The sequence below is a fragment of the Electrophorus electricus genome, chromosome 7, assembly GCF_013358815.1.
Source record: "Electrophorus electricus isolate fEleEle1 chromosome 7, fEleEle1.pri, whole genome shotgun sequence".
NCBI lineage: Eukaryota > Metazoa > Chordata > Actinopteri > Gymnotiformes > Gymnotidae > Electrophorus > Electrophorus electricus.
The window spans coordinates 11842361-11914190 of NC_049541.1; the positions used below are offsets into that span (position 1 = coordinate 11842361).

At 38.4% G+C, this 71830-nt stretch overlaps 4 protein-coding genes and 2 long non-coding RNA genes across 19 annotated transcripts in view; 5 read left to right on the forward strand and 1 right to left on the reverse strand.

The window, feature by feature from the left end:
• Positions 1-6700: 6700 nt before the first annotated feature.
• On the reverse strand, positions 6701-8979 carry LOC118241761. Its single transcript, XR_004776349.1, has 3 exons — positions 8884-8979; positions 8594-8674; positions 6701-6810 (listed from the first exon to the last, which is right to left on the reverse strand). It is a non-coding gene; the product is annotated as an uncharacterized LOC118241761 (long non-coding RNA).
• An 8500-nt stretch (positions 8980-17479) lies between these two features.
• Positions 17480-27904, forward strand: il15ra (interleukin 15 receptor subunit alpha). Of its 2 annotated transcripts, XM_035528740.1 has the most exons (7): positions 17480-17699; positions 23256-23453; positions 25268-25297; positions 25911-26033; positions 26153-26359; positions 27444-27534; positions 27628-27904. In XM_035528740.1, exons 1-7 carry the CDS (start codon positions 17630-17632, stop codon positions 27776-27778), a joined length of 870 nt encoding a protein of 289 aa, XP_035384633.1. In that variant the 5' UTR covers positions 17480-17629; the 3' UTR covers positions 27779-27904. The 2 variants fall into 2 exon arrangements, with proteins under 2 accessions (XP_035384633.1, XP_026876495.2); XM_027020694.2 differs by lacking the exon at positions 25268-25297.
• An 880-nt stretch (positions 27905-28784) lies between these two features.
• On the forward strand, positions 28785-30384 carry LOC113569155. 2 transcript variants are annotated; one of them, XR_003409706.2, is made up of 4 exons: positions 28785-28890; positions 29003-29280; positions 29901-30017; positions 30139-30384. It is a non-coding gene; the product is annotated as an uncharacterized LOC113569155 (long non-coding RNA). The 2 variants fall into 2 exon arrangements; XR_004776337.1 differs by having other exon boundaries at positions 29901-30384.
• Positions 30385-31382: 998 nt separating this feature from the next.
• Positions 31383-43024, forward strand: LOC118241646 (bile acid-CoA:amino acid N-acyltransferase-like). 4 transcript variants are annotated; one of them, XM_035527886.1, is made up of 7 exons: positions 31383-31488; positions 31601-31878; positions 37553-37707; positions 40290-40380; positions 40590-40670; positions 42452-42575; positions 42693-43024. In XM_035527886.1, exons 3-7 carry the CDS (start codon positions 37685-37687, stop codon positions 42812-42814), a joined length of 441 nt encoding a protein of 146 aa, XP_035383779.1. In that variant the 5' UTR covers positions 31383-31488; positions 31601-31878; positions 37553-37684; the 3' UTR covers positions 42815-43024. The 4 variants fall into 4 exon arrangements, with proteins under 4 accessions (XP_035383779.1, XP_035383776.1, XP_035383777.1 ...); XM_035527884.1 differs by lacking the exons at positions 31383-31488; positions 31601-31878 and adding exons at positions 36304-36313; positions 36509-36611; XM_035527885.1 differs by lacking the exons at positions 31383-31488; positions 31601-31878 and adding exons at positions 36362-36376; positions 36509-36611.
• An 8229-nt stretch (positions 43025-51253) lies between these two features.
• Positions 51254-57492, forward strand: LOC113584013 (peroxisomal succinyl-coenzyme A thioesterase-like). Of its 6 annotated transcripts, XR_004776259.1 has the most exons (10): positions 51254-51323; positions 51512-51714; positions 51994-52093; positions 52372-52562; positions 52870-53033; positions 53736-53791; positions 53896-53978; positions 55098-55213; positions 55912-55998; positions 56997-57079. XR_004776259.1 is itself a non-coding variant. In XM_035527882.1 (7 exons), the coding sequence occupies exons 1-6, from the start codon at positions 51301-51303 to the stop codon at positions 53754-53756; spliced, it is 702 nt and encodes a 233-aa protein (XP_035383775.1). In that variant the 5' UTR covers positions 51254-51300; the 3' UTR covers positions 53757-53791; positions 53896-53982. The 6 variants fall into 6 exon arrangements, 2 of the variants coding, with proteins under 2 accessions (XP_035383775.1, XP_035383774.1); XR_004776260.1 differs by lacking the exon at positions 55912-55998 and having other exon boundaries at positions 56997-57083; XR_004776258.1 differs by having other exon boundaries at positions 55098-55998.
• Positions 57493-66880: 9388 nt separating this feature from the next.
• The window catches only part of LOC118241645 (acyl-coenzyme A thioesterase 1-like), a 6421-nt gene continuing 1471 nt past the window's right edge, over positions 66881-71830 (forward strand). Inside the window, exons 1-9 of one of the 4 annotated variants that reach the window (XR_004776257.1) lie at positions 66881-67001; positions 67199-67401; positions 67681-67780; positions 68057-68247; positions 68555-68718; positions 69481-69600; positions 69705-69787; positions 70907-71022; positions 71721-71830. The exon at positions 71721-71830 is cut by the window's right edge and continues 966 nt beyond it. Coding sequence is in view for 2 of the 4 variants with exons in the window: in XM_035527880.1 (XP_035383773.1) it covers positions 66946-67001; positions 67199-67401; positions 67681-67780; positions 68057-68247; positions 68555-68718; positions 69481-69600; positions 69705-69787; positions 70907-70910 (921 nt within the window). In the remaining 2 variants the exon portion in view is untranslated. Of the gene's footprint in view, positions 67002-67198; positions 67402-67680; positions 67781-68056; positions 68248-68554; positions 68719-69480; positions 69601-69704; positions 69788-70906 lie in introns of all 4 variants that reach the window. The other 3 variants (XR_004776256.1, XM_035527880.1, XM_035527879.1) reach the window with 3 other exon arrangements.

Below are 71830 nucleotides of genomic sequence, written 5' to 3' on the forward strand. Positions count from 1 at the left end.
TAACAAATGCTTATAAAGGGGAAAAAAAGCAAATGCAAAGACTCAAAGAGTAAAAAGAAACATACAGAGGAGCAGAGAATCAGCAGGTGAAAAAGAAAGACTGTCATCCAGAAGAACAGGTGGACATACACATTTATCTGTCATGAGGAACCTCATCTCATTCTGCCAGATTCTGCCAAATCATCAACATTGCCAGATACATGCATACAGGACAAAGTGGGGATAGACTATTAGGCTGGAAGGAAGAGTATACTTATCTGTGGATCTAAAATATACATTCATTAACTTCTTAAAGGTAAAAAGAGCTAGAGAGGAGTGATTACCTGTGGTTGTTACCAGCTTTGATGGATGAGCTGAAATAGTCAGCACTACACTGAATGGCAAAGAGATGGCAAGTTGTAAAAAGTGCAACAAAACAAATGGAAGCACAAATGAAAATCTCCTTTTTTTGGTGTATTTTACAGAGGACATTATTTATTAACAATCATATTAGTGCAATGTCTTCAGGAGTGACCCAGGCCAAAACAAACAAAACCCGAAATAATGGAAAAAAAAGATAAATAATACAAACAAACAAAAGAAACATACAACAGACTTTCCAAACTACCTGACAAAAAGGCATTCACTCCCTACCATATCCAACACCAAAGTACCAAACAAAACAATATTTACACACTTTTTACAATATCTGTATGTACACACACACACACACACATCTTTCCATAACAATATCTTTGTGAAGACAGGTGCAAAGTTGGTTCGTGCAGGCTTGTAGACGACAAGAGGGTGAAACTCTGTCAGGCCCAGATGCCTTCTTCACTTTTTGTTTTTTGAAGAGGTGTCACACATCTTCCTTGCAGATCTTCAGGGCAGGCTGAGTGGGTAGCTGGGTGCTGATGAGGTGTGGATTGTGGTCACACAATAGTTGTGTGGTACCTGGCTTTTCAAACCGGCAGTAGAATGTGTTAAGGTCGTTAGCCAGCTGACAATCACCCATTGTCTGGGGGGTGTCATTCCTAAATCCCCAGTCAGATAGTTGTTAAGTTACACATTCAAATATAAAATGAAGATACAGACTTCAGAATTAGTTCAAGAGAATAGCTGGTCCGTCTTTTATTGCAAGTTAACGTTAACAAGCATTATTGAGGCACCCTCCAGAGAATTTCTAACAACCACACAAAGAACCCACATTTGTATACATTGGTCAGAATCAATTATGTATTCACCCCACCGTTTTACATACTAGGGTTTGCATTTGTCACCATTACATCCAAACCATACATTAGTCAACATATGCAAACTGACATTCAACACCCAATCACCACAACCAAGCGAGGACTTTTCTTGACCTTATCTAAAGAAATCTGTTTTTTCTGCACCATCCAGAACCTGGTGGAGAGGTCATATATCTTACCCTGAGGTCCACCAAAGCCTACCCAAGATCCTTTGCTAAAGCCTGCACAGGCCTCTACAGATGCCCTTATGCTTTACTTTGTTAATATGTCTAATGCAATGTTTGACTTTGTGTCACGAACCAATCTACTATTTTTATGCTACTCTTTTCAAACGTTTTAACATGTGTTTAACCACATATAGAGTCTATTTGTAGGGTTGGTATGATTACACATATCCCAATATGTATAATATACTTCATGGCAAATTTAATACTGTGTGTAGCTACACTAAGTTATCTCTGTGGCCCGGTGGTGTGGTGAGTATGGTGGCTCAATTAGTTGACCTGCAGCAGGGTAGATGAGGACTTGGAGCAGGTGACGATTTCCTGCCTTTTCCATTATGTGTTGTATCTAAGGGGAATGGACCATGAGTTACAATTATCATGAAATAATGCCTAACCTAACCTTAACCATATGTACAGATTATATTTGGGTCAGTTTATTAAGAGATTATGTGGTCAGTTTAGTCAATCAGTTCTCATCCACAAGACAACTAATATCACCTCAACTCTACATACTACTCATTAACACCAGAAAAAGATCTCACCGTTGTATCTACATTTCAATCTACATTTTCTAGAGTTGAAATGGTTCATGTGCTAAGTCATAACTTAAAACTGATCTGAACTCATTTCAATTGTTCAACTCAGCTGTATTAGAGTTGCGATTTTGAACATGAGCTTTGAAATGTGGATTTTTTTGTATCTTGAATATTTTAATCTATAGCCCTCCCCAACACTTTATTTTATAGATGTATTTTAAACAGGTTTTATACAGACACTGGGCCTATCTTGTCATACACATTTTTCCAGCTACCCTCTACGATGTTCACATCCTGTTTTTATCACAGGTTCACTGCTGAGTGGATATTATTTGGGTGTTGTGCCATTCTCACAACATCCAAATACACTAACATGGAAGTGGCACAGTAGAGACTCTTGTGCTGCTTCAGGTTTACCAGGCACAGCAGTGTTGTGGGGGGATTTATACATCAGTGTCAGTGCTGAGTTAAGAGGGTATTCCACCATGGTAAAATGGTCTATTGCTACCACAGACAGCAGAGAGAAATCTGTTGTAATTAAAATATGTCTTAGTATAATAATAATAATAATGCTGTCCCCTGGATGAGATTTTCCCTGGAGACACCTCATTTCAGCCCATTGAGTACAATGATACCCCAGTATATGGCGTGGATCAGACACAAGGTGATAGATGATCTATCATCTCTGACTTTACATCTACAAGGTGGACCAATAGGGTAGGTTTATCTAATTAGTATTGCATGGTTTGCAAAAAAAAAACAAAAAAGAAACTTGGACAGACTTCAGTACAGACTTACAGGCAGATTTACAGGAATTATTCTGAGTAATTTTAACAATGTGATTCAGCATCTGAACTGCCTGAGTGAGTTATCTACAGGTATAAAAGGTGTTGTATGACATTGACACAATAGAATTCAGGCATAGTAAACCCCATAAACAACAGGGAATTACTAAACTAGCTCATATTCACACATATAAATCCTAAATAGCACATATTAGCACATATTCATACCTGATAAATAACAGAATAATTGAAGTAACACATACTCATGAAAAGTAAACCCCATAAACAACAAAGAAGGGCTAAACTAGCACTCACCCAGGCCAGTAAAAATTCCACCAACACTAATTAGCTAGCTGACAGGCCTGTAAGCCTAATATATTTGTTATATTTTTTTTTACTCTTTGAAATATTGAACAGATAAAATTTGCTACTTTGCTACGTGCTACTAAAGCATGGCATTGCAGAAGGACAGCTGGCATGATTTCAGCACTGTAGGTGCTGATCAGAAAGAGGGTGAGCTGAGAATAAATGTAAATGTATATGGAGGATTTATTGTTGTGAAGCATAGTGTCAGAGTGTATGAAGTCAAAGTGTATGTATATCAACTTGGCAGCTCAGCTTAGCCAATCAGATTTTAGGGCCAGATCTATCTTTGTCTTTTTTAAGCTTCCTGCCAGCTGCTTCACCAGTGCGCAGTGATGTAACAATCCAGCTGAAATCCAGATACAACAGTTCTGGAATGTTACCCCTGCTGACATCAAAATTCCATAGAATCAGTAAGATTCATTTCTGCAAATGTTAGTGCATTTTAAATCTCTTTCTCAGTCACACGCCCTCATCTAACTGTTGTCTGCAATGGGACTGAAATATAGCAAGACAAAGATCCAAGATATGTCAGAGCGGCAGAGGAAAACGAATAAAAAACCCGTTCTGCAAAGGGGCACCTCAAGACGCCTGATAAGAACTACCAACAGCTCCACAGCTTCCTTACCGACATATTTTGACTTTTACCTACCTGGTGCAGTCATCTGTAAGCTGAACCGCACCCCGATTGTCTGGGACAATGCCACTCCACAAAGATGCAAGAGTGTGTTGGCGCCTTCAGCCGAAAGCAGAGCTGCTAGCTTGCCCTTTCTCTCACGTGATTGATGTGGGTTGCAGAACTGTTAATATTTTAAAAATAAACAAATAAACAACACATCCTGCTTGTGTTTGATTTTATGGTGTATATGTACTGAATAAGGATAGCCAGCCTGTGTAATGTGAAAATACATGTACGTGACTTCTACAGCAGACAGAGCAGCGTGACGCATGGCATTCCTATCCAAATGGAAATCACACACACACACTGGGCCTCCAGGATTGGATGGCAGGTGGACACAAGCAGAAGGAGAGTTTTTATACACATTATACATAAACCTACAAAATATACCAAAATAAAAATATACATATACCTACAAATTATGCGTCTGTAATGAGCGATGCTGTTTGAGGGCCTGCTGAAAAGGACAAGCAGAAGGAGAGTTTTTATACATATTATACATAAACCTACAAACTATACAGTACACCTCCCCATCAATGAACTCACAAAATTCACACATGACAGAGGTCTTAACTGATGATGTCATCATGTCATTCAGGGGTTTTTTTTTGGGATTGACCTCATGTTGTCTGTATTTTAGGCCTGGTGCCTACTCGATTTTTCAAAACTCAACAAGCTTTTTCACTACTTGCATGGCATTTTCTTCTGAGGTGGTATCCCATGGCAACCTTACTGACAGAAAGTAGTGATCAAACACAAGTACACACTGACCCCACATACACACCCATATGTCCAATCCATACTGGAACCAGGACATAGACTCCCTGTAAGATCAGTGCTCTTACTGTGGTAAAGCAATAATCTGATTAAATCAGAGAACAGGTTGAATCTTATTATCTGTGAATCAATTACAGCTACAGGCTTACCAGGGATTAGGGGTCCCAGCAATTGGCAAAAGAGAGAGAAACAGAACGAGAGAGGAAAGAAACTTGCTTCAGCTGGACTACTGGGGCCATTTCTTTCAGACTTTGTAAGGCACGTGGCAGGACCAGGGAGCTGGGTGTCGGGGTCTGAGTCCCTTCTGGGTATTTTGGAATTCACCACTGGTTTCTGGCTTTGCCTCGCACCAAACAGGAGAAGATACACCACCTGATCTCACAGGTACAGTTCCACTCCTCTTCTACTGTTTATACAACCCTCTAACACAGTTTAATTAAGGGAGAGCAGAAACATTCAGGATCTGAAGAAACTGATGATTAGAACCACTGAGATCTTCAACCTGCCAGCAAGGGCTAGAAAGTAACCTGGAGTTCCTTATAATGCATTAACATAATACAGGCAGGGCCAAACAGCTGGGGCACAAACCTCAAAAGCACTGGGCTTTCATGTATTGTGGCTACTTTCATTGGCCATGGTTTGCCTCTACTGGTCTGCTTAATTAAGCTCTTTCTTCTGTGTCTGTAATTAGTGATGCTGTTTGAGGGCCTGCTGAAAATGACAGTGTAATTGGACAGAGTTGACGGAGTATTTTTATTTAGGCTGGAAAAAAAGTTCAATCCAGATTACTTTCATCAACATAATTTTGCAAAAGAAATCAATGTGTCTGTCAAGATTTGATGAGAGTAAACAAAATCATATATATCGCCAAGGTCATAATTTAACTAATTGCTATGCTTACTAGCAAATTGAATAGCTCAAAATCTCGGGCGGATACATGTCCACGGGGAGGGGTTGGCGAGGAAGGCCATCAAGCCAATATTTAAAAGATATTTCACACTAATTTCTCTTTCTTGGAAACCCTGAAGTGTAAGGGGGTGAAAGAGCATGTGTCATTAGGACAAACTGAGTCAGAAGTCTTTCAGAGGGCTAAATTACGCTTCAGAGGAAAATAGGGGTTGTTCAAGGCACTCTGATATTGACCCAATGCTGACAAAGTCTTCTTTAATGCTCTAGTAGCTGATGTTTCACAACACACCTTGGGCTCCTGCTCTCAACAAAAGGAGAGCAGATTCTAGAAGATGGCTTAGATTTTCACGAAAGCCGAAAACCCTCTAGGCGTTCCATTCATAGGGGTTCTATTCATAAATGTTGGAAGTGGAGACACTGTATTGTTAAAGCTTGACTCTCCGACAGAAGGCAAGACAGTTTTCTAAGTGAGTCTTGACTTTGGCTGTAGGCATCCACCCAATTCTGTCCATATTTTCCATTCCAGCTGAATGATCTGTGCACTAATCCCCGATAACCATCTGCAGAGCTGGTGGCAAATATCAGCGCCAGGAAGTCAACGTTAATGAAGCACCGTGCAGGACTTTGGGTTTATGAGTGGGCCATAGTTGGACGTAGCTGGACTGCGGTGTGTCTGCTGGTTATTAGTGATCTTCATAAAACATAGCTTCATTCAAGTACTGATACAGGTCAAGGTGTATAAAGCTTTTTTTATAGTGAATAAACCATTTTTCAACAGTTTTTAATTAGGGCTTTACCAAAGTAAGAAGAAGACCTTACTTAAGTATTTCAAAAATAGTATTACTGAAAAATCACAGATATCATACTACAATACCTCCTTCTAAAATTATTTGAGAAGTTTTCTCTATTCACATACTCTTCTATACAAATATTGCACCACTACAGATTTGCCTGTGGAGTTGCATGATACAGGTGTTGCTGTGGAAAGGCCAGATGTTTTTCCCATGAGTCCTCTTGGGCATCTGCATGTGGTTTGGCCTGTCCACCCATGAGCATGACCACTATGATCACACACATGCACACACCCACACAGACACACATGTGCACACAATATCAGAGTACAAGTGCAATATTAAAGGATTTGCATTTTATTAAAGGAGGAATAACTTTATTTTTGCCTTGTCTGAAGTTGGCAGCCCAGTGATGTGGTGAGTATGGCGGCTCAATTAGGTGCCCTGCACCAGGGTAGATGAAGACTTGGAGCAGGTGATGATTTCCTGCCTTTTCCATTATCTGTTGTATCTAAGGGAAATGGACCATGAGTTACAATTATGAAATGATGCCTAACCTAACCCTAACTATATGTATGGGTTTTGTCAGGGTCTGTTTCTTAAGAGATTATGTTGTCTGGTTAATCAATCAGTACTCATCCACAAGCCATTTCATATCACCTCATACTATACATCTACCTCATACTCATTAACACCAGAAAGAAATTAGGTTTCACCTTTGTATTTAAACAATCTACAGTTTCTAGATTTTAAACGGCTCATATGTTAAGTTACATATCAAAACGGTTCTGATGGCAGCTGTGCATTGGAGGCAGAACAAATGTAACTGGTTAACAGTCAACGGGTGGAGATTAACAAGATTGGTAAGAAATCAATCGATGGAAATTTTCAAAGACTGCATGTTCACCTCACATAGTTCCTTTGCAGTGACTGCCTGAAATTACTTTAAGCATAAGTGTGTAAGAACATACTACAGCAGTCAGCAGAAGAGAAGCAGCCATGCTTGTATTTGAAGTCTAAACATAACATTCATGTACAACAAAACCAAACTATTACAAAGTCATTACGACATACTGCATCTGTATCTGCCTGCACAACACCTGGCTTACTTACAACAAACAAGCAAGTAAAGAAGACACAGTTTTGGGGGGCTAGATAGCCTGCCAGGTAGTTTTGAGAGACACTAAAAGCATATAAAAAAGAACAATTAAAACAAAAGGCAAAACTACAATTAAAATAGTGTACATTTTATGTAGTGCACATAAAATAATCTGAGAAAGTACATAGTTTTCTAAAGATAAGCTCTGCTTACAGCTTATTTTGAATCACATTTGTTACAGTCTGAACCAATTAGATTTGCTCATGCTGCCTTCAGAACAGTTTTGCATTGTGATTTTGCACATGAACTTTGAAATGTGGATTTCATTTTTGCAAAACTTTGCCAATATTTAAATTGCAATATTTAAATCTACAGCCATTCTCACCACTTTATTTTATAGTTGCATTTTAAGTTTTAAAGATACACATGGCCCATCTTATCATGCACATTTTTCCAGCTACCTTCAACGCTGTTCAAGTTTGGTCAAAAACTGACAAGAAAGGACTAGAGAAAGGCAGAACTTCTGAAATACCGCCAAAGGGCTTTAGACTTTAATGGTACACTTACAAAGTGTTTCTAATAAAGTGATTGGTGCACGTATACTAAGCTGCTGTTATTGCCAACCCATCTAGTGAAGCATTTTGATGCGACGACTGACACAAGGATTGATTCCCGTTATTGTAATGTGTCTTTGTGAGGGTTCTCAGTGTATCTGTGTGGTAGATAGCTAGCTAGGAAGGTTAAAAAAGACACCTAATTTACATGACACTGAGAAAATCCCAGTTTGATTTATCACTTTGTTGATTCTTAATGCAAGTCTATTAGTAAATGGGTTAACATACAATAACATACGTATGTCTGTTATTCTGGGTAATAGGCTACTCTGGTATGAAAATGAATCTAGATCACATTTTTAGAGCATGAATATTTTTAGTTATGTCCCTGTATGAAAACACTGGACAAAACCATTCCTTTCTGATTCCAAAGGGGACCCACATTTTTTTGATTCAAAATGGGGTGATTGTGTATTTTAAGGAACATGCGACAAGGGACAATGGTTTAAGGGACAATGGTTTCTTTGTAACTTAAAATATCTCAATATTGAATTAACAAGTAAAAGAATATGTTGTGTTGCCCTATAGGTTATGTATGTGTGTTATAGAACTATAAATGATTTAGACAGGTGTGATCTTACATCTTCAGTAGTCTCCAGAATGGGACAGCTCTGGTCATCATCACCAACCATTAACAGTGCTGGACATGTTATCTGATCAACCTGCGTGTTATACAATACCTCATTATAGGCAAACACATACACATACATTCAAACCTATAAACAAACACACAAAATATCATACACCCCCAGATGTATTTGACAATATTCTACAATAAAACAAATTACGCTGAAGCACAGATTAATGAGATGATTGTAAAAAAAAATTTAAAGGATATATAAAAATGCAGTATAATTATTATGCATCTTACATCCACTTTCAAGGTGGGATCTGTTGGAATGGGCAGGATAACGCCTCTCCAGATGATCTGATTGTTTTCTATCTGAATTTTACTTCTATATCTAAAAAGTAACATTTAAAAAATGTAATTACAAATGCATGCATAAATCATGTATTTAGGACTTCTACTTCTACAACACAATTGTACACCACAAATAAGAATTGATGAGTATCTAAAAGCTTTAATATAAATGATCTATTGTTGCCCACAGACAGCAGAGTGCAATCTGTTGTAATTAAAATATATCTTAGTATAATAAGAATCCTGTCTCCTGGATGAGGTTTTCCCTGGAGACACCCCACCTCAGCCGATTGAGTACGACGGTACCCCAGTATATGGTGTTTGCCGCATGCCTATCTGTATTGTGAACCTATGAAAGCCTTTTGCATTTGGAGCCAAACCTACCCGTGTCCTAGCTTTCTTGACAGTTATACTTTTAGTCATGCTCTTTCTTCATGAGTTTTGTTTGATTAATAAGTTTCCTTTGTTGGTCTTTGTTCAGTTGATAAGTAAATTGCCCAGTTGGTCATTCCTACAAGTTGCTTGAAACTGTTTTCTTTTTAAATCTCTTTTTTTTTATTAGGCTAGTTAGCTACCTTTGTCCACCACAAATCATTTATGATAATTTTGGCTTTGTTACATTATGTTTGTATACTGTAGTGATTCTAGAGAACTCAATACCTCTGATCATTAATAGAATCTTAGTCAATAATTGTTATGCATGATTTTTTCTATCTCTGCTTATTCAATAAACATACCTTAGTTATTACAACTGTGAGTCAAGAGTGGTAATGTTCTAATGTTTGGTAGATGATGGAAGTTTCATTACTTGAGACTGAATTCTTACTCATTATTAAATCAACAAAAATAATATATTTTCGTCTTCAATCAGGGTTAATTAACCTTACTGGGGTTAATTAACCCAATTAACCTTATCAACTATGATTTTCACTTTATTAAAGTGTTAAAATCACTACATGATATAACAATACATTTTCCTTATTTTAAGTTATTAAAGTTACTGTCCTGATACTAAATTGAGCTAACTTAGACTATGTCAGGTAAAAAAAGAACTTTAGCCTCACAGGTGTGGGCTAAACTCCAACTGTTTACAATTTCCAGCTCTGACCCTGATTTGTACGATTTGTACCACCAAATAATATTTAAGAAAATTATTATTCATTATTTTTTAATTTACTTTTCTATAAAGTACAGCTTACATGAAATGAAAAATCACATTGCTTTGTAGTCACCGCATATACCAGTTTATACTCCATAGTGTGGCTACCCTACATGGAGGTGGTGTCCAGGCCCCTAGTTATCAGTACAAAGGCCTGTTTCAAGAAACTGTTACAACTGGCTGCAGGGAGGGAAATGTTATCCAATTAATTTGGGTTATTTACAGATGAGGTCATGACCTTAATGGCTTTATTTATGGAAGAAGAGATGAATCACCATCTTTCATTTTCTGCTTAATCCTTGTTTTTAATCACTAATAATTTAATACAATGTTTATTTGCTTTTTGCATACAGGTATAAGCTAGTTTTTGCATCTGTCTTGTAGTTTTCCAGCTATATATTACACCTGATCCATGTAATCAACTACCCGATCTTGAGCTGAAGTAGGTGTTGGAATGTTTGTTTTAGAGGTGTTTTTATTTTTTTCTTCCTAATGAATGTAAATACCTTTTCAAAGGTAAAGGAATTAGGCAAAGAAGACCATCAGGCATTTGTTACTGCTGCATTCAGATTATCACAGTGTAGAATGTTTCCTCTCATATTCAAAACAAATATTTTATTTAAAATTCTAATTTCCCCAATTACTTTCAGCCCTTGTGTATAAAAGTGCTGTGTAGCTGGATCACCCAATACTCTAAAATTACCTCAAGAAATATACCTTGAGAAATACTGGTTTTAGTTTTATATAAAGCAATACATATCAATTGCACAAATAAATATGCAAAAAGTTATCATTTGTATTATGTGCATGGTCAGTGAGCTTTGAACTGAGTTGTGGACTTGGGCCAATGAAAAAAATTCACTTTTGGCCATAAAATCTGCAACTGTTACTTCAGCAATATGGCTCCTGGACTCCAACAATCACACTTTTGACATTGCACACAAACATACATTGCACCAATACAAATATCCCCATACCCACATTTACACTATTTTTCATGTGGTGGGGTAAAATGTAGGTGATGTTAATATTAGTTCCAAAGAAGTACAGACTGCTTGTCACCAAGCCATAGTCATTTCTGGGTGGCCCCTGCTTTGAGCTCAAAGAGATGAATCTACTCAAAGCCCTAGTGCTGTTTGTTTCCCATAATGCATAGCCAGGCTGGTAATGCTGACATTTCAGTTCCTGCATGGGAATTTTTGTCTTCAGCATCACTATCAGCTTTTTAGTTAGTGAAATACATGCTCAGTGAGCTTGGAACTTAGTTGTGGACTTGGGCCAGTGAAGAGAATTTCACTATTGGCCATGAAAACTGCCACTTTTGCTTCAGCAATATGCTCCTGTTCTGCCAAAGTTGAAGCACTCTTGACACAGATGCTTCTGTAGACTTCACATCTCTTCCTGCTGCTGCTGTTAAAGGTTATCAGTAAAGAGATACATCATGAGCTACTTCTTTTTGTTTGTTAATTTCCTTTCATCTTTCCACATATCATTTACAGGCTTTTTTAAAGACTTGCTCTTAATATTTTATGAGTCCAATGAAACTCGGATTCGTGTCAGAAATGTATTTGATGTCAAGTAAAACATTACATGAAGGCAATACAGTTGTACATTTATTGCTGCTGTTAAAGGTTATCAGTAAGTAGATACATCATATGCACACATTAGTAATGGTAGACATATGCTACTCTTCTTTCTTTGTTAATTATGTCTTTCCATTACCATGGTACTAGTTGATCTCCTATCATCTTTCCACAAGACATTTTCATATCAAGCTTTTCTTGGTCTTAAAGTTTAATTTCAAATCCAATGAAAATCAGATTCATTTGAGAAATGTATTTGATGTTCAGTAAAACATTTACATGAAGCCAAGATAGATATACATTTGTTCCAAACATTGGGATTTTATCTCAACATTTATAATGTTGTACTCAAATGACAAAATAAACAAATAAAAAACAATACACATACATGCAGGACAGGTGAGTGAATTGGTATTTTGGGCAGTTTTCCTTTGATGCTTATGTACACATGGTCTGAACGGATAGGCTTTTCATGGCTTGAATCTGGAGGGCAGCTGTTGTTTACCACTGGGTGGGACTAACAGTGGGTAACCTGACTCATGGCTCTGGCGTGTCATCTCTACTGTTTGACTGGAAGCCACTTGTCACTTTTCAGTGAGAGAGAGAAAAATTATTTACAAAACATATCATGCATTATATATATATATATATATATATATATATATATATACACACACACACACACACACACACACACATATCTCCACCAGAGAAGCCAGTGATAAGGACTAAAACTAGCCCTGCAGCAATGCCACTTGTGCCCAAATTCTGACAAATTAGACACATAGGAAAGCTTCAACAGGTGAGCACATGATATGATAAGATGTCACAAGTAGAACATGCAGTAGATAAGGAAGCTGATTGTGATGCCATTTCCTGAGAGGCGGGGGGTGGGGGGTGGGGGGGATTGTGAGCCACAACTTACTGCATACCTGACCTTCAAAGTGAGTGACAGTGTGACATGGGCTTATTGCTTACATGTAAAGTATTGGTGTGTTGGTCAGTTTGATTTTGTGCAATACACTGAGAAATGCTAAGCAGGTGACAGTAAATCAGAGAAGAACAATGCATGACAGGCTTGATGGAAAAAGAAAGCAAATAGCCAGCAGTTCCTCTCCCACCAGTGCACCCAGAGCTCCTGTTGTGGTCATAAGCTCCTCCTACTTCACTGTGGCCTTCACAGTAGAGCAAAGGGGAGGTCCCTGTTGCTGTGGCAATTGTATCTGTTGTTGTAAAGCCAAATTTACCGTGTCATAGGTCAAAAGGAGTGTATCACAAATGCAATTTCAGCATTGGCCTACCTGAGACACACATCAACACTTAACACAGAAAGGCACACACACACACACACACACACACACACACACACACACACACACACTCACACTCACCCACACCCATGAGTTATTAAGTCATCAATAAAAACGTCATGGAAATACTCTTTCTGTTTCTCGTTTCGGTGGTTGTATTAAACAGCTTCACTGCTGGTGTGATTGCTGGTGTGGGCGAGGAAGCAGTGAGAGGTAGTGCAGACGTCTGGGACTGTGCATGTGTAAGCGTAAAGTAATATTTAACATTTGGTATTTAACATGTTAATCCAATACTAACAGAACATCTGGACCTCAGAGAGCTGGCTTTTAGCTCAGTAATCTGATTTTGCAGTGCGTGTATACCCTTACTCTGATTTCTTTTGGATTTCGCAGTCTGCGCGTACTCGCAAATATAACCAGTGCTGTCATGGAAGTGGCTAGCAGAATTAAATTCAACACATACAAAATGGTTATCAAAAAAGATTTGGGGAAACTCTGAAATAAAGTACATGCTCGAGGAAATGAAAGAATTTGAATTGTGCACCATTAGTAACCATTAGTATCCATACAAATATGAAAAAGAAGATCCATATTTGCCCGTAAAGTGGGTCCATGTTAACAAAACACCGCAGCAGGAAGTTTGAAGTTTACGTCACATCATTCCATGAGATTATTGGCTGGTTGCAAATCTGAATCCAGTTATTTCTTGACCTATGTAAGACCAATGTTTTCCCATTATCTGAATACCAAAGCACAATCTAAATGCATTGATCGGATTACTGACAAAATATGATTTTGTGTAGTTATTAGATTAAGTGCATGTAAGTGCACTTACTGTTTGATATTGTTTGCGAATCTTCTGCAAGTTCAACTTCCATTGTGATTCCATATGTGATGATTCATGTAACAAATGTTGAAAAAGAAAAAAAAACAAAACAAAGCAAATGCAAAGACTCAAAGAGTAAAAAGAAATATACAGAGGAGCAGAGAATGAGCAGGTGAAAGAAAAAGGCTGTCATCCAGAAGAACAGGTGGACATACACATTTATCTGTGATGAGGAACATCATCTCTTTCTGCCAGATTCTGGCAGATCATCAACATTGCCAGATACATGCATACAGGACAAAGTGGGGATAGACCATTAGGCTGGAAGAAAGAGTATACTTATCTGTGGATCTAAAATATATATTCATTAATTTCTTAAAAGTAAAAAGAGCTAGAGAAGAGTGATTACCTGTGGTTGTTACCTGCTTTCATGGTTGAGCTGAAATAGTGAGCACTACACTGAATTTCAAAGACACATGTTTCAAAGTTATTGGATATGTGAATGAATCACCACTCATTTTGAAATATAACCCACAATTTAAATGTTAAAATGTAATTTAAAATGACAGATTGACTAAAAAAAAAAAAAATTTCCAACCAATCACCATCCAAAAATTCTAAGGCCTTCTTGATGTCTTGTCCACTCATTGTATCATAAGAACAAGTCTCCAGAAGCAAGCTACTGCCCTCTAGTGGTTAGGATGGTTATGATAGTGTAATGTGTATATTTGTCTTACTGTAGTATAAGCATCCTATCATCCTGTCATCCTTGTATCCTAAAGCTACCTGCTCAACTACATGATAACATATCAGCAAGTATGTTGACTTTCCATGGGACATGCACTACACTTAGAATTTAGTGCTGTGGTGTAGTGTTAAAACTCCATCTAAACACTCTTTGATTCAATGTTCTGAATTCTGCTAGAAAGGTCAATGGATTATGCGCTAAAGAATCCATTCAGGTTGGTACAGTATATGATTGGTAGGGAGCCCTTGGGCAAGACTCCTAACACCACATTCACCTACCTCTATAACGTACTTGTAATTGTAATTGAAATTGGATAAGAGCATCTGCCAAATGTATAAAATGTAAATGAATAAAGAGAGACCTCACCACTTGAACTAGCCAAGTAAACCACAAAATGTTGTACTGCCATAAATTAATATTAGTACTTCCTCCTTGATAGTGAAATATGCTCAGTGAAGACGATTGAGTTTTCTGGAAAAATAATCTACAGGTTTATTTATCCCTGACTGCAGCACAACTCCTTTTTTGCAGCACAGCTCCAACCCCAACATCACAACTGTACACCGCTAGCTTCAACAGAGCACAAAAATCTGGAGCCTTCATAACCAGCTCACATGAGAAAATGGCATTCATCTGGACCAGTGCACTTTGAAAAGTCTGCACATAATCTTCTTCAATAGATTAGAGGAGAGGCCACCTGTGCTGACATTGGTTACTAAACTGAGGTAAATCCCACATAACTCTAGTATACACATTAGCTGTGGTATAGTCTGGAGAGGTCCTAAGTCTTATTGCTCCCTGCTCAAACTGATGGCCAAGGTAAGTGACCTGGGCCCTTCCAATTTCTCACTTTGTAGATGTACCACCATACCACTATCTCTAGCCACTCAATTGGCCCCTGCAGATGCACTCTAAACCACATCATCATCATGATAAGTGACAGTAATGGGGAGTAGTACTGGAACTCTATATTGTGGAAAAATGTGGAGTCATTGTTTTCATACCTTACTGAATCTTCATTTTCTTTAGAGCAAAGCGAATATTTTCTTTAGCTAACTCAGAAGCAGCCCTATCTGGAAAAGGTAACCACGTACTCCAACAGCCCTGTTGGTGGCTTTTGTGCAAGCAACTGGTCTATTAATGTGTTTGCCTGTTTAAACTCCCGTCAGTGGGCGCCTCACCATTGGTCATTGTTTGTTCGCTGATGTATGTTAGTGCGTATATAGTCATTTGTTAGCTGTGATTGTAGTCTGTGTTTAATTAAATGTATAACTCATCTCTGCCGTTAGTGTTGTGTGTGAGTGCCATTGTTCTACATGTTTTATGTTAATAAATGTTTCACTTCGAGGGAGTCTGTGCGTCCTGCTCCACTCCCACCAGCACCATCGGTGTAACGGTGTAACGTTACATTATTCAAGTAATTTGAATGTGTGTATTTAAAACATAAGAATAACCATTTGTTTTTGTTTTCTTTTAGGAGAAAAAAAATGGTTTTACACCGTTGACTTCAGAATACAAAAGATGTTTGTTCAGAACATACGTGGGTCAATAAAAAGACAAAAACAAAGAATGACCAATATGCTTATTACTGTTTAACTTAAAGGTCAGGTCTTTTCGAGTCCAGGAAATTTAGTGTTTCATTGGTACAGATCACATTTTGCAATTCAAGTAAAAAAAAAAAATCAAAACAAACTACAACTCACCAAAACCTGACAATAAACAGGGACCAACTGCTTTTGATTTACAGCTTTTCTAGTAATTTAATCATAATTTTCTCAAAGGACTTGTTGGGAAGATTGCATCTGTTTTGTGCCTCTTCTGAGTAGAAGTTTCTGCTTCCTGCAAAAACTGTAGAGTGGTTGGCTTGTCTTTTTTGTTTGTGAGAGCCTGGCAAAGGCAGCTCATGGGAGTGTGAATGCATATTGGTAGAACTGATACATTTTCATCTACTGCCAACGCTTCAGGTCGGCATATATATATATATATATATATATATATATATATATATATATATATATATATATATATATATATATATATATATATATATACTCTATTATGGTGTAGTCCCAGGAAAATCCACGTTATGTTGCTCTCCTATCAGTTCATCAATTTCTTTGAAGACGTGTAAACGCAGATGCCCTTTCCTGTTCACCGATTATTGTTTTTCATGTTCTTATATGCATCCTCAAGGATGCGCCGTCTTCTAGCTACTTTTTAGGGTCACACACTGCTTGGAATTGATCACTTAGTTTAGCTAACCGAATGAACGCAGCATCTCAAAGCAAATCCCGCTCTCAAAAAAATCGCTTTGTCTATAAAAGCAAAGACGTCAAACGTCAAACTTGCATCAAAGATACAAAGAAACTAATTTTATTTTATATTCAAAGCCTCTCTTTCATGAAATTTTGACTTTTCGCCTTATTTACTTTTGTAAACTGAATTGTCAAATTTGAAATGGTGGTTTGAACATGAACATTTAAAGCTTTCATCTCTTGCGTTTTAGGTCGTTTAGGCGTTTTAGGTCGCAGACGTTGGCTCTCCCAGGCATATAATCAAACCGTCCACGAAGGCCCACACATAAAACCTGACTTTAATATCACCAGGAGCGAACAAATTACGAGATAATCACTGGAAAAGAAACTGGCATGAAACTGGGTTGGTTTACTGTGTCGTCTGAAGCCATGCCATTTTAGTTCTCTCGAGTTTATTTTGTCGCGTAGATAGGTAGCCTATTGAGACTTACTGTCTAACCAGTGCCTCGCAAAAACAATTCAGCATAAACAGGCCTACTAAAGCGCCTTATATGTATTATGCCATACATTACGAGTAGCCGTCTACAAAATACAAATACGTTCTGAATATACAGCGCCATCTGCTAGTAGAGGCGTTATTGTACGCCCTACAACTCAGATCCTGCAGATGTTTCTGTCTGAAATAGAAAGTGAAAGCTGTTTTTAAGTAGAAGGAACGTCGTCACAGATTTAGCATCAATGACAGTTTTGAGTATTTCCTAAAATATGTCTAAAACTCAATCGGGCTATTTTCTTCATTTCCGTTGCAGTGGATATGCGTCCAATAATTCTAACGTTATTTTTCATTACGACTGAATATTCGCTTATTATAAGAGGGAAATGCGGTAAGTTTCGAAACGATTTAACATTCTTCGTATGAGTACTTTAACCTACGTCGCCCCAAAATATGCTTAGAAACGAATAAATGTTAATGACTTGTTAGCCTTGGTAGGTGTTTTTGGTCACGAATACACCAGAATACGATAATAGTATTATATTAGCATGACTACCAAATGTCGTAAATGTAAATGTAACTGTAAAAGAAACCTTGTGATTTAACAAAAGTAATTAAAATAATTTACATAAAAAACTTCGGTGTAGTCATACTACGAAAGTGCTTTGTCTTACTTACAAAAGGGCTGTCATGTAGTTATATATTGTATCCTAACTAGTACAGTAGTTAGGTTAGAGTTCCAGATACCATTGCACTAGAATACTGTTATACAGGGATCACTGCTGATGCCTAAAAGTGCAAAACACATATAAGATCTATCTCAGACATTGCAATAACAAACTTACTAGACTTTCAGTTACTCAACATAGGTTCAGGATCAATCACTCAGCAAAGGTAGCGTGATTGAATGTATATCAGTCTCAAAAGCCAGCACATCTTCACACTTATGAACTGGAAGCATGAAAACAATGTATACAAACATTTAGGTTTATATGGTATGCATGTGAAGCTTGGGGTGCTTCATGAAAGTAATCTGCAAAGTTGAGTAGAATCCTGACATTTCTCAGGCTGTTGTTGCACTTAAAACTATCAAAACAAAATGTGTGCTAAGTGTTCTAACTGCAAACGTGCTAGAAGGTGGCTCTGATGCACCATTTCATTTGCACCGCAGCACTACCTCTGCTGATATCTCTGATATTATGGGATTGGGTGGATAAGATCATTTGTGATATCTTCACACCTTTAGAACCCCTTAAATCAGCAGTATAAGGGTGGCTATAGTCTATTTCTAATGTGACTTTCATTTCTACCATGTGTTAGCTTAGTGTTGAATAAATTGATGCATAGTAGCAAGATTAGGAAGCCAATACCAAAGGATATGTATGTCCAACCAAAATAATGTTTCCATAGAAAACTTTTCCATATAATGATACGTAATAACTAGTGAAACAAATTCACAGTTATTAACTCCAAACAGTTTTGGATTTCCCCGTCTGGTTTGGTAATGGGCCTACCAGTTTTCTTTAGGCTATTGTGTGAGGATGTGGTTAGGTCACATGGTTAGGGAGAGACCCTGATTTTTCAAAGGTAGCCCAGGTGACGTCACTTACCTGTGGTTTATGAAATGGTGAAAAAAAATCTGGACAAATTACCCAAGCTTGAGGTTTCAACATCAGAACTAACCACTAAACTTCAGAACCAACCTTCATGCCCTTTACATCGTGTAGGGGTAGCGTTTGTGTTATGAACAGGCTTATTTTTTAAGTTTCCCTAGAAAATGTTAGCTAATTAATACAGCATGATTGCAACAATTCATAACACTGGTACTGCTTTTCAAATTTGGTGTTTTCCTAGACTGTTTCTAAAGTTGCTAGTGCCAAATCTATCTTAACTGTGATCAAAAATATGATGGAATTATGTTCCATATAGCTTTCTTTAGATCTTTCTGTCATTTGAGATGTTGTTTTACTCTTTTTTTATGGGACACAGGCCTGTCTTCAGGTATCCCCATAAATGCACAATGGGGTTTATACAAAATGTCTTCACTTAGGTTTTGCAAGGCTTAGAGGTGCATTTTGAGTCATCATCCCGCTAAGATGCAGCATGAATCTTTGTCCACAAAGATCCAAATGAGAGGTTATAGCATGCCTCTGAAGAATGGAGTGATACCATATGTAATTGTTTCTGTACATGTACACCAAGTCCAGAGTAGGCAAAACACCCCCATATTTTAATATCACCACCATCATGCCTCACTGTTGCTTTGATACACTATGGTATCAGTCTCTGTTCTGTTGCTGACATAAATCACACTCTAGGATTCTTCAGTAAATAGGACCTTTTCCAGAAATCTACTATGAAAAGTATGTATGTCTCAGTACAAGGCAAGTGTTTGCTTTGTTTACCTTCCTGGGAAGTGGTTTAGAGATGGCTGTTTGTCCTCTGAGACCACTGCTACATAAGCATATTTTGACCATAGTTTTGCTGTATGGGGTCGCATGCTCTTAAATCAGCACGTTGTATATCTCTGCAGAAGTTGCTGTTCTGTCTCTCAGTGAACAAAGCTTTATGTATTGGTCTTCTGATAGTGAGATTATTTTGTACGCCTTGGTTTACTCGCCATTTTACCTTTTATCCTATCCATTATGGTCATTGCCTCTAGCTGATTGTACTTACTTTCATCTGCTCCTGTGCATTTATACCCCTCCATTCTCTCAATACTGTGAGGCATTTGTTTTGCCGTTCTGTCTATTTGAGTGTTGCTTTTGCCTGGTTGCTGTTTTGTGTTTTTTCCTTTGTAATCCCTATTTGTGTACACCCCCCCCCCCCCACACACACATACACAAATTATTAGATGGTGTGATATATATTTGAGTTCAGGATGAGTTTTCAATAGAAAAGCATCTATATACTGTGTGTTTTCTATAGATGACATAACAACCTGTTTACTTGATACTCTTTGCAGCTGCAGCTAATCTGAATTTGCAGGTTTTTATGAGGCCTACTGTGTCATGATTCTCCAAGATTAACAAAGAAAGAAGAGTTAGGTGACTTTAACGCTAATACAGTGGTAATGAAATGTACTATCAAAATTACTGATGTATTGTTAAAATAATTGTTGTTAACAATAATACTTTTTATAAAAAAGATTATTATTATTAGTTTGATATATATTGTTAATAGTTCCATATAATTTTGCTTGGTGACTGTACTTCCCTGTCAAGCATCCTATATTTGTGGGGGGTTTTTCAGGTGGGTTCCATTACTGCACGTTCAGTGCCATAATGAAATTGCCACTGTGCTGTTTTTCTGGCTTACGCTTAGCTTTTAAATGGCATGAGAAGGGTTAGTCTGACTGAATATTGTGGTGGCAATACCCGTCTAACCCATCCCCTGTTTGTAACTGTACCAGTCTGCACTGGAACAGTGCCTCTGCTAAGTCATGAAAATAGCAAACAACATTTCTTCCATGCCTGCATATGCCTGTGCCGGTTTTATACCTTATTTCTCTGCTGGAACTATGTCCACAAAAAAGAGCTCAGAATATATAATTAATTCATGCATGCGCTTCCTGAGAAATTCTCCCCAGAATTGCAAAGTGTAGATTATACAGTATATTATAATATTATATATTATAAATATGCTTCACTGTTGTTTTCTCTGGGGTTTTGTCACATTCATTCACAGTTCAATCATTCATTCACATTCACAGTGTTTGTCACATTCCCAGCACAGAGCACATGCCACATACATGTGTTCACAAATGGTTTCACAATTGCCTGAACATTTCCCTCCTATAGCCTTGCCATAAGATAGATAACTGTGATACCTTAAGCAGATATGTGTATTTAACGTGTAATTATTAACCACACTCACCATAATCCTGGCATGTAAATCTATCATACCCACAACTTTGGCCACGTTGTCTTATTCTGGTACACAGTTAACTCTATTTAACTCTATTTATTTTTATAACTATTTTGTATAGAGTATGACCCATCCCTTTTCTATAGCTTAAAGCTTTTTCTAATAGCACTAGAAACCATTGTTTCTAAGTTATTTAATCAGGTTAATACAGTCATGAAAGAAGAAAAAACTAATTAGTAATCCAATAAGATGATAAGTGTTTAAATATTTATCAGTTGGTCTTTTCTTGGCAAGGTAGCAGAATAAATGTCAGCAGTAAGACTAGTGAAAGTGTTGCTGTGTGTATTTGTGCAGCAAAGTGCAAGTTTCCTAATGTAATTTTTAATTAGCATTGGCAATGAGTGAGAAAATTGAAGATATGAATGGAGCAAAGGGGAAATAAACAAGAACAGCACTGTTGCATTTGTAAAAATAATATCACTGTGAAGATTAAAATTCAACCATTTGATTTTGCCTTGTCGTAACTTTTTGTGCTACTGGATTTGGTTCACTGAGGCTAAATATCAGAAAGTGAGTAGTAAATGTAGCTTGGTAATAATGCAATAAAGAAGCTTTGTGTTTCAGCCTTTAGGCTGCATTGGTCTTGCTAATCTTTTTAGCACTGCAACAAAGACTTTGGAATGACAATAAGAATGAACAAAATGTAAAATATTTTCCATTTGGTATGCTAGTCAATGTTTCCTGCTGGTTCTGGGTTATCTTTTGGTACACTTACAAACTGGGGCTTTAAATTGCACTCTGCATGTAGCAACGTTCTACAGGTATAGGCAGGGATATGTGCACCCAATCCTAAGTGAATATATTCCACAACACATTTTTCAAGTCATGTTGTAAGCAGCTGATTACAGACTAATTCTGTTGGTTACCATACAGAGTTGAAAACAGACAACTGGAGCATTGTGTTTCTGATAATCTGAACACATTTAATAAAAGTGTGCTTTATTATGCAAAAAGAGAATGTTCTCTTTATTTGTATTTTAATAAAGAATACACAGCAAAGCAGACAAACAGCTTCTAAAGTTAACTATTATGAGCTATCTTAATCAACAAATATTTATCTTTCAACATTTTGATCATGAATATACAGGTTAGTGTCCATGGTTCACTCAGGTAAAATCTGTTTGGAGATGTTAAAGCCAGAAATGATTAATGAATTTATGTCATGCTGAAAGTTGTCATTGCATTGTCATTATGTCATTGCTTTGCTTGGCTAGTTTATGTATAAAATTTGATGTGTTTGACCCTCATGCTAAAAGAGTGAAACCAGCAACACTTGATGATGACTAGAAAATTCTCCACTTTATTTTAACCAAACTAGTGTTTTATCCAGCTTTATTAACCAACTTCATTTTTATCCAGCATGTTTAAAAATAAAGTGTTGAATTTTCCAGGCATCGAGTTTTGCTGGTTACGCTCTTTAATACACCTTATTAGAAAAACTAACTATATGCAGTGCCTTTTCTCTTATTAATAAGATGTCTCTCCCCAAAGGCCCTTTGAGTCATTTTTTCATTGCAGGTGTAAATTATTTTTAGGATATCATCAGATTTATTAGCAAAATGTATTAAATGATGACCACCTAGGAAATGTAGGAGCGTGGCCCACAAATGAAACCTGCAGCAAAAGAAACAACCCCAAACTAATGGGATAATATATAAAACTCCTAAATTAACCATGTATTTCAATATCAACTGTTATTATTGACAATCGTTTGGTAAGCTGTAGTCCCTGTTCATAAAGCATGCTTATACTTTTTGTTTATTTGTTTTCCTGTTACATCAGAACTAGCGTGGATGTACTTTTGCAACTTTTCTTGCTTATTTCATCATACGGTCCTATTCATTATGGTGACATTATTTTTAGATTGTGTATACATAATCTTAATTTTAAGGGTGTCCCAGATGTTTCATAGCCACAAAATGGCTTAATCTGGTCCTGTATATTTGTATTTATTATTTTGCCTGTGTGGGTGTGCTCTGTGTATTTTAGTGCATGAAGTGCTGTGCTTCTTTTCTTTCAGAAACATGCAACGCTCCAGTTCAGGTGGCCAACACGGAGCCTGTAGGCAATTCCTCTTATACCTTACAGTCCACATTCCGTATGATGTGTATAAAGGACTATGTCCGGAAGGCTGGGACATCCAACCTCTTCAGATGCACAACTGACGAACACACGAAAAACTGTTCGTGGAAAAATTATCCAGCTTTAGAGTGTATACGTAAGTTATCCATTAGTTATTTTTCATAAGCTTAGGTGAGGAATGTTTCAATTTTTTCAGTTTTTTTTTCCCAGAACTTTCCTACCATGGTCCATTACCTTGTTTTTTTTTTTTTGTTTTTTTCACAGCAATGCTAAACACATGGTTCTGATGGATCAAAGAGATGACTATTTTTCAGCATTTGTTTTACACATACACATAGTCAAATTGTTATAGTTTTTGTCTCGTTTGCATATTTTAGTCTTGCTTACATATGCAGTTTCTTTGATTTAGAGTCTTAAAGGCATTGTTTAGCAAAAAAAGGAAGAGAGAAGTTTACAGGCATGTCCACTTCAAATGTAATTGATCAGCTAAGACATATTTGGTGATCAACGTTTCCTTTATTTCCTTTATTAGTTTTGCACCACAACAATTTATATGAGGCTAATTAAAGTAGCAAGTACTGCAATACACCCAAACCTTTGTTGATGTGATTTAATATGCAATATGAATGATGTATAAAAACCTTACTTTAAAGCTACCGACTGTAAGATTATAGGGGTCGTCCTCTTGAGCAACTCAAATTTAATTCTCCCATCACGCATCATTCCACACAAGTTGATAAAAGGTGGTGATGATTGATTCATTTCACATTATCCAGTAAGTGTGACGCTAAGAACATTCATTAATTTAGATATACAGTCAAGAGGCTTTCTGTACAGCCTACATGCAGTAGTTATGCAGTTAGAATATCATAATTGTTCCTAAACTGCTGAGTTTTATTTATTTATTTATTTAAAAACAATTTTAAATAAATGTAAAAACAGGAAGGAGTTTAGAAATCTCACGCGTGACTAAATAATTAAGAACATATATACATATACAAAAGAACATGCATGTCAACACTTGTGGAAGTACTGGCCTGCTTATTGCTGAAGGTTGTTTTATCTGAAATGGCTAAAACAAATGTAACTAATTTGCTGTACCCTAGTGCACTTTAATATAGTATAGAATTAGTTCAAATTTAAGAATTTATTGTAACTTTAATCCACCATGTGAGGCTTGTTTTCACTTTTCTGAAAATATGAAAATATCGTTCGTGCGGCCATGATGGGATATAAGACATAAAATGGGATATAAAATGGGATATAAGCATAAAATGGGATATAAGCATGGGATATAAGCATAAAATGATAATTCATACTAAAGCCTATAAATTCCCTCAAAAGTCTAGACCATAGCTATTGAATGAATGAATGAAGTTGCTTATATAGTGCCTTTCTTAGAAACCGAGGATGCTTTACAATCAACACATAACTTGTTAGCTGACACAGTAGGAATGGAGTGGAAAAATGTAATGGAAGAGAAAGCAGAAAAGAACTCCAGGATGTGGTGGAGGAGCGGAATTCTTCCACCAAGTCCATTAATTCTGTATAAACGGATACCTCAAAGAACTTTTTATACGTCAGCTATTACCTCGTTATGGTACATTTCACTGGCATTGATCTTAAAAATTACACAGTGATGAATTTAACCAGCTAACGTTTGACCCCATCCTGGTAAATGCCACTTTTTCAGCATGTTTAAGAAATGGGATCAAAATAAGCGTGCTGCGTTTGCAACGCCTGATCCCTCCGGGGACCAGCTAGATAGGCTGGATCAATTGTGTTGTTTCTTACAGCTGCCAGTCTTGTGGTTATACTAGTTTAATACGTCTTGCAGCTCATCCATCATTGCCAGCCATAAATAAAGTTAAACACAGCCTATCTTTCCCTTCTGTTATGTCTCTTTGCCATTCAGTATGGTGTTCATGCTTACTTATATAAACCTTGCAGCTCATCCAACAAAGCGAGAAGAATTCACAGGTAAGCATTTTACAAATCTAGTTCTTTTTATCTTAAGGAGTGTGCACATATATTTCAGACCCACAGACAAGTATGCTCTTCCTTTAAGCCTGTAAACTGTCTAATCCCCTTCGTCTTTGGATATATGCATTTGTCTGGAAACTATGGTGCCCCTTAGAAGAGAAATCTGTACTTCCACTTGTCCTTCTACAGGATAGTCTCTCTCTCTCTCTCTCTCTCTCTCTCTCTCTCTCTCTCTCTCTCTCTCTCTCTCTCTCACTCTCCCTGTGCCTATAGGCTACCTGTTTCTTCTTACAGTAGTGATATGTTCATTTTGTAGGCTTTGATGTTTGTCACATGTAACAAGGACATGTAGAATCAAAATCAGAAATGAATTTGATACTGGCAGGAGATTTGCAAACAGTGTCATGACTAATAATATACAGAATATAGCCTACCCTCTACTTAGAGCAGGAAAAAATGAACAAGAAAGTAGTCAAAGGGATCGAAAGAACTGGAGAACTACAGACTGGTCTGGAACATCGTCTTGGTGAACATGGACCATTGCTTCAAAAATATGCTTGAGAATAAGATACAAAATGTTAAATACAAAATGTTAAATATTACTTTACAGTTACACACACACCACCCCACACATCTGCCCCACCTCTCACTGCTTCCTCGTCCACACCAAGAGTGAAGATGTTTCACATGGCCACGGAAACAAGAACCAGAAAGAGCACTTCAATGACATCTGGTACAGATTACTTAATAACCTATTTGGGTGTGTACATGCACGCTTTGTGTTGTATGTGTATCTCAGTTGGGCCAGCGGTGACGTTGCCTGTGTGACACACTCCTTTCAACCTATGACAGGGCAAATTGGCTTTACAACACATACAGTTGCCACAGCAACAGGGACCCCCCTTTACTCCACTGTGAGGACCATAGCTGAGAAGGAGGAGACTATGACCACAGCCAATTGGACTGTACTTTCATCATCCAGTACCTTGACTGGCAGGAAATACCTGACCACAGAGTCCTCTGAGTCCAAGCACAAGCACATCAGTTCCACCACAGCAGGTGAAACAAGCCCTTCTGTCCTTCTGACATTCTGCCTGAACTACCTATATGAAAACTAATAATGACATATCTCTTTATTCATTTTAAACTAAACCAATCCACCAATCAATGAGACCTGCAGAAAATTCACCTCAACTTATTATTTTTACTATCATAAGAAATGTGGGTGTTGTTATGATCAGTCCCTCCCAGCTTCCATGTTCCATGTTTTCCCTGTCTTGTGTTTTCTAGTTCCGTTCCATAGTTTTGTTTTCTCCGACCCTCGTTTGATTTTCAACACCTGTCCCTTGTTTAGTTCATGCATTTAAACCCTGTCTTGGTCCTTTTTAAAAAAAAAATAAAACAAATTTTTTTAATTTTTAAACATTTTTTGCTGTTCATTGAATGTGTTTGATGGTTGTGTATGGTTCTCATGGTCATGTTTCTTTGTACTCTGTACAAAGTACTGTACTCTGTACTCTTGTTATCTTAGCCTCCATGTTTCCTTGTCTGTCATAGCTTGCTTATCCTGTGTGCTTGTGTGTGTTTAGTTCTTCTCGCTGTTTGTGTTTAGTTACTCGAATATCCTAGCCCTTGTCTCGTTCTGGGTTCTGTTCACATGTTAACGTTAAACTATGGTACTTCAGATTCAGCCATTTAAAATGGAAGAACTGCCAGCTGTTAATTGATCCATTAACCATTCTCTGCGCTGGATTGAATATCCCTGTATCGATAAATTTGCTTTCAGGTATTTGCAGTAATGTATTTATGTGAGTTCTGGATGCACTGTATTGCACAAAATTAAACTGACCAACACACCAATACTTTACTGTTACATGTTACAAATAAATCTGTCACTTTCACTGTCAGTTACACACTCACATGTGGCTTAATGTCAGTTTCTCTTCCTCAGTCTCTCTCTCTCTCTAAGGAAATGGTGAGATTGCATCTCGCAATACAGACTTCTTGTATGCAGTTATAGTGCATGCTCCTCTTATGACATCTAATCCTACCATATGCTCATATTTTGGTTTCTGTTTCATGCTCAGTCTCTTTCTCTCTCTATTTCTGTCTAACAGCTTACTTATGTATCTCATTCATTAAGATTTAGGCACAAGTGGAATTGCTGCAGGGCTAGTCTTAGTCCTTATCGCTGGCTTAGCAGCAACAGTCATGCTTCTTCTTTGGTGCCGAGGGTAAGCATTTGAACTCATATGCAATGTGAAAAATATGAGATGTGTTGCTAATGTTACTTAAGTAATTCTTCTCTCTGTTTCTCTCATGTAAAGGCGACAAAGGGCTTCCACTCAACAAATAGAGATGACACCCCAGAGCCTTGAGTCAGGTTACTCACTGTTAGTCCCACCCAGTGGTACCAACAGGTGCCTTCTAGATTCAAGCCAAGAAAAGCCTGCCTGCTCAGACACCATGTGTACATAAGCATCAAAGGAAAACTGCCCAGAATATAAACTCACTCGCCTGTCAAGCATGCATAGTGCCTTTACATTATGTATTGATTGTATGCTTGTTTTGATATTTGAGTACAACAATAAATGTACAACTGTATTGCCTTCATGTAATGTTTTACTTGACATCAAATACATTTCTGACACGAATCCGAGTTTCATTGGACTCATAAAATATTAAGAGCAAGTCTTTAAAAAAGCCTGTAAATGATATGTGGAAAGATGAAAGGAAATTAACAAACAAAAAGAAGTAGCTCATGATGTATCTCTTTACTGATAACCTTTAACAGCAGCAGCAGGAAGAGATGTGAAGTCTACAGAAGCGTCTGTGTCAAGAGTGCTTCAACTTTGGCAGGACAGGAGCATATTGCTGAAGCAAGAGTGTCAGTTTTCATGGCCAATAGTGAAATTCTCTTCACTGGCCCAAGTCCACAACTAAGTTCCAAGCTCACTGAGCATGTATTTCAGTAACTAAAAAGCTGATAGTGATGCTGAAGACAAAAATTCCCATGCAGGAACTGAAATGTCAGCATTACCAGCCTGGCTATGCATTATGGGAAATAACCAGCCCTAGGGCTTTGAGTAGATTCATCTCTTTGAGCTCAAAGCATGGGCCACCCAGATATGAAATGACTATGGCTTGGTGACAAGCAGTCTGTACTTCTTTGGAACTAATATTAACATCACCTACATTTTACCCCTCCACATGAAAAATAGTGTAAATGTGGGTATGGGGATATTTGTATTGGTGCAATGTATGTTTGTGTGCAATGTCAAAAGTGTGATTGTTGGAGTCCAGAGACAACCCTTTACATTTGGGCTGACGGTTTTACCTGAAACTCTGATTTAACGATATGCTCAAGCTTGTATATAGCTTCAGCTCCATTTCATTTTGTAATACAAGATGTGCTTACAAGGAATCCTAGCCACTTCTCAGCTCTGCTATCTGACCTTTTAACTGGACTTGTGTAACGGCCCGAGTGCCGCAGAGCGAGGAGTAGGACTCACAGGCTCTCTTGACAGACAAGACAGACATTTATTATACACAAACAAAGGCCTAACATATCGGCAACCACAGAAAACCAGGTAGGTGAACACGGACATGAACATGAACTGAGAGACCTCTCTTGTTGGCAGCTCCTAGCCCACCTTGTGTTGGGTGGGCACCTGGCTTTGTCACGTTATGTCATGTGTGTAGGTGCACGGCAGCCTGGGTTTCGCTGTCCTGGTGATGGACATGTCGGGAGCCGTGCCCCTTGGAAGTATAGAAAGCCAAAGTGGTCAAAATTTTCCATACACAGTTTGTGTTGCACATTACTGAGTGCCAGTGTCTGTAACGTATATTAATAAATGTTTGTCTCCATCGAGGGAGTCTATACATTTTGCTCCTTGCCCAGTGCCACTCGGGCTGTTACAACTTGGCCCTACATACAAACCTTTCTCCAATGTCCTTCCCCAAAGTCCTTTCTTACAAAGGTATGTATGCTTAACATTTGCACAAAAATAATGTAATAATTATTAAATAATATTGAAAATAATATCAAACATTTTACCCAATTTTTAGACCACTGGTATTTTGGATAACAAACAAAGTGGTAAATCTTTGCAATGTAGATACTGTGAACCCTGGTTCCTCTAACAAACAGACTATAAAGACATCTGTGTGGGTACATTTGTGACATTCGGTAGTCTGACTGAAAGACGTGGTCAAAGTCCCACCTCTCCTGTTGCAAGCACAGGGTCTTGTGAATAGGATGCATCTTAGACTCTTGGGGGAGCCCTGTTAAGTAACTGAGATACATGTCTGATCATGGCTTGTACAGCATGTTCAGCCTGTAGCTCTGGAGTGTATCCAGCATGTACCCAATGCCTGCTTGCCTAGAGCTTGACTAGTTTGGCATGCAACATAGTAGCAGAGGAGAGTAGCAGCTGAAATCTGTTGCTTTATCTCAGTCACTGCAGCCACAGTCTTAGATTATTTTCAATATCCAATATTCTTTTCAATATTCAACAGTCTTTTAAATATTACCATGTGGATAATCCAGTCTATAGGCTCTGTGACATCTCGTTCATGTCTGTCAAATGATCCTTAACAGCAATCTTCAAGGTTATTGGGATGTTCTGTGGTACATGTTGCACAGATGGAATTGAGCTGCTGCTCTGTCAGGCACCCAGGTTTTGCAATATCAACCTTATGAAGTTCAGCAGGAATGGTAAAGTTTATCTGTCTAAGGCACTCACATGTGAAACCTGACAATAGCTGGCTTTGATCTGCATTAACAATCTCAAAGTCCAGGCAATCATTCATCTTTAATTTTTCTCTCTCACTGAAAGGTGACAAGTGGCTCCAGTCAAACAGTAGAGATGACACCCCAGAGCCCTGAGTCAGGTTACCCACTGTTAGTCCCACCCAGTAGTAAACAACAGCTGCACTCCAGATTCAAGCCAAGAAAAGTCTATCCATTCAGACCATGCCATGTGTACATAAGCAACAAAGGAAAACTGCCCAGAATACAAACTCACTCATCTGTCCTGCATGCATGTGTATTGTTTTTTTATTTGTTTATTTTGTCATTTGAGTACAACATTAAAAATGTTGAGATAAAATCACAATGTTTGGAATAAATGTACATTTATCTTGTCTTCATGTAAATGTCTTACTGAACATCAAATACATTTCTCAAATGAATCTGATTTTCATTGGGTTTGAAATTAAACATTAAGAGCAAGAAAGGCCTGATATGAAAATGTATTGTGGAAAGATGAAAGGAGATCAACTAGTACCAGGGTAATGGAAAGAGATAATTAACAAAGACAGAAAAGTAGCGTATGTCTACTGTTACTAATGTGTACATATGATGTATCTCTTTACTGATAACCTTTAACAGCAGCAGCAGGAATAGATGTGAAGTCTACAGAAGCATCTGTGTCAAGAGTGCTTCAACTTTGGCAGAACAGGAGCATATTGCTGAAGCAAGAGTGTCAGTTTTCATGGCCAATAGTGAAATTCTCTTCACTGGCCCAAGTCCACAACTAAGTTCCAAGCTCACTGAGCATGTATTTCAGTAACTAAAAAGCTGATAGTGATGCTGAAGACAAAGATTCCCATGCAGGAACTGAAATGTCAGCATTACCAGCCTGGCTATGCATTATGGGAAATAACCAGCCCTAGGGCTTTGAGTAGATTCATCTCTTTGAGCTCAAAGCAGGGGCCACCCAGATATGAAATGACTATGGCTTGGTGACAAGCAGTCTGTACTTCTTTGGAACTAATATTAACATCACCTACATTTTACCCCTCCACATGAAAAATAGTGTAAATGTGGGTATGGGGATATTTGTATTGGTGCAATGTATGTTTGTGTGCAATGTCAAAAGTGTGATTGTTGGAGTCCAGAGACAACCCTTTACATTTGGGCTGACGGTTTTACCTGAAACTCTGATTTAACGATATGCTCAAGCTTGTATATAGCTTCAGCTCCATTTCATTTTGTAATACAAGATGTGCTTACAAGGAATCCTAGCCACTTCTCAGCTCTGCTATCTGACCTTTTAACTGGACTTGTGTAACGGCCCGAGTGCCGCAGAGCGAGGAGTAGGACTCACAGGCTCTCTTGACAGACAAGACAGACATTTATTATACACAAACAAAGGCCTAACATATCGGCAACCACAGAAAACCAGGTAGGTGAACACGGACATGAACATGAACTGAGAGACCTCTCTTGTTGGCAGCTCCTAGCCCACCTTGTGTTGGGTGGGCACCTGGCTTTGTCACGTTATGTCATGTGTGTAGGTGCACGGCAGCCTGGGTTTCGCTGTCCTGGTGATGGACATGTCGGGAGCCGTGCCCCTTGGAAGTATAGAAAGCCAAAGTGGTCAAAATTTTCCATACACAGTTTGTGTTGCACATTACTGAGTGCCAGTGTCTGTAACGTATATTAATAAATGTTTGTCTCCATCGAGGGAGTCTATACATTTTGCTCCTTGCCCAGTGCCACTCGGGCTGTTACAACTTGGCCCTACATACAAACCTTTCTCCAATGTCCTTCCCCAAAGTCCTTTCTTACAAAGGTATGTATGCTTAACATTTGCACAAAAATAATGTAATAATTATTAAATAATATTGAAAATAATATCAAACATTTTACCCAATTTTTAGACCACTGGTATTTTGGATAACAAACAAAGTGGTAAATCTTTGCAATGTAGATACTGTGAACCCTGGTTCCTCTAACAAACAGACTATAAAGACATCTGTGTGGGTACATTTGTGACATTCGGTAGTCTGACTGAAAGACGTGGTCAAAGTCCCACCTCTCCTGTTGCAAGCACAGGGTCTTGTGAATAGGATGCATCTTAGACTCTTGGGGGAGCCCTGTTAAGTAACTGAGATACATGTCTGATCATGGCTTGTACAGCATGTTCAGCCTGTAGCTCTGGAGTGTATCCAGCATGTACCCAATGCCTGCTTGCCTAGAGCTTGACTAGTTTGGCATGCAACATAGTAGCAGAGGAGAGTAGCAGCTGAAATCTGTTGCTTTATCTCAGTCACTGCAGCCACAGTCTTAGATTATTTTCAATATCCAATATTCTTTTCAATATTCAACAGTCTTTTAAATATTACCATGTGGATAATCCAGTCTATAGGCTCTGTGACATCTCGTTCATGTCTGTCAAATGATCCTTAACAGCAATCTTCAAGGTTATTGGGATGTTCTGTGGTACATGTTGCACAGATGGAATTGAGCTGCTGCTCTGTCAGGCACCCAGGTTTTGCAATATCAACCTTATGAAGTTCAGCAGGAATGGTAAAGTTTATCTGTCTAAGGCACTCACATGTGAAACCTGACAATAGCTGGCTTTGATCTGCATTAACAATCTCAAAGTCCAGGCAATCATTCATCTTTAATTTTTCTCTCTCACTGAAAGGTGACAAGTGGCTCCAGTCAAACAGTAGAGATGACACCCCAGAGCCCTGAGTCAGGTTACCCACTGTTAGTCCCACCCAGTAGTAAACAACAGCTGCACTCCAGATTCAAGCCAAGAAAAGTCTATCCATTCAGACCATGCCATGTGTACATAAGCAACAAAGGAAAACTGCCCAGAATACAAACTCACTCATCTGTCCTGCATGCATGTGTATTGTTTTTTTATTTGTTTATTTTGTCATTTGAGTACAACATTAAAAATGTTGAGATAAAATCACAATGTTTGGAATAAATGTACATTTATCTTGTCTTCATGTAAATGTCTTACTGAACATCAAATACATTTCTCAAATGAATCTGATTTTCATTGGGTTTGAAATTAAACATTAAGAGCAAGAAAGGCCTGATATGAAAATGTATTGTGGAAAGATGAAAGGAGATCAACTAGTACCAGGGTAATGGAAAGAGATAATTAACAAAGACAGAAAAGTAGCGTATGTCTACTGTTACTAATGTGTACATATGATGTATCTCTTTACTGATAACCTTTAACAGCAGCAGCAGGAATAGATGTGAAGTCTACAGAAGCATCTGTGTCAAGAGTGCTTCAACTTTGGCAGAACAGGAGCATATTTCTGAAGCAAGAGTGTCAGTTTTCATGGCCAATAGTGAAATTCTCTTCACTGGCCCAAGTCCACAACTAAGTTCCAAGCTCACTGAGCATGTATTTCAGTAACTAAAAAGCTGATAGTGATGCTGAAGACAAAGATTCCCATGCAGGAACTGAAATGTCAGCATTACCAGCCTGGCTATGCATTATGGGAAATAACCAGCCCTAGGGCTTTGAGTAGATTCATCTCTTTGAGCTCAAAGCAGGGGCCACCCAGATATGAAATGACTATGGCTTGGTGACAAGCAGTCTGTACTTCTTTGGAACTAATATTAACATCACCTACATTTTACCCCTCCACATGAAAAATAGTGTAAATGTGGGTATGGGGATATTTGTATTGGTGCAATGTATGTTTGTGTGCAATGTCAAAAGTGTGATTGTTGGAGTCCAGAGACAACCCTTTACATTTGGGCTGACGGTTTTACCTGAAACTGATTTAACGATATGCTCAAGCTTGTATATAGCTTCAGCTCCATTTCATTTTGTAATACAAGATGTGCTTACAAGGAATCCTAGCCACTTCTCAGCTCTGCTATCTGACCTTTTAACTGGACTTGTGTAACGGCCCGAGTGCCGCAGAGCGAGGAGTAGGACTCACAGGCTCTCTTGACAGACAAGACAGACATTTATTATACACAAACAAAGGCCTAACATATCGGCAACCACAGAAAACCAGGTAGGTGAACACGGACATGAACATGAACTGAGAGACCTCTCTTGTTGGCAGCTCCTAGCCCACCTTGTGTTGGGTGGGCACCTGGCTTTGTCACGTTATGTCATGTGTGTAAAGACATCTGTGTGGGTACATTTGTGACATTCGGTAGTCTGACTGAAAGACGTGGTCAAAGTCCCACCTCTCCTGTTGCAAGCACAGGGTCTTGTGAATAGGATGCATCTTAGACTCTTGGGGAAGCCCTGTTAAGTAACTGAGATACATGTCTGATCATGGCTTGTACAGCATGTTCAGCCTGTAGCTCTGGAGTGTATGCAGCATGTACCCAATGCCTGCTTGCCTAGAGCTTGACTAGTTTGGCATGCAACATAGTAGCAGAGGAGAGTGGCAGCTGAAATCTGTTGCTTTATCTCAGTCACTGCAGCCACAGTCTTAGATTATTTTCAATATTCAATATTCTTTTCAATATTCAACAGTCTTTTAAATATTACCATGTGGATAATCCAGTCCATAGGCTCTGTGACATCTCGTTCATGTCTGTCAATTGAGCCTTAACAGCAATTTTCAAGTTCATCTACATCTCACCTACAGGACTTCACAAACTCAGCTAAGTATCTTCTCATATTATCTCAATCCTTTATCTCATACATCCACAAATCAAGCATCTGAAATGTGCTTCACAATTCCTGTCCACATATCCCACAGATCTCCTCGACACAATCATAGACGTCGCAGTCTCAGCAACCTCACTGACTCACAACGCTTCACACCATCACATATTGTGGTGGCAGGAGGGCTCTGGAATTGAAAGCTGACTTCATCTCAGCATTAGCATCCCTCCACTTCCTACACTTCCTGGCACTGACAGAAACATGGATCACCCCTGAGAACTCGGCGACTCCGGCTGCCCTCTCCTCTGCCTTTTCATTCACGCATTCTCTGAGGCGTCTCAGTAGCGGTGGTGGCACAGGTTTACTAATGTCTCGAGAGTGGCATTTCACTCCACTTTCCTTCTCCACAGTTTCCATCTCCTCTTTTAAATTTCATGCCATTACAATGTCTTTCCCCACCAAACTTCTTATCATTGTCATCTACCGCCCTCCAGGTTCCCTAGATCACTTCGCTGATGAGTTCGACATCCTTCTGAGTCATTTCCCCATTGAAGGAAATCCACTCATTCTCCTTGGTGACTTCAATCTTCCATCAGACAAGCTGCATTCCTCCTGCATCCTTCCGCTGTTGACAGCATTTGACCTCACCCTCAACCACTCTCCTCCGACTCACAAAGCGGGCAATGTTTTGGACCTGATTTTCACCTGTACCACCACAACGTCGGACATCGCAGTCACCCCCCTCCACCTCTTGGACCATCACTTTCTATTCTTCTCTCTCTCCATTCCTTCTCTCCAACATGTTCCTCCTTCCTCCGTCGCAATCTGCACTCCATAACTCCCTCTTCCCTTACTTCTACTATTTTGTCCACCCTTCCTCACCCTGACTCTCTATCCTCTCTCTCTTTGGATACAGTTACAAATACTTTCATTTCCCCCTCATCTCTTACTCACCTTTGAGGAGAAGGTTGCAGCAATCCACCAGTCCTTTTCCTCTGTTCCCACTCCTCCAACTAATGTGCATTCCCCAACATCCAACTCTCTGACTTCTTTTTCTCCTCTTTCCACAGATGAAATTCTTCAACTCCTGACTTCCAGCAATCCAACTAAATGTCTGCTGGATACAATTCCTTCTGCTCTGTTCCAGACAATCGGAAGAGATCTGCTTCCTTCCTGTCATCATCAACAACTTCTTATCTTCTGGATACGTGCCTACTGCATTCAAAACCACCAGGGTGGTAACAATCCTCAAGAAGGCCGCACTTGATAGCGCCAGCATTACCAACTACAGCCCGGTATCACTTCTCTCTTTCCTCTCAAAAGCCCGTGAACAAGCAGTTTATAATCAATTGTCTCTGTTTCTCACCCAGAGCCAGCTGCATGATCCCAATCAGTCTGGCTACAAACTGGCACATTCTACAGAAATGGCCCTCATAGCGGTCACTGAGAAACTTCATGCTGCTAAAGCTGCCAAACAGTCATCTGTTTTGATTTTCTAGACCTTTCAGCAGTCTTTGACACAGTGAACCACAACATTCTTCTCTCTGTTCTTTCCAAGCTTGGTGTGACTGGCTCTGCTTGGAGATGGTTTCAGTCCTATCTGGATGGACGGTCCTATCAGGTGACATGGAGAGGATCCATATCCAAATCGTGTAGATTCTCCACTGGTGTTCCACAAGGCTCAGTATTGGTCCCCCTTCTCTTCTCTTTGTATACTCGTTCTCTTGGTGATGTAATATCTTCTCATGGTTTCTCCTACCACTGCTATGCCGATGACACTCAATTATTTCTTTCTTTTCCACCCTCTGACACACAGGTCTCCAGATGTATCTCGGCATGCTTGACTGACATCGCGTCATGGATGACAGCCCACCAATTGAAGCTCAACCTCAATAAAACTGAGCTTTTGTTCATCCCAGGTACTCCCAACCCTTACCACGACCTTACTGTTTCCTTTGAGAACTCCCTGGTATCACCATCCGAAGCTGCCCGCAGCCTGGGCGTAACTTTGGACAACCAGTTGTCGTTCTCAACTCGTGTTTCTAATCTAACCCGGTCCTGCAGATTCCTCCTTTTAATATATGAAGGATTCGACCCTTTCTTTCGCAACTCGCAACTCGCTACTTGTCTTCCGCTAAGAGCCATCAAACCTCTACAACTTCTCCAGAATGCAGCAGCACGACTGGTCTTCAATCTTCCGAAGTTCACACGTTACTCCACTGCTGCGCTCCCTTCATTGGCTCCCTGTAGCTGAACGCATCAGATTTAAAACCTTGATGCTTGCCTACAAATCCAAAAATGGACCAGCCCCTTCATACATGAGGTCAATGGTCAAATCTGTACTTCGAGTACTTCGAACTTCAAGTATGGCTCGGCTTGAAATACCTTGCTTCAGGTCTCATGGATGACAAGCATCGAGACTGTTTTCTGTCCTGGCTCCAAGATGATGGAATAAACTCCCGCTTGCTGTCCGGACAGCAGAGTCCCTTGCAGTCTTCAAACGCAGACTGAAGACCCATCTATTTGCAGAATATTTAAAGGACAACTGACACTGCTCCCTTATTGACTGACTAATTTAGTACTTATTGTAGGGCACTACTTATTGTTTATAGCAATTATCATTGTTTAAGATAGACCTTATGTATTTTGCACTTCAAGGTATCAGCATTCATCCCTGTATTCTACAGTATTCTAGTTCATTGGTATGTCTAATTCTAACCTACTATACTGTACTTGGATATATTCTATGAGTAAATGACAAAACGCTTATGTAAGTCGCTCTGGATTAGAGCGTCTGCTATATGCCGTAAATGTAAATGTAAATGTAAATGTAAATGTTTGTGTGTGTGTGTGTCTCCAGGCCCTGGCCAATTCCCTGGTGTGCTGGATAGGTGGGGAGTGAGTAGTGGGCTGGTGGAGTATCGCCCCCCTGGCATCACACATCTTTGCTTTTTGCTGGACTATCTGTCTCCAAGCGATTTAACAAAAAAAAATGTTAATGTCAATTACTTTGAGGTAATTCCTTTTATTCTCTTTCCTTGACACACACCCATGCCTCCACTGCAGGCCAAAATGTATAGAAGCAAGATGTGATTCTTTGGACTGATAACAATTGGTCTTACTTGAACATTCATATAGGATAATTCTGCCAATCTGCAATTCTGCAAATGTGTTAGGAACATAGAGCTAACGACTAATTCAACATACCTGTGTTGAGTGTTCGTTGTTCATATTGGGTGCTGCAGTACTCTGTTTTGGTCTATTTGTGTAGATTTGTATACTCGTCACATGATCTGCAATCTGTTTAATATGAATGAGTTTGAAAGGACTGTAGGAAACCCCTAGCAGACAGAGTCCAACCACCAGCACCTCAATGTAAAGAGTGATGTCCATGTGTACACGTGTGTGTGTGTGTGCATGAGAGCACAAAGAGATGTTTACCGCTGAAGGGTAGCAAATGAACAAACATTTATTTACATTTCAATATCTGGATAACATGCATTCCACTTGAACTGATCAGTGTGTTCATGTATTTGGTCTTGTTTTATTGTTTGTTGTCTTCTTTACAACAAACAGTAAAACAAGACCAAACACATGAATATATAGAGATATAAAAAGATTGGTACTGTTGGCCGAACATTTGTTATTTGAGGTTAATTTTAACTTTGGCTCTGTGTGTGTGTGTGTGTCTGTGTGTGTGTGTGTGTGTGTGTGTGTGTGTGTGTGTGTGTGTGTGTGTGTGTGTGTGTGTGTGTGTGTGTGTGTGTCTGTGTGTTGTAGACAGCATATTGGCAGTTCCTTCCACCAAAAAGTAGTTCCACAACAAACAACTGGTTGCTATGCAGCATTAACAAATGCCTGATGGTCTTCTTTGCCTAATTACTTTACCTTTGAAAAGGAATTTACATTCATTACAGCTAACAGGAAAAAGACCAGGAGGGAAAAAATAAAAACACCCCTAAAAGAAACATTCCAACACCTACTTCAGCTCAAGATCGGGTAGTTGATTAGATGGATCAGGTGTATTATATAGCTGGAAAACTACAAGACGCAAAAACTAGCTTATACCTGTATGCAAAAAGCAAATAAACGTTGTATTTAATTATTAATGACTAAAAACAAGGATTAAGCAAAAAATGAAAGATGGTGATTCATCTTTTCTTCCATAAATAAAGCCATTAAGGCCATGACCTCATCTGTAAATAAACTGATCTAATTGTATGCCATTTCCCTCCCTGTAGCCAGTTGTAATAGTTTCTTGAAACAGGGCATAAAGGAAAAATAAGCCATTTTTCAAGTGAATATTTTTCACATTTTGAAACCTGGACACCACCTCCATGTAGGGTAGCCACACTATGGAGTATAAACTGGTATATGCGGTGACTACAAAGCAATGTGATTTTTCATTTCATGTAAGCTGTACTTTATAGAAAAGTAAATTAAAAAATAATGAATAATAATTTTCTTAAATATTATTTGGTGGTACAAATCGTACAAATCAGGGTCAGAGCTGGAAATTATAAACAGTTGGATCTTAGCCCACACCTGTGAGGCTAAAGTTCTTTTTTTACCTGACATAGTCTAAGTTAGCTTAATTTAATATCAGGACAGTAACTTTGATAACTTAAAATAAGGAAAATGTATTGTTATATCATGTAGTGATTTTAACACTTTAATAAAGTGACAATCACAGTTGATAAGGTTAATTGGGGTTAATTAATCCCAATAAGGTTAATTAACCCTGATTGAAAAGGAAAATATATTACTTTTAAGTTGATTTATTAATGACTAAGAATTCAGTCTCAAGTAATGAAACTTACAAGTTTGATATTTGATTAGTATCTCATCTACCAAACATTAGAACATTACCACTCTTGACTCACAGTTGTAACAACTAAGGTATGTTTATTGAATAAGCAGAGATAGAAAAAAACATTGCATAACAATTATTGACTAAGATTCTATTAATGACCAGAGGTATTGAGTTCACTAGAATCACTACAGTATACAAACATAATGTAACAAAGCCAAAATTATCATAAATGATTTGTGGTGGACAAAGGTAGCTAACTAGGCTAATAAAAAAAAAAGAGATTTAAAAAGAAAACAGTTTCAAGCAACTTGTAGGAATGACCAACTGGGCAATTTACTTATCAACTGAACAAAGACCAACTTAGGAAACTTATTATCAAACAAAACTCATGAAGAAAGAGCATAACTAAAAGTATAACTGTCAAGAATGCTAGGACACAGGTAGGTTTGGCTCCAAATGCAAAAGGCTTTCATAGGTTCACAATACAGATAGGCATGCGGCAAACACCATATACTGGGGTACCGTCGTACTCAATCGGCTGAGGTGGGGTGTCTCCAGGGAAAACCTCATCCAGGAGACAGGATTCTTATTATACTAAGACATATTTTAATTACAACAGATTGCACTCTGCTGTCTGTGGGCAACAATAGACCATTTATATTAAAGCTTTTAGATACTCATCAATTCTTATTTGTGGTGTACAATTGTGTTGTAGAAGTAGAAGTCCTAAATACATGATTTATGCATGCATTTGTAATTAAATTTTTTAAATGTTACTTTTTAGATATAGAAGTAAAATTCAGATAGAAAACAATCAGATCATCTGGAGAGGCGTTATCCTGCCCATTCCAACAGATCCCACCTTGAAAGTGGATGTAAGCTGCATAATAATTATACTGCATTTTTATATATCCTTTAAAAAATTTTTTACAATCATCTCATTAATCTGTGCTTCAGCGTAATTTGTTTTATTGTAGAATATTGTCAAATACATCTAGGGGTGTATGATATTTTGTGTGTTTGTTTATAGGTTTGAATGTATGTGTATGTGTTTGCCTATAATGAGGTATTGTATAACACGCAGGTTGATCAGATAACATGTCCAGCACTGTTAATGGTTGGTGATGATGACCAGAGCTGTCCCATTCTGGAGACTACTGAAGATGTAAGATCACACCTGTCTAAATCATTTATAGTTCTATAACACACATACATAACCTATAGGGCAACACAACATATTCTTTTACTTGTTAATTCAATATTGAGATATTTTAAGTTACAAAGAAACCATTGTCCCTTAAACCATTGTCCCTTGTCGCATGTTCCTTAAAATACACAATCACCCCATTTTGAACCAAAAAAATGTGGGTCCCCTTTGGAATCAGAAAGGAATGGTTTTGTCCAGTGTTTTCATACAGGGACATAACTAAAAATATTCATGCTCTAAAAATGTGATCTAGATTCATTTTCATACCAGAGTAGCCTATTACCCAGAATAACAGACATACGTATGTTATTGTATGTTAACCCATTTACTAATAGACTTGCATTAAGAATCAACAAAGTGATAAATCAAACTGGGATTTTCTCAGTGTCATGTAAATTAGGTGTCTTTTTTAACCTTCCTAGCTAGCTATCTACCACACAGATACACTGAGAACCCTCACAAAGACACATTACAATAACGGGAATCAATCCTTGTGTCAGTCGTTGCATCAAAATGCTTCACTAGATGGGTTGGCAATAACAGCAGCTTAGTATACGTGCACCAATCACTTTATTAGAAACACTTTGTAAGTGTACCATTAAAGTCTAAAGCCCTTTGGCGGTATTTCAGAAGTTCTGCCTTTCTCTAGCCCATTCTTGTCAGTTTTTGACCAAACTTGAACAGCGTTGAAGGTAGCTGGAAAAATGTGCATGATAAGATGGGCCATGTGTATCTTTAAAACTTAAAATGCAACTATAAAATAAAGTGGTGAGAATGGCTGTAGATTTAAATATTGCAATTTAAATATTGGCAAAGTTTTGCAAAAATGAAATCCACATTTCAAAGTTCATGTGCAAAATTGCAATGCAAAACTGTTCTGAAGGCAGCTTGAGCAAATCTAATTGGTTCAGACTGTAACAAATGTGATTCAAAATAAGCTGTAAGCAGAGCTTATCTTTAGAAAACTATGTACTTTCTCAGATTATTTTATGTGCACTACATAAAATGTACACTATTTTAATTGTAGTTTTGCCTTTTGTTTTAATTGTTCTTTTTTATATGCTTTTAGTGTCTCTCAAAACTACCTGGCAGGCTATCTAGCCCCCCAAAACTGTCTTCTTTACTTGCTTGTTTGTTGTAAGTAAGCCAGGTGTTGTGCAGGCAGATACAGATGCAGTATGTCGTAATGACTTTGTAATAGTTTGGTTTTGTTGTACATGAATGTTATGTTTAGACTTCAAATACAAGCATGGCTGCTTCTCTTCTGCTGACTGCTGTAGTATGTTCTTACACACTTATGCTTAAAGTAATTTCTGGCAGACACTGCAAAGGTACTATGTGAGGTGAACATGCAGTCTTTGAAAATTTCCATCGATTGATTGCTTACCAATCTTGTTAATCTCCACCCGTTGACTGTTAACCAGTTACATTTGTTCTGCCTCCAATGCACAGCTGCCATCAGAATAGTTTTGATTTGTAACTTAACATATGAGCTGTTTAAAATCTAGAAACTGTAGATTGTTTAAATACAAAGGTGAAACCTAATTTCTTTCTGGTGTTAATGAGTATGAGGTAGATGTATAGTATGAGGTGATATGAAATGGCTTGTAGATGAGTACTGATTGATTAACCAGACAACATAATCTCTTAAGAAACAGACCCTGACAAAACCCATACATATAGTTAGGGTTAGGTTAGGCATCATTTCATAATTGTAACTCATGGTCCATTTCCCTTAGATACAACAGATAATGGAAAAGGCAGGAAATCATCACCTGCTCCAAGTCTTCATCTACCCTGGTGCAGGGCACCTAATTGAGCCGCCATACTCACCACATCACTGGGCTGCCAACTTCAAACAAGGCAAAAATAAAGTTATTCCTCCTTTAATAAAATGCAAATCCTTTAATATTGCACTTGTACTCTGATATTGTGTGCTCGTGTGTGTGTGTGTGGGTGTGTGCATGTGTGTGATCATAGTGGTCATGCTCATGGGTGGACAGGCCAAACCACATGCAGATGCCCAAGAGGACTCATGGGAAAAACATCTGGCCTTTCTACAGCAACACCTGTATCATGCAACTCCACAGGCAAAACTGTAGTGGTGCAATATTTGTATAGAAGAGTATGTGAATAGAGAAAACTTCTCAAATCATTTTAGAAGGAGGTATTGTAGTATGATATCTGTGATTTTTCAGTAATACTATTTTTGAAATACTTAAGTAAGGTCTTCTTCTTACTTTGGTAAAGCCCTAATTAAAAACTGTTGAAAAATGGTTTATTCACTATAAAAAAAGCTTTATACACCTTGACCTGTATCAGTACTTGAATGAAGCTATGTTTTATGAAAATCACTAATAACCAGCAGACACACCGCAGTCCAGCTACGTCCAACTATGGCCCACTCATAAACCCAAAGTCCTGCACGGTGCTTCATTAACGTTGACTTCCTGGCGCTGATATTTGCCACCAGCTCTGCAGATGGTTATCGGTGATTAGTGCACAGATCATTCAGCTGGAACGGAAAATATGGAAAGAATTGGGTGGATGCCTACAGCCAAAGTCAAGACTCACTTAGAAAACTGTCTTGCCTTCTGTTGGAGAGTCAAGCTTTAACAATACAGTGTCTCCACTTCCAACATTTATGAACAGAACTCCTATGAATGGAACGCCTAGAGGGTTTTCGGCTTTCGTGAAAATCTAAGCCATCTTCTAGAATCTGCTCTCTTTTTGTTGAGAGCAGGAGCCCAAGGTGTGTTGTCAAACATCAGCTACTAGAGCATTAAAGAAGACTTCGTCAGCATTGGGTCAGTATCAGAGTGCCTTGAACAACCCCTATTTTACTCTGAAGCGTAATTTAGCCCTCTGAAAGACTTCTGACATGTATCCGCCCGAGATTTTGAGCTATTCAATTAGCTAGTAAGCATAGCAATTACAGTTAAATTATGACCTTGGCAATACATATGCTTTTGTTTACTCTCATCAAATCTTGAGAGACACGTTGATTTCTTTTGCAAAACTATGTTGATGAAAGTAATCTGGATTTAACTTTTTTTCCAGCCTAAATAAAAATACTACGTCAACCCTGTCCAATTACACTGTCATTTTCAGCAGGCCCTCAAACAGCATCACTAATTACAGACACAGAAGAAAGAGCTTAATTAAGCAGACCAGTAGAGGTAAACCATGGCCAATGAAAGTATCCACAATACATGAAAGCCCAGTGTTTTTGAGATTTGTGCCCCAGATGTTTGACCCTGCCTGTATTATGTTAATGCATTATAAGGAACTCCAGGTTACTTTCTAGCCCTTGCTGGCAGGTTGAAGATCTCAGTGGCTCTAATCATCAGTTTCTTCAGATCCTGAATGTTTCTGCTCTCCCTTAATTAAACTGTGTTAGAGGGTTGTATAAACAGTAGAAGAGGAGTGGAACTGTACCTGTGAGATAAGGTGGTGTATCTTCTCCTGTTTGGTGCGAGGCAAAGCCAGAAACCAGTGGTGAATTCCAAAATACCCAGAAGGGACTCAGACCCCGACACCCAGCTCCCTGGTCCTGCCATGTGCCTTACAAAGTCTGAAAGAAATGGCCCCAGTAGTCCAGCTGAGGTAAGTTTCTTTCTTCTCTTCTTCTGTTTCTCTCTCTTTTGCCAATTGCTGGGACCCCTAATCCCTGGTAATCCAGTAACTGTAATTGATTCACAGATAATAAGATTCAACCTGTTCTCTGATAGAATCAGATTATTGCTTTACCACAGTAAGAGCACTGATCTTACAGGGAGTCGATGTCCTGGTTCCAGTATGGGCTGGACATATGGGTGTGTATGTGGGGTCAGTGTGTACTTGTGTGTGATCACTACTTTCTGTCAGTGAGGTTGCCATGGGATACCACCTCAGAAGAAAATGCCATGCAAGTAGTGAAAAAGCTTGTTGAGTTTTGAAAAATCAAGTAGGCACCAGGCCTAAAATACAGACAACATGAGGTAAATCCCCCCCAAAAAAACCCTGAATGACATGATGACATCATCAGTTAAGACCTCTGTCATGTGTGAATTTTGTGAGTTCATTGATGGGGAGGTGTACTGTATAGTTTGTAGGTTTATGTATAATATGTATAAAAACTCTCCTTCTGCTTGTCCTTTTCAGCAGGCCCTCAAACAGCATCGCTCATTACAGAGGCATAATTTGTAGGCATATGTATATTTTTATTTTGGTATATTTTGTAGGTTTATGTATAATGTGTATAAAAACTCTCCTTCTGCTTGTGTCCACCTGCCATCCAGTTCTGGAGGCCCAGTGTGTGTGTGTGTGTGTGTGTGTGTGTGTGTGTGTGTGTGTGTGTGTGTGTGTGTGTGTGAGTGTGTGTGATTTCCATTTGGATAGGAATGCCATGCGTCACGCTGCTCTGTCTGCTGTAGAAGTCACGTACATGTATTTTCACATTACAGAGGCTAGCTATGCTTATTCAGTACATATACACCATAAAATCAAACACAAGCAGGATGTGTTGTTTATTTGTTTATTTTTAAAATATTAACAGTTCTGCAACCCACATCAATCACATGAGAGAAAGGGCAAGCTAGCAGCTCTGCTTTCGGCTGAAGGCGCCAACACACTCTTGCATCTTTGTGGAGTGGCATTGTCCCAGACAATCGGGGTGCGGTTCAGCTTACAGATGACTGCACCAGGTAGGTAAAAGTCAAAATATGTCGGTAAGGAAGCTGTGGAGCTGTTGGTAGTTCCTATCAGGCGTCTTGAGGTGCCCCTTAGCAGAATGGGTTTTTTATTCTTTATCCTCTGCCGCTCTGACATATCTTGGATCTTTGTCTTGCTATATTTCAGTCCCATTGCAGACAACAGTTAGATGAGGGCGTGTGACTGAGAAAGAGATTTAAAATGCACTAACATTTGCAGAACTGAATCTTACTGATTCTATGGAATTTTGATGTCAGCAGGGGAAACATTCCAGAACTGTTGTATCTGGTGAAGCAGCTGGCAGGAAGCTTAAAAAAAACAAAGATAGATCTGGCCCTAAAATCTGATTGGCTAAGCTGAGCTGCCAAGTTGATATACAAACACTTTGACTTCATACACTCTGACACTATGCTTCACAACAATAAATCCTCCATATACATTTACATTTATTCTCAGCTCACCCTCTTTCTGATCAGCACCTACAGTGCTAAAATCATGCCAGCTGTCCTTCTGCAATGCCATGCTTTAGTAGCACGTAGCAAAGTAGCAAATTGTATCTGTTCAATATTTCAAAGAGTAAAAAAAATATATAACAAATATATTAGGCTTACAGGCCTGTCAGCTAGCTAATTAGTGTTGGTGGAATTTTTACTGGTCTGGGTGAGTGCTACTTTAGCCCTTCTTTGTTGTTTATGGGGTTTACTTTTCATGAGTATGTGTTACTTCAATTATTCTGTTATTTATCAGGTATGAATATGTGCTAATATGTGCTATTTAGAATTTATATGTGTGAATATGAGCTAGTTTAGTAATTCCCTGTTGTTTATGGGGTTTACTATGCCTAAATTCTGTTGTGTCAATGTCATACAACACCTTTTATACCTGTAGATAACTCACTCAGGCAGTTCAGATGCTGAATCACATTGTTAAAATTACTCAGAATAATTCCTGTAAATCTGCCTGTAAGTCTGTACTGAAGTCTGTCCAAGTTTCTTTTTTGTTTTTTTTTGCAAACCATGCAATACTAATTAGATAAACCTACCCTATTGGCCCACCTTGTAGATGTAAAGTCAGAGATGATAGATCATCTATCACCTTGTGTCTGATCCACGCCATATACTGGGGTATCATTGTACTCAATGGGCTGAAATGAGGTGTCTCCAGGGAAAACCTCATCCAGGGGACAGCATTATTATTATTATTATTATTATTATTATTATTATTATTATTATTATACTAAGACATATTTTAATTACAACAGATTGCTCTCTGCTGTCTGTGGTAGCAATAGACCATTTTACCATGGTGGAATACCCTCTTAACTCAGCACTGACACTGATGTATAAATCCCCCCACAACACTGCTGTGCTTGGTCAAGTTGAAGCAGCACAAGAGTCTCTACTGTGCCACTTCCATGTCAGTGTATTTGGGTGGTGTGAGAATGACCCACCACCCAAATATTATCCAATCAGCAGTGAACCTGTGATAAGAACTAACATGCTACCCCATAGGCAAAACTGTAGTGGTTCATTATTAATTAAATTAAAAGCTGTTAAATGGTTTGTTCACTTTAAAATAAGCTTTATCCACTATGACCTGTAAGTATATAAGTGAAGGTATGTTTTATGAAAATCACTAATAATTGCATTATAAATTGTAACAATACACAATAAACACCTTGTTAATACCTTGTTATGCAGATTAACAGTAATGAATAATCGATATTCTATATTCAATCTATATGCTGGTCTATAATTAGTCACATTATTAGATTACAACGTATGTGAGGTGGCCACCCAACATGGCGCCACAGATAGTGACACCGGTGAGGAGCTCTTTCATGTTTTGTTTGTTGTACACTTTGCTCGTTTTGTACGTTTGCTCTTTAGGGAACAAAATGGATGAACATTCACTGCTTAACAGAACAAACAAGGATTTTTCTAGCTCTGCTGTGCCGTGCTTCACTGAGAAATGGCTGACTGAGCTTATCCCAGACTGCGCACTCCAGCTCCACGATTTTGTATGTACAGAGTACACCGTGCTATTGAGCTCTCAGGGAAAACAAGGAGACGGAATATGTTTTTACATTAACACCTGCTGGTGTACGGATGTAACTGGTTGAACAAAATCATGCAGTTCTAACTTAAAATCATGTTTCATAAACTGTAAACCATTCTACTGTGCACAGGAGTTCTCCTCTGTTGTACTGGTAGGGGTATACGTTGCACCTCATGCGTGCGTGTGTGAGGCACTGCAAGCTCTAGCAGAGCTCAGCATTCACCATTTTGGGGGATTTCAACAGCCAAACTGTTTTGGGATTTACCTCAGATTATTAACCAATGTCGCTGGGTGACCACTCCTCTAATCTATTTAAGGAGATTATTAAATTTGTGTGCAAACTGGCAAAGTGCACTGGTCCAGATGAAAGCCATTTTCTCTTGTGTGTCATTTCCGAAGGCTATGTTAAAGCCAGCAGTGGACACTTGTGATTTTGAGGTAGGAGTTGTGCTGCTACAGTCAGGGATAGATAAACCTCTAGATAAACCTGTATTTTTCCAGAAATTTCAGTCGTCTTCACTGAGCATATTTCACTATCAAGGAGGAAGCACTGACATTAATTTATGGCTTTACAACATTTTGAGGTTTATTTGGCTAGTGTAAGTGGTGAGGTATCTCTTTATCCATTTACATTTTATGCATTTAACAGACACTCTTATCCAATTTCAATTACAAATACAAGCACAGTACAGAGGTAGGTGAATGTGGTATTAGGAATCTTGTCCAAGAGCTCTGTACCAAGCATATACTGTACCAACCTGAATAGATTTTTCTGATCATAATACATTGACCTTTCTAGCAGAATTCAGAACATTGAATTAAAGAGTGTTTAGGTGGAGTTTTAACACTACACTACAGCCATAAAATCTAAGCACAGTGCCTGTCCCATGGAAAGTGAACATACTTGCTAATATGCTATCACATAGTTGAGAAGGTAGCTTTAGGATACAAATGTTACAGGATGCTCATACTACAGTAAGGAAAATATAGACACTGCACTATCATAACCATCCTAACGCTGGAGGGCAGTCGCTTGCTTCTTGTGACTTGTCCACTCTTTTTTTATCATAATAACAAGACATCAAGGAGGCCTTAGGAATCTTGGATGGTGATTGGTTGGAATGTTTTATTTTATATTTTTTTGTCAATCTATCACTGTAAATAACCTGCCTGGGTTCTATATCAAAATGAGTAATTCATTCACATAACCAGTAACTTTGAAACATTAGAACATTAATTATTTTGATATATTGCATTAATAGTGGTGTATTTACATTTGGCAGCTGATCTGTTATTGCAGGCCATAAATAAAATTAAATATAGCCTATCCTACATTTCTGCCGTCTTTTTGCCAGTCAGTGTAGTGTTAAGGCTTGATTATTTCAATTTTGCAGCTCATCCATCAAAGCTGGTAACAACCACATGCAATCTTTCCTTGACTGACAGGAAGTACCTGACCACAGAGTCCTCTGAGTCCAAGCACTCAGGCAGCATCAGTTCCACCACAGCAGGTGAAACAAGCCCTTCTGTCCTTTTGCCATTCAGCCTGAAGTACAGGAAAACTAACAGTGACCTAACTCATTATTAATTTAATGATAATTCATGGGATTGGTTGAAAATTCAACACGACTCATATCCCACTTTCACAAGTAATGTGAGTGTAGGATCCCAGTAAGGTGATTTCTTTTTTTAATCTCTTTTCCTCATATAGTAACTGTATGAGTAGGGCTAAAGTAGAAAGTATGTATTCATAATTTTAGGATGATAGTGTGTGTGTGTGTGTGTGTGTGTGTGTGTGTGTGTGGATATGTGCACACGTGCATGCAGTATGTTTTTTTTTTTAAATTAATTCTATTAAGTGTTCATTTACCAAAAATGTTTTCCACATAAATCCATTTTTATCCACTGATTAGGACGCATAGATAACATGTTATGTTGCTGCTGTTGGAGGAGCTATAGATACAGTACAAGAAACTCACTTGTTAAGGCTTATGGCAATTCAGCCAATTGCAGAAAAATGTGAAATTAAAATTTTGCTTCACTTAGTTTGACGATATAATAGGATATAGAAATGATAAGATTAGGTACTACGTTATCTTCTTAAATATTCAAAACGAATGGCACTGATATTGGGAGTGTATTCTAAAAAAATAATTAGATCTACGTTCTGAATATTTACTCACATACTGTTGGCTGAATTGGAGAAGCGAACGTGTAGCCCATTGCTGCCAGCATCTAACAGCCTACATAGCGTGTAATATTATCATTTCTAATTCGATCAGTTAACTGGAACGTTTGAACCTAAACTATCGGAATATAGTTCCGATTTTTCTTTTATAAACCTCTCTTCACCTTCTACTGATGAGCATGCGGTATAGACGTGGAATATCTGTTACAATGAAATGACTTCAGAATGTTATTGCAAAGAGGAGAGGCGCTGTTTCTCCTTTAACATTTGAATTTAGCCATCTTTCTAGCAGGGTGGTTTGAAAATTGCACTTAAAATGCATTGTCCTTGAATGCAAATGCATATTAGGCGAATAACATTTTAATGATCATTTTAACACATTTATCGCATGATCATATGAAACATGTTAATTCAAATTGGGAAATACATTCAATTTTAATAAAGCTAAATGAAATATCAAAAGAGGTCCACCAAATTGCAAATGTAAATAGAATTTGGAATTTTAGTTTTGTGCTCAAACTTAAATGTATGAGTGGAATATTTAGATTCAAATTTAGGATTAAATTGCCATTTTGCGTGTTACATTTTCATTTTGGTACTGATATGCTTAACATATTCTCGAAGTTCAACATTAAGTTGTAAAGTATAGCTAACTTCACCCAGCAGGTCATAGTTTGCAATGGTCTCATCTTCGGACATTGCACCCACAGCACTATGTTATGGAAAGCCAAAGTGGTCAAATACTCCTCAAACGAAACTCGTTTTATTTGTAAAACGTTTGTAAAGCAAAACTCGTTTTATTTGTAAAACATTTGTAAAGCGTTTAGGATGCTTTTATGCTGCAAAATACGGCGTTATCTTTCACTACGCTGTAAAATATGCCGCAAAAACCATCAAAAACGCTATATTTTACGACGTTTATACTGAAACGTTTAAAATTCCATTTTATAGTATGATAATGAGCTCCACCTATTGGGTTTGACAGCCAATAGACTTTAATTTTCTTCACCCAATCACTCAAGAACAAGGTCAGACCTGACCAGTTCACTACAGATCTTAATCGGCTGAAGAACCCTTCCTCAAGTTTGTTTACTTTTGGGATTTAAATGTGTTCATTCACTCAAGAATGTCTTTAGTTATACACTTATTAGCTAGTTAGGTAGGCTAGCTGGCTAGAAGTTTAGTAGACCATGATCACTACTGCTATGTCTACTAAACTTCTAGCTATTTAGTTAGATAGTTAACTAACCTAGTTAGCCAACTGCCTATTTAAAGTACTTGCCCATTTAAATTGCCCATTTAAAGTACGATGTCCGAAGTATCTATCCATTGTCACTACTGCCATGTCTACTAAACTTCTATCCAAACTTCTAGCCAAAACTTCTTTTTACGGCATTTCAACTGACACATTAATGGCGTAGAATACGGCTTTTTTAAAATGTTTTTTGCAGTCTATTTTATGGCGTAGTGAAAAATAAGGCCGTATTTTGTGTCGTAAAAGCATCCAAAACGCCGCTTTTTTTCGGCGTTTTACAAATAAAACGCCTTTCGTTTGAAGCGAATTTTGATCACTTTGGCTTTCCATACCATGCAATTCGTCTCAGTTGGATCACTCGCGTTAGGGAGGAGGCACTGGGGGAACTGCCACGTATGAAAATGTTGCCTGCAAAGAGGTAGGAGTGGCAGTTATTCATTTTCCTGAGCCCACTTCATGTGTACACAGCTGCATACCGCACATACATGGTTGTCTAGACCTTTTGTGATTCTGGTAGATTGGTGAATTGTTTTTGGAAGTAGCTGGCTGTACAGAAACATGACCTAATAAACAAATTCCCAGAAAGTCTCGCTTTTCTTTTCTCAGGTTGTTGAGCACCGTGGTCCCAGCATATCCACTGCTTTCGATTAAGCCGACGCGGGGACTTGTAGACGAGAAGCTTCAGATCGTCGTGAGGAATTTAAGACCAAAACAAGACGTGACACTTCACTCTGTACATCAGTCAGAAGATAAGGATTTTTGGGAAGCCTTCGGACACTATGTCAGCGACGGCAACGGCACCGTGACCGGTGAATATTTATACTTTAATTAACAGTTTTACTACATATGGTGACAATAAATGACATACACACTTGGCTACATAGCCAGCTAAACACGTCTTTTAGGTTGTGAAAAACAGCTGGTTTAAATTGTATGAAAATGCTCCCTGCAAAATATTAAGTTGTTTGGGCGCATTGATGTATATCGTGTGTCAGAAATGACAGTGAATAACTGCTGCGTGTGAATTACGTTTATGATTAGGATTGAGTACATTTATGACTTTTTGTATGACGCATGTGTGCACGCAGTGGCAAAGGACGCCAGTCTGAGCGGCACCTATGTAGGTGTGGAGGCCATGGGCCTGATGTGGAGTCTTCGGCCAGTGCCAGGGAGTCGAGCAGGACTGAGGTCTTCTACACTGCACTACACCTGTGTATAAGTTATGTGTGGGGCTTCAGTGGTCTGTACACAAGGATGGACATCATGACTTTAGTTTGCACATAAAGCAACAGGTTGAAAGTGTGACTGTTGTATTTATATGAAGAATCGTGAGTCTTTCTAGGTTAACAATCATTGATAATATAATGCCTGAAGCTATGAATAGTCCTTTTGTAACTTGCTTTGCTTTCTCTTTTTTCCCTCCCTCTCTGTTGTCCATTCATGCATTTACACTTCATTTAATTTAGATTCCGAAAGAAAGATGTCCTGTCACCACTGGTATTCCACATTTCTGTGCATGATGGACATGTTTCTCAGGGTTTTACTCAGCTCACGCCATTAGAGAGCCTTGTTATAGAGCGATGGTACATGGCTCCAGGTGTACGAAGATTCGATATCAGAGAGAGAGGTGTTCGAGGAACTTTGTTCATACCTCCAGGTACAAACAAAAACATATACAAACACATTTGCAAAGATTTACTCTGTGAGAGAAACTGTTAAGAATTGCTAACCCTGTGCATGATACAAATGATACCTTTTTTCATATTTAATTGCACAATTGGTGCATGTTGCTTACTTAATTTTGCATAAAACTAAAACTATGAGGTTAGTCCTCATAGTAAAGTAATTGGTCATTTGAGACGTCACAGCACTTTTTATACACAAAGGCCAAGAAGCAGAATTATACATATTGGCACAAGTAGCGAGAATCAGAATCGTCTGTGTGTCTGTGTGTGTATTTCCAGGTCCTGGACCATTCCCTGGTCTGCTGGATATGTGGGGAGGGGATGGTGGGCTGGTGGAGTATCCAGCCGCCCTCCTGGTTTCACACGGCTTTGTTTCAATGGCACTGGAGTATCTGACTCCTGGTGAATTAAAAAAACTAAAGGCTGATGTCAATTACTTTGAGGTAATTCCCCTTGTTCTCTTTCCTTGACACACATATTCAACACATGGAAGCAAGATGTGATTCTCTGGGCTGATAATAATTGGTCTTACTTGGACATACTTTAAAAATATTGTCAGCACTATTCATGTAGGAGATTCTGAATGCAGTTCTGAAAACAAACACTATGTGTTAGGAACATAGAGCTAACAACTAATTCAATAAATCTGTGTTGAGTGTTCTTTGTTTGTTTTTTGTGCTGTAGTGCTCTGTGGTATTGTGTTTTTATGGATTTACCTGCATGTCATATAGTCTCTTGGTATAGATTTGTAAGCACAGACCATGTGACCAGCATAGCTGGTTTCATATGAATGAGTTGTGAAAGGGCTGTAAAAAACATACTAGCAAGCAGAGTCCAACCACTAACCTTTTGCCTTCAGTTAAAGTGGTGTGCATGCAAACAAAAAGAAGTTTGCCCTCTAAGGGTAACAAACAAACATTGACATTTCTAACATTTCAGTATCTGGATAACATGCATTTAAATGCAGCGTTCATGCTGTTGGTTCAAGTTTTTGGTTTCCTGTCTTCGTAACATAAATAGATTGATTCTGATGACTGAACATTTGCCAATTGGAATGAAAGTTTGTCTCTCTGTGTGTGTGTGTGTGTGTGTGTGTGTGTGTGTGTGTGTGTGTGTGTGTGTGTGTGTGTGTGTGTGTGCTGTAGACAGTGTGTGTAGCTGTGTGAACCTCTCTATGGCTGTCTACTCCAAAATCATTCAGGTAAATTTCATGTACTGCCACAAAATAACCATACATAATACAAACACTGAGACACAAATTGTAATACCTTTTATGTGTGTGTATGTGTGCATGTATTTGTGTAGCCCCAGTGTTGTGTGTGCATCAGTGGCAGTCATATTCCAGTCATCAAAAAGTCTTTGAATGAAACCTTTGAGGACCTAAAGAAGTAAGCACTCAGTTTATGTCATATTATTATGGGATATATTTAAACAATAGAACACGAGGGAGTGTGTTATGAGCCTGAGCCTCTACTTTTAGGGTTGCTAATGATTAGAAAAAAATCCCAAACTTATAAAAGTGCAACATATTTTCAGTACCTTTTGTGAAATGTTTGTTTTTTAAATCTAGATGTGTCCGTTCATTGATATCTTGTAGTAAGTAATTATTTCTGTCTCCAAGAAGGCAATCAAATAAAATGCCCTACTACAATAATGTGACAAACTTATCTTAAAATGTGTAATATTATACAGTCATGTAGTTAAAATATACTATGTTCTGGAACAGTGCAGAAATCTTTGTTACATTGCTGCTCCAACAACTACTTCAACTAAAGACATGGTGCGTCAGGGGTGTTATAGCAGGAAAACAACAAAAAAGGTAGCAGGTAGAATTTTGTATGCGCATGCAAAAAGGCAAATAGGCATTGTATTAAATTATAAATGACTAAAAACAGGGATTAAACTGAAAATGAAAGATGGTGATTCTTCTCCCATAGATAAAGCCAGGAAAGCCATGTCCTCATCTGTAAATAAACCTAATTAACTGGATATCATTTTGTTTGAAACATGGCTTAAAGAATCAATCAATTATTTTTTTCAGTGATTCTTTATATTCTGAAGAATACAAACACCTAGTGGACTAACACTTGGATAAATGAGACATTCTGTATTAAATCTAGTATAAATATGGCCACTTACATGTGGGGTTCCTGCACAATGGAGCATAAACTGATTTATTCAGAGACTATAAAGCAATGTGATTCTTCATTTCATGTGAAGCATACTATATAGAGAAACATGTTGAATAACTCCAACTCTCAGGCAAATCGGACTAAAAAAAACTGGTTCTTCAGTCGACTTTAAAAATACCTTTGTAACATGGTACGAAAGGCATACAGTTTATAAAGCGATACAAGTAATGTTAATTTAAATGAAAATGGGCGAAGTGCAAATCATTGAAAATGAAAGGGAAAAAAAACTAATCATTAAAATGATTTAGTTATTTCACAGGGTTATTGCATAATTTGTATGTATTAATCTGTACACTTCTCTTAATTGTGTATTAGGTAAAAAAAGGTGTCATGGAACGCTCGCTCCCCCGAGTCAAGTGGTTGGGCCAGCCACGTGTAGTGGGAGGATCTGTTTGTGGCCACACCTGCACACACCTGCACCTTATTTGTTTGTATGTACTTAAACCCCGTGTTGAAGTGTGCAGAGTGTTGGTCATTGTTGATGTAACGTGTTAATATTCTTTTCGTCAATTGTTAATCGGATTTGTGTTTATCGTGTGTAATACGTGTGAGTGCCGAAGTCGTTATATGTAAATAAATGTTCGTCCACGTCATGGGAGTCTGTGCATCCTGCCCCTCGCCCTGCGACACTCGGTGGCCCTTAGTGGTTGGTGGTGATGATCAGAACTGGTCCACTCTGGATATTACTGAAGATGTACCTGTGATCACACCTGTGTACATCATTTACAATTCTATAACACACATACATAACCCATAGGACAACACAATATATTACTTTACTTGTTATAACAAGATTCAGATTTAAGTTACATAGCATCCATTGCCACATGTCTGTTATAATACACATTCACACCATTTTGAACCCAAAAAACTCTGGGTCCTCTTTTCAATAAGGAATGCCATTTGTCCAGTATTTCCATAGAAGGCCATAACCAAGATTAAAAAATATTATGTAACCTAGAGTAATTTTCATACCAGTTATATGATAGGTTTAATGTTAGCCCATTTACTAATACATACACATTGAATCAACAAAGTGATAAACCTGGATTTTCTCAATTTCATGTAAATTAGTTGTGAAGCCAGGTTGTCTTTGGTTAACCTGCCTAGCTAGCTGTCTTCCACACAGATACACTGAGACCCCTCGCCAAGACACATTATGGGAATCAATCCTTATGTCAGTCATTGGGTCAAAATGCTTCTTCTAAGTCACAAGGTGGGTTGGAAATAAACCAGCATCTTAGTATACACTTACCAATCACTTTATTAGAAACACTTTGTAAGTGGACCACTAAGGTCTATAGCCCTTGGTCTTGTTTCAGAAGTTCCCCCATCCTCTAGCCTTTTCTGGTCAGTTTTTGACCATAGAACCCCTGTTAGCTGTGTATTTTTGTATGGTGGAATACCCTCTTAACTCAGCACTGGCACTGATGTATAAATCCCCCCACAACACTGCTGTGCCTGGTAAACCTGAAGCAGCACAAGAGTCTCTACTGTGCCACTTCCATGTCAGTGTATTTGGATGTTGTAAGAATGGCACAACAACCAAATAATATCCACTCAGCAGTGAACCTGTGATAAAAACAGGATGTGAACATCGTAGAGGGTAGCTGGAAAAATGTGTATGACAAGATAGGCCCAGTGTCTGTATAAAACCTGTTTAAAATGCATCTACAAAATAAAGTGTTGAGGAGGGCTATAGATTTAAATATTCAAGATACAAAAAAATCCACATTTCAAAGCTCATGTGCAAAATCGCAACTCTAATGCACAGCTGAGTTGAACAGTTGAACTGAGTTCAGATCAGTTTTGAGTTATGACTTTGCACATGAACCATTTCAAATCTAGAAAATGTAGATTGAAATGTAGATACAAAGGAGAGATCTTTTTCTGGTGTTAATGAGTAGAATGTAGATTTGAGGTGATATTAGGTGTCTTGTGGATGAGTTTGATTGACTAATTGACTAACCTGACCTCATAATCTCTTAATAAACTGACCCAAATATAATCTGTACATATGGTTATGGTTAGGTTAGGCATCATCTCATGATAAGTGTAACACATGGTCCATTTCCCTTAGATACAACACATACATACATACACACCTTTTAATATTACACTTGTTCATGCTGAGAGATATATATTTTTTATTATTATTATAAAAAAGACAGATCTTGCTTTCTGATTTGTGTGCGTGTGTGTGTATGATCACAGTACTCATGCTCTGGGGTGGATAGGCCAAGCCACATGCAGATGCCCAAGAGGACTCATGGGAAAAACCTCTGGCCTTTCTACAGCAACATCTGTATCATGCAACTTCACAGGCAGAACTGTAGTGGTACATTATTTGTATGGATGAGTATTTGTGTAGAGAAAACCTCTCAAATCATTTTAGAAGAAAAAATTGTAGTATGATACCTGTGATTTTTCAGTAATACTATTTTTGGAATACTTAAGTAAGGTCTTGTTCTTAGTTTGGTAAAGCCCAAATAAAAAATGGTAAATGGTTTATTCACTATAAAATAGAATTTATACACTATGACCTGTATCAGTATATGAATCAAGGTATGTTTTGTGAAAATCACTAATAATTGCATTATAAATTGTAATAATGCACATGAAACACCTTGTTAATACCTTGTTATGCAGATTAACATAAATTAATAATATAAATTCAAATGTTGGTTTATAATTAGTCACATTTATTTAAATAAATAAAACTATTTTTATTTTTATTGTTTATTTTTGTTTTATTCCATTTGATTTATTTTATCATTCCACTCCATCATTTCATCAAATAAGATTATGTGGAATAAATCAGTAAAGCAGAAAATAGAAGAAGGAAAGACACCCCATAGCTTAATTCTATTAGAGGGAATAGGCACTAAGAAGGAACTGGAAAGTCTTATGAAGAAATAAAACAAAATGACTAGCAAGAAAGAATAGCAATGGCCAATGAGAGGATCTGGAATACAGGCAGAAGAGTGAAGCAGAGGAGAAATGTGAACAACATTTACAACTACAGAAAGAGATACCACCCCCATATACCCCAAGACAGAGAGTTACATCAGACAAAGAGCTGAGTTGAAAAAAATGGAAAAGCAAGTGAGGAGGAGTCATGAAAGTATGTTGAGAGAGTTGGATAAAGTGAAAGCTCATCATGAAGAACAAAAAGGACAAAAAGTTCAAAGACAGCATGGAAGAGAAAAAGAGCTTCAAGAATTCAGAGCGTTCGCAACAGCGATGACCAAGAAGATTGCTGGAAGGGAAGAGAAAAAGCTAAAGAAAAAACTGAGGTCCGAATACCGAATACAGGAAGAAAATGTAATGGACTTTATTGAAGAAAACAGTGATGGTGAAGATGAACAACCACCCAGATGATCTGCAAGATTAGCACAGAAATATCCAGTTACAGCATGTTCATTATTATATAAAGGGCACAAACGCACTTATGTGCCATGGTCATTTATGGGTTTAAAAGGACTGATTGAGCAACTGCCAAACTTCAATAGTGGAGGTCAAAGATGGATTACAGCCTTTGAAGGAAACACATCAATTGCATATTGGAGATATAAAAGCTATCTTGTCACAAACAGTTGGAAAATGATGGATGGAAAATATTTTCTCAATGGCACCAACGGAGAACCAAATCAAGAATGGATGGGATGATATTCCATTCGACCCACACAGAAACAAGATGTGGGATGCTAGTAGACAAGAATTTCCATCAAAGATGGATCCCAGTCAGCTAGAAAACATGGAACTGAAGTCAGGAACATCTGTCAATGAGTACATCAATACCTTTCAAAGAAAGTGGCTGGAGGAAATGGTCATCATGGAATCAAAATGAAATGAATCAAATACACTTTCAAATGATGCTCAAGAAAAACCTGCCTCAAGAAGTGCAAGATGCATAGGAAGAATTTTTAGGTTTAACTGAAAAAGAAAGAAGAAAACAGAAGATGCAACAACTGTAACTGCTGTAATAGTTAAGCCACAAATTGAGACCCCAGTAATGCCCCATCCAAGTGACACCATCTCTCAAGCTGCAAAGACAAAGAGGTAGAGAACAAAGAGACCTGTCAACATGCCACCAAATGGTGTGTACCAGCAAGGTAGAAATCAACAAGTTCCAAAATTAATAAAAGGACAGCAAGATCAGAGACCTCAGATATATTGCCGGACGTGTGGGCAACCTGGACATATAAGCTGCACATGCCCCATTGAAGGATGGTATTGCAGGTGCCCAGGGGCCCTAAGGGGGTGCACTTGGAATTGGTAACTTCATCCTCATCGGTAGAGTAGCCCAAAGTGCAAGTTTCAGTTAACGGTCTGCAAAAATCTCTGTTCTTGGTAGATACAGGTGCCACACACTCAGTGATTGAACCAGAAGGCGATCACCTTCCCTGTCCAATGAGCAGATCAGGACACAAGATTTCTCTGGGAACACAAATATTAAAATTTACTGAGCTGCTAGAGCTGGCCATCAGTACACAAAATCTAGCAATGCCAGTCCACATGTGTCACTGATAACTACAAAAGATGGACAAGCAAAAGATCTGGGATCAAGTGTGATTTTCAAGCTAGTGACTAGAAATCTTACACATCAAGCAATACCGTCTGAACACTCAGAAGCTTCTGATTAACAATTTCCATTAGATTTTTAGAGTCTATGGCAATGGCTGGGAAGCAGTCATCCGATCACCAACCTACGTTGACAACACAGTAAGGGTGTGAGCCAAGCGCCGCCCATACTGCTTCGCTGACTACCAGAGCTGCATTGAACTTAGAAAATGTTTGGGACCAAAACAATGACTACGCTTCTGTGGTATCCATTTCATCATGCAGGACTGTATGGATTTTGAGGTTCCATATGTGTCTTGATTGATTTTGTTATTGCAACCCCACTTGTTTTTATCAACAACCGGATAAGGTTAAGTAGGGGAAAATTTGCGTACATGTGTCAATCACACACCTGTGATAGGATTAAGAGGCACTAACATATCACATTCGATCAATGCCACAATAGTAAAAGGACTAGGACAGAATAAACGGAGTGTTATTCACTCTTTAAGAAACTTGCTTGAAGTCTTCAGGGAGCAGTTAGTGGTTAATGCATCCATACACACTGATAATGTATGGCCGTCACACGCCAGTTATACAGCCCGGACCATAACAACAGATAATTGTATTGTGTGTGCTAAAAGTAGATCCCAGCCAATGATATGGCCTCTTCCCTTTAATTCCACTGACTGTAATGATCATAAACCTTGTCCATTAAGGTGTTTACTGTACAGAGGTAGCTCACACTTTGTTAAAACCATGAAAAATATGTCATCCTCTCAAACGTTTATTGAACAATAAAACACTATGCTTTCCCCAGAGCCATACCGCATCATTGATGAAAATCGATCTGATGTGAGGGCAGTATGGACCAATTCAATTATATTTCCTCATTGTTTTATTCTACAGGAGGATCTGGTCACAGTATATGAAAATTTCACAGGTTTGTGTAAAAGGATTTTGGTTGTGAATCATGCCAGTCGAACATTTTGAGGTATTTTAATGCTAGTGGTCATTTAATTGTTATATAACAAACTGACCATCCTCTTATTGTATTGAGGGGTGATCGTACCAGATTTTGTTTGGGTATGTAGTCATGACAAGCTGTATATAACATTGGTAGTAGGATGGACAAGTCTTTGCGCAAGGGTGACGTTAGAAATTCCCTTTTCTATGATTTCTGTCACTGAGAGTGCATTGAAAGGACACAATAATCATCCTATTCATAAGTTTGCTGTGGTATTACGTAGTGTTGTTGATAAGGTATGCATAGATGCCACTGGGATTCTTAGAGGAGTACCAGATGAATTTAAGGCCAGATGCAGGCTTTGAGTCTTCCTTGTTTTGCTGGGTTACTATTAATAAGAATGTTGACTGGATTAACTATATTTCTTATAATCAACAATGGTTTATTAATTACACCCATTATGCTTTGTCAGCTGTGGCTGAATAATTATAAGCCTCCTATTTAATGGCTTGGCATAAAGGGTGGCTTTGGATATGCTGTTGGCTGAAACAGGTGGTGTTTGTGTTGTTTGGTGAATCATGTTGTATATTTATTTCAATCAATACAGCACCTGATGGATCTGTTACAAGAGCATTGTCTAAATTCGAGTCATTGCACAATGAATTAGCTGCGAATTTTGGTATTAATAACAGTATTACTGGATGGTTGGATTCAATGTTTGGAAAATGGAAACATATCATTTTAAGTGTCTTTTCGAGTGTAGTGGTAGGGATGGCCTTGCTTGCATTATGTGGGTGTTGTGCTATTACGTGTATCAGAGGTCTAGCTGTGAGAGAAGTTGATAAGTCACTATCATCTCAGATGTTTGTTGCTTATCAAGGTATAGTGATGCCACCAGTATATGGAACGCAGGTACCCTGCTACGTCACACCTGCATCTGAATATTCATTTCAGGTTGGCAGGGGTCTTGATACCCTTGATGATTTTGTGTCATTTTGACCCATGTTATGCTCTGAACTGAGCTTTTGCTACTTAGTGTAATATTGTTCTTTGTGTTTATTTTAGCTATGAAAGTTTCACTTATTCACTTCATATGGTTCATAAGTTTACCTTGTTCCACTTTGCACATGACAGACTGCTGATTTACTGATTTGATCAAGGGGACTGGATGGGCACAGGTTATTATGGGTTGGTGAATGGACAGGATGGGGGAGTGCCTTATTGGTGGGCAATTGGTATGGAAAATCTAGCCAATGGGCTGACATTGCCTGAGTAATGAGTGAGTGATGATAGTCAATTGAGGAAGTCTTGTGACCGAGCACATCTAGGATCCTGGGTATACACTGGGTCAACCTAAGGCAGGCACTCACGTGGTACTGACTTGAGCTCCTTGTGGAACCCTAAGTCCACATGTCCCTTGATGTATGGTCAGAACTAATGATTCATCTGGAGGCTAATCCTTCTGCCTCAGTTTCCAGGGTGTGGCCTCCATCTTTAGCAGTCTCATAAATGCACAGTATGGGTTTTTATACTGTGGAGTGGGGGGAATGAGATGAGCTTTATCAAGTGTTTATTTTGTTCATTTTGTTCATTTTTATTTGTTCATATATGTCTGTTTACTTTTGTTCACTTATATATTCACATTTTCATGTGCTTATGTTATTTAGTTAAAAACCATCTATATATTATGTAATTATAGGAAAAGCAGAAACTGCAGGAGATTGCTCGACTTGTTAGAAGTCGTAAGCTTAGCATTAGTAAGTGGAACACATGTACCTTTACGTATTCCTTTATAACTGTTCATGTGGTGTTCTCCTCACATCAATGTGTTGACACTATCAATAACAGAGTTAACTTAGTGTAGCTACACACAGTATTAAATTTTCCATGAAGTACATTATACATATTGGGATATGTATAATCATGCCAACCCTACAAATAGACTCTATATGTGGTTAAAAACATGTTAAAATGTTTGAAAAGAGTAGCATAAAAATAGTAGATTGGTTCTTGACACAAAGTCAAACATTGCATTAGACATATTAACAAAGTAAAACATAAAGGCCTCTTTAGAGGCCTGTGCAGGCTTTAGCAAAGGATCCTGGGTAGGCTTTGGTGGACCTCAGGGTAAGATATTTGAAGGTATAGGATATAGGATGGTTCTTTAGGATAAGGTCAAGAGAAGTCCTCTTTTGGAATGTGGTGGTAATGGGTTTCAACTGGGGTGCGTGTTGAATGTCAGTTTGCATATGTTGACTAATGTATGGTTTGGATGTAATGGTGACAAATGCAAACCCTAGTATGTAAAATGCTGGGGTGAATACATAATTGATTCTGACCAATGTATACAAATGTGGGTTCTTTGTTTGGTTGTTAGAAATTCTCTGGAGGATGCCTCAATAATGCTTGTTAACGTTAACTTGCAATAAAAGACAGACCAGCTATTCTCTTGAACTAATTCTGAAGTCTGTATCTTCATTTTATATTTGAATATGTAACTTAACAACTAGCTGACTGGGGATTTAGGAATGACACCCCCCAGACAATGGGTGATTGTCAGCTGGCTAACGACCTTAACACATTCTACTGCCGGTTTCAAAAGCCAGGTACCACACAACTATTGTGTGACCACAATCCACACCTCATCAGCACCCAGCTACCCACTCAGCCTGCCCTGAAGATCTGCAAGGAAGATGTGCGACACCTCTTCAAAAAACAAAAAGTGAAGAAGGCATCTGGGCCAGACGGAGTTTCACCCTCTTGTCGTCTGCAAGCCTGCGCGAACCAACTTTGCACCTGTCTTCACAAAGATATTGTTATGGAAAGATGTGTGTGTGTGTATGTGTGTGTGTGTGTGTGTACACACCGATATTGTAAAAAGTGTGTAAATATTGTTTTGTTTGGTACTTTGATGTTGGATACTTGTGGTAGGGAGTGACTGCCGTTTTTGTTGGGTGTGGGTTTTGCCTTTGTATCAGACAGTTTGGAAAGTCGGTTGTATGTTTCTTCTGTTTGTTCAGATTATTTATCTAGCTTTTTTTTGTCATTATTGTGGGTCACTCCTGAAGACATTACACCAATATGATTGTTAATAAATAATATCCTCTGTAAAATACACCAAAAAAAAGGAGATTTCCATTTGTGCTTCCATTTGTTTTGTTGTGATTCACTTTTTACAACTTGCCATCTCTTTGCCATTCAGTGTAGTGCTGACTATTTCAGCTCATCCATCAAAGCTGGTAACAACCACAGGTAATCACTCCTCTCTAGCTCTTTTTACCTTTAAGAAGTTAATTAATGTATATTTTAGATCCATAGATAAGTCTACTCTTTCTTCCAGCCTAATGGTCTATCCCCACTTTGTCCTGTATGCATGTATCTAGCAATGTTGATGATCTGGCAGAATCTGGCAGATTGAGATGAGGCTCCTCATCACAGATAAATATGTATGTTCTTCTGGATGACAGGCTTTCTGTTTCACCCGCTGATTCTCTGCTCCTCTGTATGTTTCTTTTTACTCTTTGAGTCTTTGCATTTGCTTTTTTCCCCTTTTTTAACCATTTGTTACATGAACCATCACACACGGAATCACAATGGAACTTGAACTTGCAGAAAATTCACAAACAATATCAAACAGTAAGTGCAAATACATGCACTTAATAATCTGATAACTGCAGAAAATCATATTTGGTCAGTAATCCGATCAATGCATTTAGATTGTGCTTGGGTATTCAGATAATGGGAAAACTCTGGGCTTACATAAATCAAGCAATAATTGGATTTCTGCTTTGCAACCAGCCAATAATCTCATGGAATGATGTGACGCAAACTTCAAACTTCCTGCTGCGGAGTTTTGTTAACATGGACACACTTTACGGGCAAATATGGTTCTTTTTTTTCATATTTGTATGGTTACTAATGGTCATTAGTAGTGCACAATTCAAATTCCTTCGTTTCCTCGAGCATGTACTGTATTTCAGAGTTTCCCCAAACCTTTTTTGATAACCATTTCACATGTGTTGAATTTAATTCTGCTAGCCACTTCCATAACAGCACTGGCTATATTTGCGTGTATACTCAGACTGGAAAATCCAAAAGAAATCAGAGTAAGGGTATACATGCACTGCAAAATCAGATTACTGAGCTAAAAGCTGTATATATATATATATATATATATATATATATATATATACAGTAAACATTAAGAGCAAAAAAGGCCTGATATGAAAATGTCTTGTGGAAAGATGAAAGTAGATCAACTAGTACCAGGGTAATTGAAAGAGATACTTAACAAAGACAGAAAAGTAGCGTATGTCTACCATTACAAATCTCTGTATATGATGTATCTCTTTACTGGTAACCTAACAGCAGCAACAGGAAGAGATTTGAAGTCTACAGAAGCGTCTGTGTCAAGAGTGCTTCAACTTTGGCAGGACAGGAGCTTATTGCTGAAGCAAGAGTGGCAGTTTTCATGGTCAAAAATGAAATTCTCTTCACTGGCCCAAGTCCACGACTAAGTTCCAAGCTCACTGAGCATGTATTTCAGTAACTAAAAAGCTGATAGTGATGCTGAAGACAAAAATCCCAATGCAGGAATTGAAATGTCAGCATTACCGGCCTGGCTATGCATTATGGGAAATAACCAGTACTAGGGCTTTGAGTAGATTCATCTCTTTGAGCTCAATGCAGGGGCCACCCAGATATGAAATGACTATGGCTTGGTGACAAGCAGTCTGCACTTCTTTGGGACTAATATTAACATCACCTACATTTTACCCCTCCACATGAAAAATAGTGTAAATGTGGGTATGGGGATATTTGTATTGGTGCAATGTATGTTTGTGTGCAATGTCAAAAGTGTGATTGTTGGAGTCCAGGGACAACCCTTTACATTTGGGCTGACGGTTTTACCTGAAACTCTGATTTAACGATATGCTCAAGCTTGTATATAGCTTCAGCTCCATTTCATTTTGTAATACAAGATGTGCTTACAAGGAATCCTAGACACTTCTCAGCTCTGCTATCTGACCTTCTAACTGGACTTGTGTAACGGCCTGAGTGCCGCAGTGCAAGGAGCAGGACTCACAGGCTCTCTTGACCTAGACAGACATTTATTATACACACACGAAGGCTGAACATATCGGCAATCACAGAAGCCCAGGTAGGTGAACACGGACAACAGATTACAAACATAACACGAATATGAACATGAACTGAGAGACCTCTCTTGTTGGCAGCTCCTAGCCCACCTTGTGTTGGGTGGGCACGTATATTAATAAATGTTTGTCTCCGTCGAGGGAGTCTATACATTCTGCTCTTTGCCCAGTGGCACTCGGGCTGTTACAACTTGGCCCTACATACAAACCTTTCTCCAATGTCCTTCCCCAAAGTCCTTTCTTACAAAGGTATGTATGCTTAACATTTGCACAAAAATAATGTAATAATTATTAAATAATATTGAAAATAATATTGATCATTTAACCCAATTTTTATACCACTGGTATTTTGGATAACAAACAAAGTGGTAAATCTTTGCAATGTAGATACTGTGAACCCTGGTTCTTCTAACAAACGGATTATAAAGACATCTGTGTGGGTACATTTGTGACACTCAGTAGTCTGACTGAAAGACGCGGTCAAAGTCCGACTTCTCCTGTTGCAAGCACACAGTGTTGTGAATAGGATGTATCTTAGACTCTTGGGGGAGCCCTGTTTAGTAACTGGGATACATGTCTGATCATGGCTTGTACAGCATCTTCAGCCTGTAGCTCTGAAGTGTATGCAGCATGTACCCAATGCCTGCTTGCCTAGAGCTTGTCTAGTTTGGCATGCAACATAGTAGCAGAGGAGAGTAGCAGCTGAAATCAGTTGCTTTATCTCAGTCACTGCAGCTACAGTCTTAGATTTATTTTCAATATTCAATATTATTTTCAATATTCAACAGTCTTTTCAATATTACCATGTGGATAATCCAGTCTATAGGCTCTGCAACATTTCATTCATGTCTGTCAATTGATCCTTAACAGCAATCTTCAAGGTTATTGGGATGTTCTGTGGTACATGTTGCACAGATGGAATTGAGCTGCTGCTCTGTCAGGGACCCAAGTTTTCCAGTATCAACCTTATGAAGTTCAGCAGGAATGGTAAAGTTTATCTGTCTAAGGCACTCACATGTGGAACCTGACAATAACTGGCTTTGATCTGCATTAACAATCTTAAAGTCCAGGCTATCATTCACCTTTAAAATGTGTTCTGAACAGTCCAAGAGACTTCATTATTTGACCAGTCTAGCCTTAGCTTTATTGTGGCAAGCATCACTGATTTGTCTTAGCCTGCTGTTCATGTATCAAGCTACCCATCTGCCACATGTTTGTCGGTCTCTGCCCATATATTTGAGGCGCATAGATCATGTCCAGTACAAGACGTTGTTTTGCTTTTGAGAGGTGACACTGACTGTTTTCTCCTTTACAGTTGGGTGTCTCAAACGTGCTAACCACTATCACGTCAAACCAAAAGGAACTTGTAAACTGTCCAGCTTCACCCCCAGTCCATAACGCGGAAGGTTCGTGTTGGGACATTGTACTGTCATACCCACAGCAGTAGAAATTCAGTTTAAGTAGGAGCACTCACATTATGTGGGAGATACAGGGACGATTAGGACGACTTGTGAAAATGTTGACTATAAAGCGGTAGGAGTGGAAGTTTTGAATTTGAATTTGCCTGAATGCGCTTTACCTGTATAAAGTTGCATCCAGTGCAACGTGCAATCTATATGCTACTGGTTAGCTCGTTGGTTGGCCAAACCTTTAGTTCTGACAGAATGACGAATTGTTTGTGAAAAATTAGTTCCTCGAACACTTAAAACGTCTCGCTTTTCTCCTTTCAGGTTGTTGAGCACCGTGGTCCGAGCATGTCCACTGCTTTCGATTAAGCCGACGCGGGGACTTGTAGACGAGAAGCTTCAGATCGTCGTGAGGAATTTAAGACCAAAACAAGACGTGACACTTCACTCTGTACATCAGTCAGAAGATAAGGATTTTTGGGAAGCCTTCGGACACTATGTCAGCGACGGCAACGGCACCGTGACCGGTTAATATTTATACTTTAATTAACAGTTTTGCTACATATGGTGACAATAAATGACATACCCACTTGGCTACATAGCCAGCGAAACACGTCTTTTAGGTTGTGAAAAACAGCTGGTTTAAATTGTATGAAAATGCTCCCTGCAAAATATTAAGTTGTTTGGGGGCATTGATGTATATCGTGTGTCAGAAATGACAGTGAATGACTGCTGCGTGTGAATTACGTTTATGATTAGGATTGAGTACATTTATGACTTTTTGTATGACGCATGTGTGCACGCAGTGGCAAAGGACGCCAGTCTGAGCGGCACCTATGTAGGTGTGGAGGCCATGGGACTGATGTGGAGTCTTCGGCCAGTGCCAGGGAGTCGAACAGGACTGAGGTCTTCTACACTGCACTACACCTGTGTATAAGTTATGTGTGGGGCTTCAGTGGTCTATACACAAGGATGGACATCATGACTTTAGTTTGCACATAAAGCAGCAGGTTGAAAGTGTGACTGTTGTATTTATATGAAGAATCGTGAGTCTTTCTAGGTTAACAATCATTGATAATATAATGCCTGAAGCTATGAATAGTCCTTTTATAACTTGCTTTTCTTTCTTTTTTCCCTCCCTCTCTGTTGTCCATTCATGCATTTACACTTCATTTAATTTAGATTCCGAAAGAAAGATGTCCTGTCACCACTGGTATTCCACATTTCTGTGCATGATGGACATGTTTCTCAGGGTTTTACTCAGCTCACGCCATTAGAGAGCCTTGTTATAGAGCGATGGTACATGGCTCCAGGTGTACGAAGATTCGATATCAGAGAGAGAGGTGTTCGAGGAACTTTGTTCATACCTCCAGGTACAAACAAAAACATATACAAACACATTTGCAAAGATTTACTCTGTGAGAGAAACTGTTAAGAATTGCTGACCCTGTGCATGATACAAATGATACCTTTTTTCATATTTAATTGCACAATTGGTGCATGTTGCTTACTTAATTTTGCATAAAACTAAAACTATGAGGTTAGTCCTCATAGTAATGTAATTGGTCATTTGAGACGTCACAGCACTTTTTATACACAAAGGCCAAGAAGCAGAATTATACATATTGCCACAAGTAGCGAGAATCAGAATCGTCTGTGTGTGTGTGTGTGTATCTCCAGGCCCTGGCCCATTCCCTGGTGTGCTGGATATGTGGGGAGGGGGTGGTGGACTGGTGGAGTATCGAGCCGCCCTCCTGGCATCACATGGCTTTGCATCAATGGCGCTGGAGTATCTGACTCCTGGTGAATTAAAAAAACTAAAGGCTGATGTCAATTACTTTGAGGTAATTCCCTTTGTTCTCTTTCCTTGACACACATATTCAACACATGGAAGCAAGATGTGATTCTCTGGGCTGATAATAATTGGTCTTACTTGGACATGCTTTAAAAATATTGTCAGCACTATTCATGTAGGATATTCCGAATGCAGTTCTGAAAACAAACACTATGTGTTAGGAACATAGACCTAACACCTAATTCAATAAATCTGTGTTGAGTGTTCTTTGTTTGTTTTTTGTGCTGTAGTGCTCTGTGGTATTGTGTTTTTATGGATTTACCTGCATGTCATATAGTCTCTTGGTATAGATTTGTAAGCACAGACCATGTGACCAGCATAGCTGGTTTCATATGAATGAGTTGTGAAAGGGCTGTAAAAAACATACTAGCAAGCAGAGTCCAACCACTAACCTTTTGCCTTCAGTTAAAGTGGTGTGCATGCAAACAAAAAGAAGTTTGCCCTCTAAGGGTAACAAACAAACATTGACATTTCTAACATTTCAGTATCTGGATAACATGCATTTAAATGCAGCGTTCATGCTGTTGGTTCAAGTTTTTGGTTTCCTGTCTTCGTAACATAAATAGATTGATTCTGATGACTGAACATTTGCCAATTGGAATGAAAGTTTGTCTCTGTGTGTGTGTGTGGGTGTGTGTGTGTGTGTGGGTGTGTGTCTGTGTGTGTGTGTGTGGGTGTGTGTTTGTGTGGGTGTGTGTTTGTGTGTGTGTGTGTGTGTGTGTGTGTCTGTGTGTGTGTGTATGTCCTGTAGACAGCATATCAAATCCTGCAGAATCATGACATGGTGCGGAGGGACAGGTTGGCTCTGTGTGGTCTCTCGTTTGGTGGCTGTATCACCCTCTCTATGATTGTCTACTCCAAAATCATTCAGGTAAATTTCATGTACTGCCACAAAATAACCATGCATAATACAAACACTGAGACACAAATTGTAATACCTTTTATGTGTGTGTATGTGTGCATGTATTTGTGTAGCCCCAGTGTTGTGTGTGCATCAGTGGCAGTCATATTCCAGTCATCAAAAAGTCTTTGAATGAAACCTTTGAGGACCTAAAGAAGTAAGCACTCAGTTTATGTCATATTATTATGGGATATATTTAAACAATAGAACACGAGGGAGTGTGTTATGAGCCTGAGCCTCTACTTTTAGGGTTGCTAATGATTAGAAAAAAATCCCAAACTTATAAAAGTGCAACATATTTTCAGTACCTTTTGTGAAATGTTTGTTTTTTAAATCTAGATGTGTCCGTTCATTGATATCTTGTAGTAAGTAATTATTTCTGTCTCCAAGAAGGCAATCAAATAAAATGCCCTACTACAATAATGTGACAAACTTATCTTAAAATGTGTAATATTATACAGTCATGTAGTTAAAATATACTATGTTCTGGAACAGTGCAGAAATCTTTGTTACATTGCTGCTCCAACAACTACTTCAACTAAAGACATGGTGCGTCAGGGGTGTTATAGCAGGAAAACAACAAAAAAGGTAGCAGGTAGAATTTTGTATGCGCATGCAAAAAGGCAAATAGGCATTGTATTAAATTATAAATGACTAAAAACAGGGATTAAACTGAAAATGAAAGATGGTGATTCTTCTCCCATAGATAAAGCCAGGAAAGCCATGTCCTCATCTGTAAATAAACCTAATTAACTGGATATCATTTTGTTTGAAACATGGCTTAAAGAATCAATCAATTATTTTTTTCAGTGATTCTTTATATTCTGAAGAATACAAACACCTAGTGGACTAACACTTGGATAAATGAGACATTCTGTATTAAATCTAGTATAAATATGGCCACTTACATGTGGGGTTCCTGCACAATGGAGCATAAACTGATTTATTCAGAGACTATAAAGCAATGTGATTCTTCATTTCATGTGAAGCATACTATATAGAGAAACATGTTGAATAACTCCAACTCTCAGGCAAATCGGACTAAAAAAAACTGGTTCTTCAGTCGACTTTAAAAATACCTTTGTAACATGGTACGAAAGGCATACAGTTTATAAAGCGATACAAGTAATGTTAATTTAAATGAAAATGGGCGAAGTGCAAATCATTGAAAATGAAAGGGAAAAAAAACTAATCATTAAAATGATTTAGTTATTTCACAGGGTTATTGCATAATTTGTATGTATTAATCTGTACACTTCTCTTAATTGTGTATTAGGTAAAAAAAGGTGTCATGGAACGCTCGCTCCCCCGAGTCAAGTGGTTGGGCCAGCCACGTGTAGTGGGAGGATCTGTTTGTGGCCACACCTGCACACACCTGCACCTTATTTGTTTGTATGTACTTAAACCCCGTGTTGAAGTGTGCAGAGTGTTGGTCATTGTTGATGTAACGTGTTAATATTCTTTTCGTCAATTGTTAATCGGATTTGTGTTTATCGTGTGTAATACGTGTGAGTGCCGAAGTCGTTATATGTAAATAAATGTTCGTCCACGTCATGGGAGTCTGTGCATCCTGCCCCTCGCCCTGCGACACTCGGTGGCCCTTAGTGGTTGGTGGTGATGATCAGAACTGGTCCACTCTGGATATTACTGAAGATGTACCTGTGATCACACCTGTGTACATCATTTACAATTCTATAACACACATACATAACCCATAGGACAACACAATATATTACTTTACTTGTTATAACAAGATTCAGATTTAAGTTACATAGCATCCATTGCCACATGTCTGTTATAATACACATTCACACCATTTTGAACCCAAAAAACTCTGGGTCCTCTTTTCAATAAGGAATGCCATTTGTCCAGTATTTCCATAGAAGGCCATAACCAAGATTAAAAAATATTATGTAACCTAGAGTAATTTTCATACCAGTTATATGATAGGTTATATGTTAGCCCATTTACTAATACATACACATTGAATCAACAAAGTGATAAACCTGGATTTTCTCAATTTCATGTAAATTAGTTGTGAAGCCAGGTTGTCTTTGGTTAACCTGCCTAGCTAGCTGTCTTCCACACAGATACACTGAGACCCCTCGCCAAGACACATTATGGGAATCAATCCTTATGTCAGTCATTGGGTCAAAATGCTTCTTCTAAGTCACAAAGTGGGTTGGAAATAAACCAGCAT

Bases quoted from the DNA above. Each gene is read 5' to 3' on its own strand.
- il15ra (XM_035528740.1), top strand. From the start codon at position 17,630: ATGCGTCCAATAATTCTAACGTTATTTTTCATTACGACTGAATATTCG. The intron at 23,454-25,267 runs GTAAGTTATCCA...TAAACCTTGCAG, and splicing joins TCCAGCTTTAGAGTGTATAC to CTCATCCAACAAAGCGAGAA. The intron at 25,298-25,910 runs GTAAGCATTTTA...ATTACTTTACAG, and splicing joins AAAGCGAGAAGAATTCACAG to TTACACACACACCACCCCAC.
- LOC118241646 (XM_035527886.1), top strand. From the start codon at position 37,685: ATGTTAATGTCAATTACTTTGAG. The intron at 40,671-42,451 runs GTAAGATCACAC...CATTTCCCTTAG, and splicing joins TTCTGGAGACTACTGAAGAT to ATACAACAGATAATGGAAAA. The intron at 42,576-42,692 runs GCAAAAATAAAG...GTGTGATCATAG, and splicing joins GGCTGCCAACTTCAAACAAG to TGGTCATGCTCATGGGTGGA.
- LOC113584013 (XM_035527881.1), top strand. From the start codon at position 51,301: ATGAAAATGTTGCCTGCAAAGAG. The intron at 51,324-51,511 runs GTAGGAGTGGCA...TTCTTTTCTCAG, and splicing joins AAAATGTTGCCTGCAAAGAG to GTTGTTGAGCACCGTGGTCC. The intron at 52,563-52,869 runs GTACAAACAAAA...GTGTATTTCCAG, and splicing joins AACTTTGTTCATACCTCCAG to GTCCTGGACCATTCCCTGGT.